This window comes from Erpetoichthys calabaricus, chromosome 7, assembly GCF_900747795.2.
Source record: "Erpetoichthys calabaricus chromosome 7, fErpCal1.3, whole genome shotgun sequence".
NCBI classification, from domain to species: domain Eukaryota; kingdom Metazoa; phylum Chordata; class Cladistia; order Polypteriformes; family Polypteridae; genus Erpetoichthys; species Erpetoichthys calabaricus.
Genome location: NC_041400.2, coordinates 161191398 through 161263486, shown reverse-complemented (window position 1 = coordinate 161263486; position 72089 = coordinate 161191398).

Genomic DNA, 72089 nt, shown 5'->3' with positions numbered 1-72089 from the left:
TTTAAGTTTGATTTTTACCCTGCACCCAAAACCTCTTTAGCATTGCTCCCCACGCAGCAGTGTAGGTAGAGTTTTTTTCACCCGGGGCGGTCTTTGAGTTTGCCCCACCCTTTACAAAATAAATCATAATACATATCTTACAAAAAATGAAAACAACAAAAATTTTAACTACACTTTTAATTACAATTACAAATCATTTATAATCTAAAATCTACAATCTCTGCAGTGGGTTGGCACCTTGCCCAGGATTGGTTCCTGCCTTGTGCCCTGTGTTGGCTGGGATTGGCTCCAGCAGACCCCCGTGACCCTGTGTTCGGATTCAGCGGGTTGGAAAATGGATGGATGGATGGAATCTACAATCTACAACTATTCAAATAATAAATCTACAATACTACTTTTCTTGCTTTTATGTTGGCAAAATCACTGATGACATTAACAAAGTTGATTTCGTTTGCTGCTCTATGAAAGTATAGCAAGGTTTCCTAAATGCAAAGTACTCATTAAAGATCTTAAATATTTTTTTCCATTCCATTTGGGGAAACTTCTTCCTCAGCTAGTAGCATGCCTGCATCTGACCTGGTAACTGTATTTTCTTCTTCACTAGTTAAATCTTCTAAAGCATTCCAAATGCTTGAAAATTGTTTACAACACTTACAGGTTGTCCCCTTGCACTCTACTGTGTTTCTATTATGTGCTTGAGACTTTGACGAGTGACCGAAGTCAGAATATTCCAATGATAAGTTGTGGACAAAAAAAAAAACACAAAGAAACGCTCCAAAGTTCCAATAAAGTAAAAGAATTTATAGCAACAGAAGATGCATATAGACCAGCTAAATTCAGCGTATGATTAGCACATGCAACAAATTCTGCTTTTCTATTAACTTCTTTTATACGCCTTAGAACACCAGTATATTGTACAGCCATCACAGCAGCATGATCATAAGCTTGTCCTCTACAATTTTGAATATCAATTCCATGATTTTGTAATTTTTCCAAAATCATAGTTGAAATATTGTTGGTGGTTTTACCTTTTGTTTCGATAAAATCAACAAATGATTCCACTACCATTACTTTATCACCATCATTCATAACACAGTGGAAAACGTGACTTGTTTAATTGTTATGAGAAATGTCAAGAGTGGTTGCAAATATTATAGAATACTACTTGGCTTGCTTACCTTGTTCTATGATTTTTCTTCTTACATTATTTCTCAAAATTTCAATAAATTAATTTTGGATCGTAGGTGACATATAGGATTTAGCAAATTTATTTCCCAGTTTGATTCTAAGAATATGCTCTTGAAGTACCGGGTTATATTTCGCGAATAAATGAAATAATTCTAAACCATTTCCTCTATTTTCTGTCATTTCAGAATCATTATCAGTTTCATTGTTCTCGGTGACCCCGTAATGCCAAATTCTGTTTCACTAGGAATCTATTTATATCAAACAATTGTGAAAGGACTTGTCTCCTTTTCTTCACTTCGCTTCAGTTTCTCCAAGATTCTTTTTATCAAGAGTTGCTTCACAATTAATTCTAATTTCCAACTTTTTCTACTTTGTGAATTTCCAAATGTGGGCTGCACTGGATTCATGCTTGAATATTTTAGGATTCATTTTCCACCACATACGGAATCCATCCACAGAATCAAAATTTGAACGATTTCTATCCAAAAAAAGTTTGCAACAAAAACAGTAAAGAGCTTCCTTGGATGAAGAGTATATCAGCCATGATCTCGACATTTTTTCTCCATTTGGTAGAGTTTGAAAAAAACAGTCATGTGTAAATTTTCTGTTTCATCCTTTGATAACTTCACCAAAATCAGAATACCAGTACGATCGTTAATTTTGCTTGGTCAAAGACCAATATCTTTAAAGTTAACAGTCAGAATTTTTTGTTGGTCATATATTTCATCGCTTGAAGATGAACAACTACTTGAGCTTGAAGATGGCTTTAATGCAGAGACTTCTTCATGTGTAGAACAGTAGTTTCTTCATGATTTAGGTATTTCAATAATGCCTCTTCATTCTTTTTAAATACTTCTTCCCTCACCTTTTTCTTTTTTCTAAAAGCAACACTGCTGTCTTTTGTTTGCTTAATCTTGATAATTGAGAGAATAATAAAATATTATTAATGAGATTAAAGGGTTCGTCCCTTTTGGTCAGAGTAAGTTGGTGAACTGGTCAAGATTTACACACTAAAAATGGTGTAATTTTAACATAGATAACACACATTAGCTTGGAAGAGGCCTATCAAACAAGTCAAAAAAGTCTAATATGTCTGGTACTAAAGTTTATTAAAAAGTGCCACTCAGGGCCGACCACCCCCACTGACCCCCCAGCTACACCACAGCAATAAACCTAGATCAACCCGATTTGGTTAGAGGACTAATGGAACAGATATTTCAGGCATGCTTGAAACTTGGCTGGTTTGAATGAGTTGGGGTATGCAACTGATTATGCCCTGCAATGGACTAACACCCCTTCCAAGTCCACATCTAGAATGTATTGCTATTTTTTTGTTTTTGTTTAGGTTTTTAAGGTTTTCATTATCATTGTCATCGTCATCATTATCTTCATTCAGCTTTTTAATATGTTCTGGTTATTTAACCCATCACTTCTTAATGAACACTCCAGTGGGTATGATGCTGAAGTAGCTCCAGCCCTACAGCATTGCATGCTCATCATTTATTGTCATTATTAGGTTACAATTATGAGAATAAACTCTATAGTAAATAACGTGAATTAATAGAAAAAATACAAAGTAGAGTTAAACACTATCAGAGAGAGTTAAGATTATACAAAACATACAAATCCTTCCATATTTAATATGAATGTAAGCCTCACACTGCTTTGATGTTCTGAATACAGAATAAGAGAAGAATAAAAGATCAGCTAATTAAACAATGAGATCAGGTATAAGTAAAATGACTCATTGGTTGTGGCAGGAAGAAAAAGCTACAGCCACAGTGGGTCCCAGTGCACAATTTGAGAACCATTACTTTACAGGAGTAAGCTATATAATGGATGGCCAGCATTTTCAGGAAGCCCTTATGCAGAAATTAATACTTGATCACTGTGTTGACTTTGCAGCTTTCTATTTAATTTACCATACATAAGTTTAGACTTGTGTGGAAACTGGCGTATACATGAGAGTGTTATACCCAGCACTCTTAGCCTCTTACTTCAATGCAATGTTACACTTAGCATATTTACCAGATTAGATAGATAGATAGATAGATAGATAGATAGATAGATAGATAGATAGATAGATAGATAGATAGATAGATAGATAGATAGATAGATAGATAGATAGATAGATAGATAGATAGATAGATAGATAAAGGCACTATATAAGAGACTGATAGACAGTATGACCAAGAGGGGGCACCCGAGAGTCCCGGGCTCCATACACAAATATACAAACACAGTCAGGGGTAGAAGTGAAGGGTATGTTATTTCACTGAATGCCTTTCACAGGTTCATCTTCCAACACCAGTAATCACAAGCACTATACAATACAATATTTCCTCCATTCTCCTCCAGGCAGCCTTATCCTGTATCTCCAGACTCCAGCTCCCCAAGAGAAGTGAAATGTCTTCTTTTATCTTGGACCCGGGAGAACTTCTGATGCCACAGCATTGCATGACGGAAGCACTTTCAGGTCACATGGATACTGCCCATAACAGGAAGCTCCTGTCTTGCTGGCACCCCCTGGCAGCACCAAAGGAGACTGACAGGGTTGCCCTTCTTTGCTACAAATCCTAGGCAACCCTGTGGGTGTTCAGACCGGGAGCAGATTACAGGAACAGTGCCACCTCTCATTCTGAGGGACAAATTGCCTATTATTAATTGTTGCTCCTGAAGGGGATAGAAACATAGGATCTTCCTTGGTAGGTTGTGCCTCAATTCTGGCACTCCTTCAATTATGGCCTTCCAGCTGGGTAGTGAGCGAACCCACTTGGAACATCTGTCCACCCACTCCTGCACTTGCAATAGATAGAGAAATAGATAGATTTTTACAGAAGCTCCATAAAAAAAATAAACATTACCACAAGCAACAGTAACCACCTCAAATTTTCACCAAAATTACTGAAATGAAAGAAAGCTTCTCACTTGGCTAAAGATAAAAAAAAACCAAAACAATCACAGTCACAGTGAGGCATGATAAAGACATATTGCTGCAGGTGTAAAGGAGACCCAGTTGATTTACTTGATACATTTCTGTTGAATAATTAAATAATAGTTTAATAATAAAGTAATAATACAGTGGAATATTTAATTAGCATGGTAAATTTAAATAGTTGATACATATTTAATTGTATATCAGACAAAAAACGTAGACATAATGCAAAATACAATTACTGTAATTCTTGTAAACCATATTTTGTATATAATTATATATTTAGGGAAGAATAATGGTACAGTTTTAGCTCAATTTTCTCAGTCCACTTCAAGGGACTACTAAACATTTTATTCCATGTGTCGTTTCTGAGTTGAATCTTCCTGTGACTGTAAAAATCTGGCAATCTTGTTTGTTTTTTTTTCCTTTCATGTACAATATGCAGAGAAGACTGCTTTTCTGCTATGTAACTATAATAATTCTGCCTCTAACCTTCTGTTCCTTTCTGTAAATAACATTAACTTTCCACGTTTTGGCTATGCATGTTGACAGAGCTCTTCACTAACTTGCTACTTACATTTTTGGCTGACGCCTTTATCTATGGCATTGTGCAACATTTGACTTGTTCATGGTCACAAAGTGTCAGTAGCAGAACTTAAACTCACTACCTCAGGCGTTTTAGTCTTAAACACTATGACACACGACTGTCTACTGCATAGTGATGCTTATTTACACCACTAAAATATAAACAATATCTGTTATATAAAACATTATAAAAATAATTTTAGCAAAAGAAAAAGCATACCAATACGTAGGAAAAAATATGTGCACTGATACCTTGTTAATGTAGTATGAAAATTAAAGCAGACCACAGAAAATGTATCGTATTTTGTAGTTTTCTTCTTCTTCGTCTTTTGGCTGCCCCCATTAGAGATCGCCACAGTGGATCAGCTGTTTCCAATGTATTGTATTATGTAGAAAAATTATATAATTTTAATTTATCATTGTAATTTGCATTTAGTTTTAATGTACAGAAACAGAGATCATCACAGTATGTCAAATGCTCTCCCTTGCAGACGACGTGCTATTGCTTTAGATGTTAATATCAATAGTCCTCTGGAAATGCTGAGGGCTTCTGTGTCATGCATAGTAATGCAAAACCATAAAATACAAGAAAGAGAAAATATTTTTTTTTTCTAATGTAACACCTTCCTCTGTCTTCAGCAAAATTCCTTCTTTTATGCTACCTTTGGCAAACCTGTCCATTTTACTCCATCTGCATAATGTATAACGAGGAATTAATCTTCAGTCTCACCGTTCAACTTTTATTCTTATCCTAAAAAAAAATGAAACTATGCTAAAAGACTATCAAACATCACTGAGCACAGACTAATGGTTCTTTCTCTTTTTACAGCCAATCAATTGAATTTTGTGCTACTTAAATTATCAAAAAAAGGTAGTTTGTTGTGAAATAACTGAACATATATTTTAAATGAAAACTGATGTATTTAAATGATCAAAGGATACAACCTATTAAAAAGTAAAAAGAAAATCATTTGATTTTATCCTGAGCAATATTATACTGTGCATTTTAATCAATTGTGAATCCAAACTGCTAAAAAAGTCAACTTGCTGTCCTTCAGTAAATACATAACTTAAACATTATTTATAAAAAAAAATTAATTGTCCATCCATCCATCCATCCATCCATCCATCCATCCATCCATCCATCCATCCTCTTCCGCTTATCCGAGGTCGGGCCGCGGGGGCAGCAGCTTGAGCAGAGATGCCCAGACTTCCCTCTCCCTGGCCACTTCTACTAGCTCTTCCGGAAGAATCCCGAGGCATTCCCAGGTCAGCCGGGAGACATAGTCCCTCCAGCATATCCAGGGTCTTCCCCGGGGCCTCCTCCCGGTTGGACGTGCCTGGAACACCTCACCAGGGAGGCATCCAGGAGGCATCCTGATCAGATGCCTGAGCCACCTCATCTGACTCCTCTCGATGCTCTACTCTGAGCCCCTCCCAGATGACTGAGCTTCTCACCCTATCTTTAAGGGAAAGCCCAGACACCCTATAGAGAAAACTCATTTCAGCTGCTTGTATTCGCGATCTCGTTCTTTCGGTCACTACCCATAGCTCATGACCATAGGTGAGGGTAGGAACATAGATCAATTGGTAAATTGAGAACTTTGCCTTAGGGCTCAGCTCCTTTTTCACCACGACAGACCGATGCAGAGCCCGCATCACTTCAAAAAGCAGTGACCCAATCCTGAGTCCACCAAGCCGGACCCCCTCAACACCCTGGCTGCGCCTAGAAATTCTGTCCATAAAAGTTATGAACAGAATCGGTGACAAAGGGCAGCCCTGGCAGATTATAACTCTCACTGGAAATGGGTTCGACTTAGTGCCAGCAATGTGGACCAAGCTCTGACACCGGTTGTACAGGGACCGAACAGCCCTTATCAGGGGATCCGGTACTCCATACTCCCGGAGCACCTCCCACAGGATTCCCCGAGGGACACGGTTGAACGCCTTTTCCAAGTCCACAAAACACATGTAGGCTGGTTGGGCAAACTCCCATGCACCCTCCAGGACTCTGCTAATGGTGTAGAGCTGGTCCACTGTTCCACAACCAGGATGAAAACCACACTGTTCCTCCTGAATCCGAGGTTCGACTATCCGACGGACCCTCCTCTACAGAACCCCCGAATAGACTTTTCCAGGTAGGCTGAGGAGTGTGATCCCTCTGTAGTTGGAACACACCCTCCGGTCCCCCTTCTTAAAGAGGGGGACCACCACCCCGGTCTGCCAATCCAGAGGCACTGTCCCTGATGTCTATGCGATGTTACAGAGACGTGTCAACCAAGACAGTCCTACAACATCCAGAGCCTTGAGGAACTCTGGGCATATCTCATCCACCCCCGGGGCCCTGCCTCCAAAGAGTTTTTTGACCACCTTGGTGACCTCAGTCCCAAAGATGGGGGAGCCCACCTGCGAGTCCCCAGGCTCTGCTTCCTCATTGGAAGGCATGTTAGTGGGATTGAGGAGGTCTTCAAAGTACTTCCCCCACCGACCCACAACGTCTCGAGTTCGAGGTCAGCAGCGCACCATCCCCACCATATACAGTGTTGACACTGCACTGCTTCCCCATCCTGAGACGCGGAATGGTGGACCAGAATCTCCTTGAAGCCGTCTGAAAGTCGTTCTCCATGGCCTCCCCAAACTCCTCCCATGCCCAAGTTTTTGCCTCAGCAACCACCGAAGCCGCATTCCGCTTGGCCTGCCGGTACCTATTAGCTGCCTCCAGAGTCCCACAGGACATAAAGGTCCGGTAGGACTCCTTCTTCAGCTTGACAGCATCCCTCACTGCCGGTGTCCTTCAACGGGTTCGGGGATTGCCGCCACAACAGGTACCAACCACCTTACGGCCACAGCTCCGGTCAGCTGCCTCAACAATAGAGGCACGGAACATGGCCCATTCGGAATCAATGTCCCCCATCTCCCTCGGGACATGGTCGAAGTTCTGCCGGAGGTGGGAGTTGAAGCTACTTCTGACAGGGGACTCTGCCAGACGTTCCCAGCAGACCCTCACAACACGTTTGGGCCTACCAGGCCTGACCGGCATCCTCCCCCACTATCGAAGCCAACTCACCACCAGGTTCATACGCATACGCAAACGCACAAACAACAGTTAGGACCCGTCCCCCCACCCGAAGGCGGAGGGAGGCTACCCTCTCGTCCACTGGGGTAAACCCCAATGTACAGGCTCCAAGTTGGGGGGCAATAAGTATGCCCACACCCGCTCGGCGCCTCTCACTGGAGGCAACTCCAGAGTGATAGAGATTCCAGCCGCTCTCAAGGAGATTGGTTCCAGAGTCCAAGCTGTGCATCGAGGTCAGCCAGACTATATCTAGCCGGAACCTCTCGACCTCGCGCACTAGCTCAGGCTCCTTCCCCTTCAGAGAGGTGACATTCCACGTCCCAAAAGCCAGCTTCTGTAGCCGAGGATCAGACCGTCAAAGTCCCCGCCTTCGACCACCACCCAACTCACACTGCACCCGACCTCCTTGGCCCCTCCCATAGGTGGTGAGCCCATGGGAAGGGGAACCCACGTTGCCTCTTCTGGCTATGCCTGGCCGAGCCCTATGGGTGCAAGCCCGGCTACCAGGCACTCACCATCGAGCCCCACCTCCAGGCTTGGCTCCAGAGGGGGGTCCCGGTGACCCGCGTCCGGGCAAGGGAAAATGCCATCCAGATTTTTATTCATCATAGAAGGTCTACTGAACCACACTTTGTCTCATCCCTCAGCTAGGACCAGTTTGCCTTAGGTGGCCCTACCAGGGGCATAAAGCCCCGGACAACAGAGCTCCTAGGATCATTGGGACACGCAAACCCCTCCACCACCAAAATGAATTGTATCACGTAATATTTAGTTTTAGGTTTTCTGCTTTACAAGAATTTAGACTCTACAAATTTTTTGCATAATGCCTGAAAGAGTGCTTTCCATGTACAGTACCTATTTCCAGGAACTCTTTTATTTGGGTCTAAAATGTTACCCCCACATACATCACATTTTGCTGTTTTATAATATGTGTGCAACATCAAAACACAGATCAATACTCAGTAATGCTACTGACTTGGAAAATGAATTTATTTGGTAAGTTTTACGGCTTTTGTTTTTATGTTTGAACTCCAGCCCCTTTAGTTCTATTATTTTTTTTTTAATTTGTAAACAATGCCTCATTATAGAACACAATTTTATGTGGCAAATAATATTTACCATCATTGTGAAGAAATATCTTTGACTCAAAAATTACGAAAGCTATCCTTTAAAATGATAAGAATATGAGGAATATCTAACCATTATCAAAACTGCTTAATCCACTTCAAGGATGGCACTGCAAGACTCCATGTTTCAGAAAAAAACAGGTCAGCTTGATGATTTTATATATATATATATACTGTACTGTATATATGTATATATATATCTATATATGTATATATCTATATATATATATATATATATATATATATATATATATATATATATATATATATATATATATATATATATAATATGTATAGTGAGAGAGAACGAGAGGGACTAAAGAGTAAAGAGAAGAATCAGAGTGATCATAAAGGGCTGGGGACAAACTGGATACCCCGTTTAATGAAAACAAAACAAAAAGAGTTCAATGAAAAATCATGGACTCTCATGTTCACAGCAACCTAAGCTAGTCGGCGCTCTGTGACTTTCAAGATTAATCAGCAAGTAATTTTCTTTCTGCATTCTTCAGAAGTGGCTTCCCAAGTGAATGACGACTTCTGGTCTCTTTGTTCTTTAAACAGACCCCGGAACGGAAGGGGTGGTACTTTCCAGTAAAATTGGAAGTGTCATCACAGTTTGTTTTGGAACTTGTCCCCTGGTCTGCGGAGAAAAGAGAAGAAGGTTTTAGTTGCTTTACTGTGTGGTGGCTTACCACACTAGAGCACTATAGATGTTCCACATGTGCAAGGACAAAACAGAGTTAAGGTGCTTTAGGCTACCCTGTTTAATACAGTACTAAGTGATAAGGAACCAAAGGTTATGCTGACGATGATGGGTCTCATTCTTTGGATGGTCAATGTGACGGTGACTGCTTGAGCTGTTGATTTCTTAAGTATAGTAGTCAGAAAATAAGAGGTAAGGCTTGATGAACTATAACAGGTCTCCTGCAGACTTGGGTTCTAAATAACAGAGAACCGGAAAGGAAAGCATGTAAGCTGCTGTACAGCCTCAAAATCCTCCCCCCTATGTCCTCAAACCAGCCTTGTCAGAAGCTATACCATACACATGTTTTTGATCTTCGGCCTTCTATAACTTCTACAGTACAGGGTCACACAGAGCCTTACTGTAAATGAATTTGTATTTACTGTACATGCTGCATGACAGTCAAGAAGTGTGGAACAGTACTGCTGCTTGCCATCTTCAAAAACCTGAGCTCACTGAGTGGTTAGGCTACCATCAGCATGGAGTTTGCACACCCCCATCATGCTTATGTTAACTGGTGACTCTAAAGTGGCTTGTAATTATTAGGTCTGGACTTGGTTCATGCCTTTCTTCCGATGTTAACACTGTAAAATCTAATTGATTATTAGTATTTACTTATTTGGCTGTCACCTTTGTTCAAGACAACTTACAATATTTCAGATACGATTGGTTACATTTCTTTTGGTTTTCCAGGCAGGTGAAGTGACTTGCTCATGGTGACACAGTGTCAGAAGCAGGATTTAAATCCACAAGTTCTGGGTTTGAAGTCCAGAGTCTTAACCACTGCGCTACACTGCCTGCCTCAATGATTTAAATGTGTTTAAGTGCATGAGCTGGGTTAGGAATCTGCAGTGAGTGCCAAATCTATTTAATAAGGCATCAGGTTAAAAATAAAACTTCTCTAGAGCAATTGCACATAAAAGGAAAAATGCATTATAAACATCAATTTCTTTAAGCCACGGGTAGTATTTAGGTAATGCACTTCTGGAATGTACAAATTATAAAAATGGCATGTTAGCTATAGAATATATATATATATATATATATATATATATATATATATATATATTATATATATATATATATATATATATATATATAATGTATGTAACTCCCACCCAGTGACCCCTTTTATAATTCGACCTCCTACTCCATGTATTCTGTAAACTCACTTAGCTTTAGTAACATTTCCGTGTGAAGAGAAATTGGCTTTCTGCACACTTTTCTGCACTTTTGAAAAGCAACACTTTAAATCATTGTGCAAATCAAACATTTCAAACTCAAAAAGGAAACTCTAATATTCTCACAGCAGATTAATCGAATTAAGGGCCATGTAGGTCAGTGTCTATCTCCATAGCCATTGGGCACATGGCAAGAATCAGCCCTGGACCAGGTACCAGTTCATCTCAGGGTCCACTCACACACACCAACACTCACACAGGGGAAATTTCAAGTCACCAATTAACCTAACCCATAGGTCCTTGGGGGTGTCAAAGGAAAATTGTAGCACCAGAAGAAACCCCACCCAAACAGCTGGAGAACATGCATACTCTGCATGGAAAACAGCCAGCCGCACGATTCTAGCACAGGAAGCTGAACTTTTAGATCAGAGCTGTATTTCTGTGCCAACATAAAAGGAAATTAACAAATTAACATAAAGTAAAAAGAAATGAAAAAGAAAAAAACAGTAGATAGATAGATAGATAGATAGATAGATAGATAGATAGATAGATAGATAGATAGATAGATAGATAGATAGATAGATAGATAGATAGATAGATAGATAGATAGATAGATAGATAGATAGATAGATACTTTATTAATCCCAAGGGGAAACTCAGATACTCCAGCAGCAGCATACTGATAAAGAACAATATTAAATTAAAGAGTGATAACAATGCAGGTATACAGACAGATTAAGGAAGTGCTCAATATTATTATATATGAATATGTATGATAGATTAATTGAAAGGCATGGTGTTGTATTTTTGGGGATCACAACCCAGGATTCTTGATATAGTAAAACAAACATTTTCTGTGATTACAAATGACATGCAACATAATCCTTTGAAACACTAGTCCAAAAAATAAATGTCAAGTTTTTTAATTTTATCTGATGTCACATTTTCCATGGTGGCTTTATTAGATGTAGCATAATTTCAGCAGTATGCTGCTTTTGCAAGTGCAGTTCACAGTTGTCACTGAATTTGCATGCGTGGGGTGTTGATTTCTTCACCACAATGCCTTCTGTCTCCTACATCTCAATCACGTCCTGGAGCCCGTCCCATTGCATTAGCGAAAGAAAGTGATGGACATCCTTTGACTGCCTGCATGACCCCTGATAATCCTGTTTCACAGATAGGCTCCCCGCTGTAAAGAACACAAAGGCAGCCGCTGTGGCTCCTTCCAGTCGATATTCTGACAGACTTGATCGAGCAAATTAGTATGCTTTGGTAAGGGCATGACCAAAGACCTTTTCAGCACCCTTAGAATCAATATAAAGGCCAACTGAGAGGTCTTTTTCTCTGCTACAGTTCCACCTTGTGATCACCCCTTTCTTGTGTAACAAGGTTGGATTCACGAACAAAAGCTGACAAACTACAGGGCGACTTGCTTCTCTGTCTCCCACTCTCATTCTGCTTGTGTGTGTCTTATATATATATTCCCCAGGCTATAGATTTATGAATACATGCACACTGTAATATACATACTGAATGGGGGTGGTGGATGGTAGGTAGTTGTCTTGTTTAAATCATTTTTATATCAAGTGGATTTCTTTGTACATTACAAAACCAGCTTTCTTCTTGCCAGCAGCATGCCATATAAATCCCTTGTTCAGTGCCTTTTCTAGCTGGAAAGTGGCATAAAAAGAAAAATGAATGTGTGTGCTTTTCTGAAAGACTCCAAATTACAATCTTTAAAAGCTCAGTTATTTTAATATGAAAATATTAACAAGAAGATAGTATAACTGGCAAAGCCATAATTTTTCTTATTAACATTGCACTAACTACCAATTTCATAAATATGAATGAATTATTAATAATACTCATTATACCGTATGAATGAATGATAACATGTACAGTACACAGCTGAGCACGGATCTGTAAGAATACCTAAATTGTCCCACTTTGAATCAGAAGCAGAGTTAAACCCCAGAAAAGATAGCAATACTATTACATTTTGAGTTTTGATCAGATCATTTAAACAAAAGTATGTGTCCAAGGTCTTATCTGGCCTTGTATGAGTGAGCAGCTGTGTACTGTACATCAGTGTGACTTGAAAAGGACTGCCTCCATATCCACAGTTGGTTTCTGTCTAGTGTGTGATGCTGCTGGTGAAAGGATTGCTTTGAGGCTTAATAGCTGATATTCAAGGCAGCACAAAAACCCAAACACAGAAGATTTCTAAGAAAAAAACATTAAGAGAATGAAAGCACTCTCTTTCTTCTAGGTTTGTGGTTGCTCAATTCTTTATTACAGGTGTTCCATATAGATGTTCATTTTCTGAACACATGAATTCCAAAAAAAAGTGTTTTGGGGTGGCCAAGTCTATGCCAGGAGCAGTAACAACAAATGCAGTTATCAGCCCTAATAGGTGCAGTTATTCATACAACCACCCTCATAATTAAGACTAAATGTAATATTACCTGTCAATCTAATATGGGTGGCATGGTGACACAGTGATTAGTCCTAAATCCTGTAGTTTGTGTCAATATGTGTTTTCTGCAGGCTCCCCAATTTTTCTGTTAGTCCCCAAAGACAAGCATGTTAGATTAACTGGCCTTGTATGAATGATTCTGAGCACTTGAGCCTCGTCCATAGTTGGTTAATACCTTACTTCATGACCATCAACTGATTAAGTGGCTTTTAGAAGGTTATGTTAACAAAGTAATGAAGGAGGAAATTGGAGTACTGAGAGAAAATCAAAATATACATTGAAAGAAGACACAAAGTCACATAGACAGGCCAGAATGAGCTTCAAACATATTATTCGGGAGCTGTAAGGTGGCAGCACATACTGTGCTAGCACTCAGCTAAAATAACCACCCATAGATCCACTAGGGGTTGTAGTTATCCAGAACTTGCCCAAGCAGCATGACGTGCCATTTTAAGGAACACTTATGTGCATATATTAGGTTACACAGGGCCAGTTTAAACTTTATTGTCAAGTTAACCTCCATGTCTTTGGCATATGAAAGAAACCTACATGGACAGCAGGAGGAAATCCAAACTCTACACAGTCTGTGAAAAGACTTGGACGTAAATACAGATCTCTAGAGCTATAAGATAGCAGCGCTAACGATTTGGCCACTATGCTGCCTTGTTTCAGATATTATAAAACTCATCTAGCAGATTAAGTCAAGTTTATCATCATCTGTTCATAGTACAATGAAGTGCATACTTGGCTTGTCTCCTAAGAACAGTTTCAAAACTTTTCATATCATATACTGTAACTAATTACTTTGTGTACATGTTTGCCAATAAGAAGCACACGTATCATTTGTCTCCTTCTTACCTCTATTACAAAGGTACAGTAATCAAGGGCAGCATAGGAAATGATTAAGGGATCTATGCCAAAATGGCATATTAGTTAGAAAATGAACGAATTAAACAGTCAATCAGCATGGACTAAGAAAGTTCAATAATAGAAAATTAGAGGACAGGAAAAAATTATTCTAGTAAGGTAATCTACAGCCATTGATTCAGTTCCCAGGTAGTACAGCTAAAAGAAAAAAGAAAATATAACCCAAACTACATGCTGTAGCATACTAAATAAAAAATTTTCTTTTAAAATTACCATAAGCTAAATTGGCACAGCAAACAGTTATGACATTCCAACAAATTGCAGTAATTTGGGTGGATAAAGCACAGGTGGATCTCTGCTACAATCAGTCATGGACACAAACGTTTTTGGTATCAGTGCTCACGTAAAATGCATGACAATCTAATATGTAAAATACTTCAGGGAAAAGTTGAAATATAATTTATACCTTAATTACAATGCATTCATTAGACATTTTAGAATGCTTATGTGGTGTGTGTGAAATGGTGAATTGATATTCTTCTTGCTCTTAGTTTTATAGCCTTATGTTCTTTGGAGAATTTCCTGCAGGTCGTTCAGTATTACCCACTACCATAATAATTAATATCCAACAGTTCAAGAAATGTGTATGCTGGATGTTTTTCGCTGCCACCCTTGACGTTTCTCCCCATTAATTGTAACCAAAACTCTCTGTTATCCATTTGCATTGATCACTCTGCTAATCTTGTTCATGGAATGAGAAATCAGGGTAAATATAAACATAACGGTTAAATAAATTTTAAAGTCATAGAGTTCAGCATGTGGCATATGGTACTTAAAAATGGCAAGAGGGGGCAGCATTGGTTTTACTTGGCACAAATACCCATGGAGCCTCCAAAAGGTTTATGTTACTCAGGAATATTGTGATATGGTGCTTTTGTTTTCCTCTCCTGTCCTCTTTTCTGCTCTGTGCTGTCAACCAGCCCTACTGGGCGTATATTCTGGGGAGGGAAGGTCAACTGCCCCCTGTTTTCCATCAGACTAATTCTTAGTAGCTTTCAAGGTGGCCTAATTCATTTTCAACTGCAAATCCTGAATGAGTCAGACTTTGGTGATTTCTTATTGCAATTAAAATAATCTCAGAAAATGCTCCTGTTCATTCAGTTTTCTATACTTGGCATGTTAGTGACAGAGTATTCTCAAAGTTTCATCTGTGTACCTAATAATTAGTTACCTGATCTTTTTCCATTTTTTTCACCCAGGTGTGTTCTTCTTATTTCTTTTATTTTCTTCACTTCTGTCGCGTGGAAACAAAGCTGTTTGGGTCTTTGTAGCTTTTGACTCGTAAGTTGATTTGTGTAACGGACCCTAAAGCTCTTTGCTTAAGTATTCTTTTTACTGGTTTTAAAGCCTGTAAGATCTAAGTTACTTTGAGAAAGGACTGTTTGTTGAAGCTTGTTTAGCAGTAGCTTCCATGACAGGGGCTATTCAACCTGTGTGGTATTTAATGAAGAGCAGTTCTTAAAGTAATGTTGACATGGAAATCAGGCACAAGTTGGTATGAACAAAGCCACAAAGTCTTTTAATGTTGAGTTTGTGATGTTGTGATGACCACACTAGTCACAGAAATGAAGAAAGGAATAATTAAGACAAGGTAAATCAAGGGTCAGCCAGGAAGTTGGAATTCTAAAGAATAGGTTTGTAACATTAAATGAACGTCGTCCTACCTAGCTGGGCAACCTGTCTCACAAACAGCAAGCAATGGGAGAGCACATAATAAAAAAGTCTTCCAAAATATCCCAAATCAAAAAAAAAATCTATTACATTTCTTGAACTTTAAACCACCCAGAATGAAATGTACATTATTTTTCCAAACCAAGGTCAGATCATGAAAGATTCAAGATCCAAGGAAAGACCATCTTGATGAGCAGTGACTCGCTCATCAAGATGGTCACATACAGTAGTGTGGTGATATTTGAAATAGCATATTCGCTATATTTTTCCAAACATCCATCCATCCATCCATTTTCTAACCTGCTGAATCCGAACACAGGGTCACGGGGGTCTGCTGGAGCCAATCCCAGCCAACACAGGGCACAACCTATGCAACCTATTGGTAAAGCTTTTTTTCCCTGGTGGTAGCAGAATATTCTGGGAAACAGTGTCCTCGTGTCATGGATGGCAATGAACAGCTTAAAATTATATAAAACACGAAATGTGGTCAATTGGACTTAGCCCAACTGAACACTTGTGGGAGAATTTGGAGAACTGAAAACTTGTGGGAGAATTTGGAGTGGCTATTGAGGCAGTGTCTCCATCATCATTACTTTTCCAAAAAATGTTGAAATTTCTCATGGTTGGATTGGTTTGTATTCCACCACATCTCTTCCAGATTCTTGAGAAAGTACATCAAGGCACAAAGAAGATGCTTTGGACACTCATAGTGACCCAACGCCCTACTGAAAGACATTTGGTTTGTGTTTGCCTTGTTTTGTCAGTTACCAAAATATTCACAGACTCACCCAAGCACACATACACATGTCTGTGAAATATAAATATGAAATAAAAGCTATCCAGTTAGTTTAGGATCTTGAAGAGCATTACAGATGTTTTCAAAAAGAAAAGCATTGCTCACCTAAACAGACTGACACCTTTGTTTTTAAATGGCCACAGGGGTGGAGATACACACATACACATACACACGCGCACACATACACACATTTCTGTTACTGTTTTGATCTGCTCAAGGTGCAGCTAGATGATTGGCATGTTTGCATATTTCCAAGCACATTCTTAATAATTAGTGATGCATCAACTAGCTGCAGTGTAAGTGCTTGCCCTACTTCTGGTCCTACTCACATATAAACAGCGTCATTGTCTCATAGTTTTTATATCATTTTTATGAACAAATATAACCCCAGTAAATTAATGCTCCCTGGTTTTTAATTAAAATGCATTTTCTTTTGGAAAATCCAAACATTGATCTTGTTTCACAAGTTGCTACTAATATATTAGCCATGTTTAAGTGGCATTAATTACATCAAGCATATGTGGGTGACATAACCTTTTCAACAGTACCTCAAAGCTGTAATTATATATATTTTTTTAAGTGTTGTGCATCTATAATTTTATTTCGCAAGGCAAATAGCACTCCAGCAATTATGTCACTGCAGTTCTACCATACAATTTTAGAATGTTAATTAGAGGGGTTTTTTTTGTATGTTCAACTGCTACTACTAATAGCAATGGTTGAATATCTATTGCTTCAATTTTGAATTTTTGTAAAGCTTTTAAACATTAAAAAATAATTTTCTTGCACAATAAATATTCATTTACAGGCTTTCAGATAGAGAATAGCACAAACATAATGAACAGTAGACAAAAGAAAAAAGGAAAGCAATTCCTTCAATTAACTGGCAAGTTAATTTCTAACAATATGCATGATTATTTGACTTTCAAATGAATAATCTTATTTTGAAGAATTGTCAGTCACACAAAAAAAGAATTAATTGCAAAAATGAGACCTGCATACAAATGTTTAATTCTGCAAGGCTCTTGGTTAGATTTCACGCTCTGGCAAGTTAAAGTCGGCCTGTAATTGAGCATTTGTAGTACTTTTTATTTTCCACAGCCGAGAATCTACCTGTGGTGTTGTGCATCAGTACATCTTAAGATTCTGAACGTCATTTCATTGATCCATTTAAATCTGGTAATTTACAATAAATGTTACATCAAGATGCTATAGATTTACTTAATATTGGAATAATTGGCCAGTAACATAAATTGAATATCATGACAACTTGCATGGACACAGTGGTGTAGTTGTCTTAATCATTCTGACATTTGCACCAATCTTGTTAAGTTTTTCTCCTGGCACTCTGGTTCTCCTCCTACATTTCATGGATGTTAGATTATAAGTGAGATGGGTGACACTGTCAAAGTGTTGGTGTACCACCATTGGAAAACCCCATTTAACAGGACAAGTAAATAAATAAAATAAAAAAACAAATCAGGGCTGTAGGCCCAAGGCTATTTTGCACAAAAAAGTTGTTCTACTAAATAAGGCTATCACCTTAATGAGAATTTGTCTTGACTGGAGCAGGTTTCCAGAATGAACACCGACTTCCGGTTATCCGCATTCTTCTATAATGGATGGACCAGAAGGGTGGTGTTTCTGAAAACTGAGAGGGATTGACTTAATGTGTCTGGGTCTTCTCTTCCTCCATTCTAGGGAAAAATAGGCATAAGGTGTTACCAGCTATGTTACATTAAAATCCTTCCCTGTCACATTTACTTGGTGTGACAGGTTAATTTTCAAATCTCAACTGTGAGTATGTTCAGGGTCATACATGAGTGTGCTCTGCAATAGTGTTAGGACTGGTTTTTTTATGCTTTTTATATACATATTTCTGTATCAAATCTGGAAAATCTGACACACATTTATTTATTTGTTTACTAGCTGAAATACCCAGCGTTGCCCAGGAGGAAAATAAAGTGTTTTTTTTCCAACTGTTTGAGAAAAATATAATAAAAAACACAACTTTAAAAATAAAAATAACTTAACAAACAATGAAGAATGTGCTTGACTTACGGTCTTGTATGTATGTTACCATCCAGTTGATGCTTGGAACCGGCCAACTCTATTTAATTTCAAAAACAACAGGGGCGCGGTGCTGCTCAAACATAAAGAATGCTGGCAGTCACCTCCAGTTTGCCCTCTGGTGGTCATTCAGAGTGCCAACTGGATGATAACACGCATACATGACCACAAGATCACCCTCCCCCCCCCCCCACCCTACCCAGAAGGGGGTGTGTTAAGGTTGATTTCACCCTACAGTATTTTTAGTTGACCAATGAGGAACATGTGTACCAAGTTTTATGAAAATCGCTCCAGCCATTCAGAAGTGATGTTGGAACATACACAAATACAAACATACAGTTAGGTCCATAAATATTTGGACTGAAACAACTTTTTTCTAATTTTGGTTCTGTACATTACCACAATGAATTTTAAATGAAACAACTCCGATGCAGTTGAAGTGCAGACTTTCAGCTTTAATCCAGTGGGGTGAACAAAACGATTGCATAAAAATGTGAGGAAACTAAAGCATTTTTTTAACACAATCCCTTCATTTCAGGGGCTCAAAAGTAATTGGACAATTGACTCAAAGGCTATTTCATGGGCAGGTGTGTGCAAGTCTGTCGTTATGTCATTATCAAATAAGCAGATAAAAGGCCTGGAGTTGATTTGAGGTGTGGTGCTTGCATGTGGAAGATTGTGCTGTGAACAGACAACATGCGGTCAAAGGAGCTCTCCATGCAGGTGAAAGAAGCCATCCGTAAGCTGCAAAAACAGAAAAAACCCATCCGAGAAATTGCTGCAATATTATGAGTGGCAAAATCTACAGTTTGGTACATCCTGAGAAAGAAAGCAAGCACTGGTGAACTCAGCAACGCAAAATGACCTGGACGTCCACGGAAGACAACAGTGTCGGAAGATCGCAGAATCATTTCCATGGTGAAGAGAAACCCCTTCACAACAGCCAACCTAGTGAACAACACTGTCCAGGGGGTAGGCGTATCGATATCCAAGTCTACCATAAAGAGAAGACTGCATGAAACTAAATACAGAGGGTGCACTGCAAGGTGCAAGCCACTCATAAGCCTCAAGAATAGAAAGGCTAGATTGGAAAGGCTAGATTTGGTCTCTGTCCAAATATTTATGGACCTAACTGTACATACATAAATTGATTTTTATATATATATAGATTGTTATTTGGTCACTAAGTTTGATTCTGACATCCAACCTTAGCAATTGTCCTTCATATTGAAGATTAATAATTTTCTTGATTGTTTCTTTGGCCATTTTGGTTTTTACACTCACTGCTGTTTTGGAGTTCCTGTTAGTAGGACAAATGTGCTAATTGTTAGGGGTATGTCAACTGTAGTTGCTACAAGCCATGAAGTGGTCCTTCAGGAAACCACTTGCTCATACATTCTGTGGATTCAAAACTCTTTTTAAATCACTCTTTCTTCATGCCAACCTGAAGTGTTTTCTGTAAAACATTAAGTGAGTGGATAATGCATTGCATCACTTCCAGAACAAACTAACTAACAATTTTGAAAACAATGACTCTCACACTTGTTGAATGAGAATTACTACAACAAGAATACAAAGTAATGTTAAAAGACAAGTAGACAAAAAACAGCATTTGTTTATTCAGAAGAACATTGAAGAATGGCATGGTGGAGGATACCTCCATAACATTGGTGTACCTGATAAACTGTCAACTCAGTGTACAGACCATTCCACTATGAAAACGAACTGAAAAACGTTAATCACAAATAAAACAAGAGCTGTGTGTTTTATGTCTGGTGGTGATCATTTAGACAAAGTCATGTTATTTTTAGCTTATTTTGTTGGGACAAAAATGCAAGCCAAAATAATATAGGTGCTGTTTTCAGCTTTTTTCAGTGGACTGAGCCCTGCTCATGAGGAAATAGGCTGAGCCATAACAGGCTGAAAATTATTGAGGTGGTATGGTTCCAAAACAATCAAAAATATTATATTAAAAGAATTACTATATTATGGATCTTTTAAATCTTTCATACATGTAACTGGTTTGGCAGGTGATTGCAGTATTAGTTGAAGACTGATAGAGATAATTAGGTAGCATCTGCACTAACATATGTTGGTTTGCTGATGGAAAAGTCTATTTGGGCACAAAAGGAACCAATGCCATTCTTTCTGAGTGCACTACTCCAGATGACGCAAAAGCCCAGTGTCTCCACTAATAAGCTTGGTTCAGTAGGCAATCATAAAGAAGAATGCATTTAGTGAACAGCACACATCACAAACTCCAAAATAATGACTGTAAGTGATTTTAAGAGAAGCAAAGCTGTATGAACCCCAAAATCCAATCCAGTATTCAATGAGGTTTAGCAGAAGGCCTCACAGACAGACCTGCTGCCGTTTTTTCCAAATATACCACCTAACTGTTTTATTTTGTTGGACATCAAAACTACCAATGCCAATTGATAAAAATGCAGAAAAAATCATTCTAATTAAAGATTTTATAAATATCAATCAACATTGTCTTTTGGAATTTCCTTTTTTACTTTGTCTAAGCAACAGTGATTTTTTCATGTCTTTCCAAAGTGCACTCTTTAGGCAAAATGTGTTTAGAGATATTCCTAGGGAATTAGACTGATGGTGAGACAAAAAAAACTGTTTGGGAATGAAGGGGACTCAGGGGGGAAAGGTGATGCAAAGATGGAACAAAAGCATTCACAGCTCTAGGGCAAAGTTTCTTTAGCCGTGAGGTCAGATTTTATACTTCACACCACCTTCATGTCATGTGATGCATCTTCCTTTTTTATCATGGTGCAGGATGTTGGAGGGTATGCAAAACCAAAGGATTTGCAAGAAGAAGTCCATTGAGTGGTGGCTGCTCCTTCTGTTATTTCAAGAACAGCGAGATGCAGCATGAATATAAGCATTATAACAAGAGATTAAACCAAAAAGTACATGAAAATGTCATCATTTACTGATCTATTTTAAAACCTGCCTTCAGGTATTACTTTTTCCTATTAACACACAAAAATTTATTTTACAAAAATAACTGAGAAACAGACTGCTGAGAATACACTGCCACAGACGCATCTCTAATCTGTGACAACTGCCATTTGAAATTGTGACGCATCCCTTTATTCTTCTCATGGCTGATGCCATAAAAGTAAATGTGATGTGTGGTCATTTCCAACCAGCCAGGAATGGCGTTCATCACCATAAAGGGTTCTCGGTTCTCTGTAATCATTAGTTTATACTCCCAATTACATCACACTCATGGCCATTGAGCAAGTGAAATTAATATTGTTTTCCTCCCATATTCCAAAGATGTGCTGGTTATTTCATTGGTGGTTTCAAGCTGTATTAAGCAGATTTGAAAATGTTCTGTTAATGTTTACTATTTTAATAATTTTAATTAAATAAAATTGGAGATTTGAACTCAGCATATGAATATATTTTGATTGATTACTAAATTGGGCCTCAGCTTTGACAAATGTATCCTTATTGACTAATGTAAGATGCAAATTAACCAATACATTTGATACGAATATATCATATGAAGTTTAAGAAATTTGGATTATGGTTTCTTATGTATATATTTAAATAATTCAGTATCCAATAAAATTGAGCTGGTGACACGAAATGAGTGATTGCGGACTGGTTAAGGCACTTTGTCTGTGTTTGGTTTTTGCTTACAATTCATGGCGACTAGAAAGACTTCATTTCTCAAAAATCTAAAACTACTTGAGGCACTTCAGTAAACACATTAATGGATGGATGAATAGACAGATTGATGGCTACATGTACAGTCTTCTGACCCCTTTATTTTCTGCACACTTTACTGTGTTAATTTTAAATAGATAAATTTGTACATTTTGCCCATCACTCTACACTCAATAACCTATGAGAAAGTGAAACATGTTTTCAGAACATTTGCACATTTATTCCAAATCAAAAATTGAAATATGATGGAACAGTTTCATGTCTAGGAATGCTTCTCTCCTTGAATTTGGTGCAGTCAGAACCTTTTATAAGGGAAAGAAGGTTAATACCATTAACTTACTATTAATACCATCTCTCAATAAGAGTCTGATGACACCAGAAGCAGTTAATAAAACAGTAGTGAATATTTTGTTTTCAGAATCCTTGTGTCTTTACATGATATATAGGATACAGACTTCAACAAATAAGGAGGTGATGGACAATCCAGGCTACCTGACAGGCTATATACAGTAAGACAAAAAATTGGACTCTAACTGTAAGTGATGCCAGGTGGCTCCAGCTTTATTCCAGCATATTTCCCTTTTGGGAAAATAATTTTTTCTTATCTATCAATTATGGTTATTGGTAATCTTTTTACAGCAGTCTTTAGATATATTTCGGACAAGCTTAGTCTGAAACTATAGAGCATCAACTTATTAAATATAAAATATTTTATATTACCTAAAATTAGAAAAAAATCTAAATATTCTTTAGAAATTTCATAAGAATTCATTAACATTTTTTTTCGAAAATTAGTCTGTGGAACTCCTGCCTGTGTCTCTATGAAACTCCTATGTTTTAATTAATAAGAAGCTGTATAAAACAGTGGGCCTCCTTTTGTATCACTAATTAGCTGTTTTGAGTGAAGGTGGTTGTTTCAGTGTGGTTTACTATTACATAATGTAATTGTTTCTGTACAATATTGTATCCATTGCATTTCTGATTGACTTTCTTGTATTTTTGCTAAACTGATGCTAATGTTTGATTGGCATACTGTAAAACTGATTCTGTAATGCATAGATTTAGAAAAAATAAAACCTAAAACAAAAGTAGGGAGTTGTTGGTAGGGTGTAAGGGTAAGTAGATCGTGATGGAAAAGAGTTTAAAAGTGTGCTTAACTAAAACCACCAGTGAAATGAGACCACTGAAACAGTGCAAGATATTTTGTTGCATTCCAATGCTGTTATGCTTTTAATTTTATTAAACACAATTTTCATTTAAGCAAGGAGGTTGAAAGTAAGATAAAAAGTAAAATGAAGACATGATGTACGAAGGAAAAGGGTCATGGCTTGCAGTTCTTGTTGAATGCTTATTCAGCATAGTAGCGATTAATCTCTGGAACTTTCTCTCTAGTTCTATTTGTGAAGCTAAATCATATCTCACCTAAAAGTGCCACTCTTCTCTCTTGCTTCTTAAACAAATTTATTGTACCTGTTTTCTTATTCCATTCCCATGTACAACCTTCCTAACACTTCATCTTTAATATTGTCCCTCAGTATCTTCTGCTCCACTACAGTCTTGCTGTAGCCAGACACAAGCATTAGTGAATTTTGCTTAAACCTGGGTGGGAACAATTAGAGGGCTCAGTTTGTGTGACATTTCTAATGTAATCCAGCACCTCGTGAAGGTGGCACTCATTGCAGGGGTGATGATTTAAAACTGCAAAGATCTTGTTAACCTGGTCCGACAGAGAGAAAGCGTCTGATTGCTAAAAAATCCTATTAAACATATGTGTGTCGTGTGTGCAGAAAGCACATCACACATGTTAGAAATAAGTATAACCTGTGGCAAGAGAAAAACCTTACTGTAACATCATTGGCATTCAAAGACATCAATAGATGAGTGGTAAACATAAAGGATACGTTGTTACAGGTGCAATCTCTTGTACTATGCCTCTCTTGTTCACCATTTCAATAATAGTCTAGGAGTCGATGTGAGTTTGAAAGAATTGTCAGCTACTGTATGCTTGTGAAACAGGAACTGTAAAATAAGCATATGCAGTGTGTCGCACCCTTTTAAAAGGACTGCCGTTAAGAGAGCTGATAATGAAGAGCCCCAGGAGATGCAGATTTCAGTACTCAAAACATCTGCCTAACGACACCAGTAAAGCATGATTATTGCTACTCAGCCACCACAGTTTGACTGCACATCCAAACAAGTAATTAAAGGAAGTTAACATTTGTGTCTCATGTCATGCTAGAATACAGCTGTAGCATTTTAACACATAGTATATACATGACCACAATGCTTATCTAAACACTGTTTGATATTGTTATGTGATAAAGTGATGCAATAGTCAAAATGACAGAAAGATACCGTAGCAAAATAGAAGCACTTGTCAGACGGGTGTAGCTGTGGTGGTCCACGTGTGCGTCTGTCTGTTTCATCTGTCATTACAATCTGCAAATGAATCGTTAAACTTCAGTTACTTGGTACTACTGAGCTCCTGAATTGAAAACAGAAGTTTAACTTTTTATTTCTTTTCAGCATCAAGTCCTTTATCCAGTTTCTTTTGCTCTTTCTCTGAGCCTCGACAGATTAGTTTAGCACACGGACTGGAGGAATTAGGAAGATGCTCTGTGGGTGTGGCCTTTACAAATTTTTTAGATAAGTCATTTGAGAATTAAATCTTTCCCCGCAAGACTAACTCCACTACATAATTCTGCTGTTCCTTTATTAACACTTTTGCTTTTAATTGTAACATGCAATTGAATATTATTGCATTGCCTATTGTAATAAGATGAATTTGCCTCAGATATTTCAAAAAGAGTTGGGGAAATTGCTCCGTATAATGTCCATCGGACTTGATGAAAGTTGAATGAAAAATAGATGAAAAACCAAAGCATTTGACAACATACAGTACTTAGATGGAGATATTTATAAAGAGAACGGCAACAGGATGTGATATGGCAGGAAATTACATCAAAACTGTAAGTCGGAAGAAATGTCATCATGGTGGAACCGGAAGTGACATCAATAATGGTGGAACTGGAAGTGACGTCATCACGATGGGACTGGAAAAGTGCCGTCATCACTAGGAGCCGGAAGTGACATCATCTTTTGGAGTCGGAAGCAGAAGTGATGTGGAGAGGCCATTTTGAGAACCCAGAAACGGTGGAGGTAAGTGCGTAGAATTATTATTTGTCTTCTTTGGCGGTGGTAAAAGAGAGAGAGAGACGTTAGTACTCAAAATCAACCCTTCATCTCCCAGTAGATCACTCACCTTAGGGCTTGTTGGCTGCCTTCTAAATGCACGTTTGTGACACTATTTACCCTAAAATTAATCCTTTTCTGCTACGTAAAGCACTTTGTGATGATTTCTTCTATAAAAGACACTAAATGAAACAGATTTTTTGAATGATTTTTTCTGGTAATTTCTGTATTTTGCAGCTTATTGCTTCCTTGCAGCCTTGCCTCAATTCCTGGTCTACTACTCTGTGGGCAATTTGCTCTTCGGGTTTTTAAATTTTCTTTCTTTTTTGGCTATTTGAGCTTTGAGATTAACTTATTTTTTTGCCCAAAACTGGTTCAGGCACTGGTATACACTCTGGTGTCCTGCAACTCTATATAAGAAAAATTTAGTTTTGAAAATTAAATGTATATGCCAGGCTGTGCTTAGCTTTCTTCTTTTACTTGCTGTTGTATTTTATATGAAGGACTGTTTTAGATGGGGCTGTCTATCTGTATTACTGTCTTTTTTTCTTTTTAGATGGTGTGCTAAATGCTGAGATCTTTTCCTTGGACAACTATGACATATTTGCTATGTTAATCTTATTTGTTTGATTCAGTTGTAATACTTTGGTCTAACATCTTCTTCTTCTTCTTTCGGCTGCTCTCATTAGGGGTTGCCACAGCGGATCATCTTCTTCCATATCTTTCTGTCCTTTGCATCTTGTTCTGTTACACCCATCACCTGCATGTCCTCTCTCACCACATCCATAAACCTTCGCTTAGGCCTTCCTCTTTTCCTCTTGCCTGGCAGTTCTATCCTTAGCATCCTTCTCCCAATATACTCAGCATCTGTCCTCTGCACATGTCCAAACCAACGCAATCTCTCCTCTCTGATCTTGTCTCCAAACCGTCCAACCTGAGCTGACCCACTAATGTACTCGTTCCTAATCCTGTCCATCCTTGTCACACCCATTGCAAATCTTAACATCTTTACTTTGTTCTAACATACTGGGAAAAATTGGATGTATAGCTGCATGGCTAATCACAGTGGCTTCTAGTAAAGTATGATATTTTTTATTTGAATAACAAGTAATTTGATTATTGTCTTTGTGGATTAGTTAAGGATGTCCATCTTAAAGATTTTAGACAAGACATAACTAATTAGTGATGTCTTTGTAATACATTTAAAATGTGGCGGGCACTAATTTATATTTTTTATAAAACAAATAGTAATGTTCCTAGTGTCCCCCGTGCAAATTATGTTTAAAATAAGCCTAATGACTTATTTATATTTCAGTCAACATAACAAGCTGTACAAGATAGCAAAACAAAGAGGCAGTAATAAAATAAAATAAATAAATCTTGTGTCACAGATGCTGCTTTGAGAATGTCATCTTTCCCAACAATGCAAAAAAATGATAAACATTTGAGCTTTGAGATTTAAGAGAGAATCATTTTACTGTGGGATCAGTTTAAATGCTGTTTAAAAACATTTGAATTTGTAACTGAGATCTTTATATTTCATCACAAAAATAAACATCTAAATATTTTGCAACCAATAAATACCAGCACTGGTGTGAATTTTAAAGCCTGCAGTTCAATGAAAGTATAAAGCCTTGGGAGTTGTTCACTTTGTCACAATAAATAAATGCCACCTTTCTCTTAAGGATGACTGCATTACGAAGCTTCAAGGGTCTTGCTACAAACTATTCACTGGCTTAATAAAGAATCAATACTGCTTCAAGCCTCTAAGGAGTTACTGTGCTCACAATTTGCAGCTTGGTTCAGCTAACAGGGGAAACTGTATAAATTGTAAGCACACATCACTCCTGTCAAACTGCAATAATCTTCGATAGCTGGTTGGGAGCAAATTGGTTAATGACTGAACTAACTAGCCTTTTTGGAACAAAAGCTGCCGAGTGACTGGCACAACTACTTTGACCTGCATTTCTGAAAAAGACAAAGATTAGACTACAGCAGGCATATCATTAAGCACTTTAATGGCCTAATGTAGGCCTGTGCACTGTGGATGTTCCCTGCTACACCGACTCATTTTACTTTGCTTTTTCTGAGGATTTCAACAAGAGCTTTCTGCTATTGTTTCTCAAAAACTCTATACAAATATGTAGTCACATAAGCAGTCAGCAACAGCCTCTTAAAGGAACTCTTTTTAAGGGAGCACAGTAGGCGGTGTGATCCTATTCCAAGAACATAGATTGTCTCTGCCTTGCATCCTTAGTGATATTATAATCATGCCCACTAGAGTACCAGAAGATGGACCAAGAGATACACTACTGTATAAAAGAATTCTCTGAACTTAAAACATTTGAGCAGACTACTAGTGAGTCAGAGGACCGGAAAGACAGAGAGAGATAGAAACCTGTGTTTATTTAATTGCTTACGTGTGCAGCCTTATCCTGTAAGTAAATGGATAACTTGGCCGATTGACAAATGCTTCATCTTGGCATATTTGTACTTCTTTTAATCACTGCCTTTCTATAATTGTGGACACCAGAGGGTGCTCAGCAAGCCAAGACATTAGAATATCAGTCTTTGAATCTAGCGGTGCTGGTGTTATTTTATAATTGCCATGTTGCATTATGCTATTAGAGCGTGTTTTTTTCTTCCCAGTTAACAGAGAGGGCAATTTAAACAGGTTTATTGTCCAATTCCAGTTAAGGGGTTGAAGGGGTCTCATTCCATAATCATTGAGTGTCTACAGTAGCCTCTTGAATGGAATTCTGACACTCTTAGAGGTTGCAAGTGAACTGCTCTTCCTCTTCTCTGGCCCAATTTTAAACTTCTTTATAGTCATATGACTGGAATCAAAGTCTTATTTTTCCTCTAATGTCCTTGTGGTGGTGCTTCTCTGTGGATTATCCATGTTATGCATCTTATTCCTAAAGTACTTCTGGTCCTATTCAAAGATCAAAACAAGCTCTGAAGTACCCAGATTTCATCCGCCTTTCATTTGCTTTCTCATCTTGTTTTGGAAAGGACAACAGAGTGAACTGTGATGTTTCTAAATGACCTTACGTATCTTATCACAGCAGATACAAAAAATTATATACAAATATTCCACAATCATTCCCACTGTTGTATATTTACAGCACATTATGTAAGCTTAGGTCTATTTTTGACTGTACAACAGATTGCGATTGAGAAAAATGCACATTGATACACATACAGTATGTATTTATTACCTCGCATGTTTATCTGAGGTACACCTTCCTGGCTCATTGGAAGTAAGCGCTACCATTCTGGGAAAAGAGGGCATGCTGTTGGTATCATTATCTCTTCATAGCCCTGAGAAATTGCCCAATGTGGGCACTGACTACACCCCTTCTGTTCCATCCACTATAAAGCCGAAACACTCCTGTCAGAGGTCATCTCTTTCCAGAGAGAGAACACAGCAGAACGGAGTTCCTGCCTGAATTTTAATCGCTCTACAGAGCATTGAACCACCTTGAAACTCTCTTATTTTGCATTGCTTTTCTATTTTGTTGCCATTCTACACGCCATTGAACACCTGTTATTTTTGGACTCTATAAATATTAAAAGGGGCAACCAGATTGGTTTTTCAGCATTTCTTTTGTGGACAGTGTGTTCCCTTAGTCGACAACACTGTATGAACAGAATTGAAAATAGTGTCTATCTATCTGTTTGGTGCTATGATTCACAAAAATTGGTGAATAATTATTACTAAATGTACAGCCATTTTATGAAAGCCCAACCTAGATAGTAGGTTACTATGTGTTACCTTCCATCTTGTAACAAAATGGCAGCCAACTGATGAACACTTTAAGCAGTTTAGCTATTCAGCCCTACTCTGAGATCATCCATCTTATTTTTAAGCTCCTAACCTTGTCTCCAATAATGGGACTAGTAACCCTGCACAGGAACTTCATCTCATCCACTTTTCATTAACAATCACAATCCTTTAGTCACTACCAAGAGCTTAGAAGAGAATGAGAATGGAGATGTCCAATGATTTAATTCCCGATTCACCACCACAGTCTGGTAAAACTGCTGCTACTGTCAGTCCCATAAAGACCTCTACCCGTGCACATAAACAAAACCCTTAAGATACTGAACTTCTTCCTTTGGGTCAGCAGTCTGCACGTTACCCGTGGAGAACAAGACGCTCTTTTCTTGAACAGGACCTCAAAGATGAAAGGCTTTACTATCTTCCCAACTACATAACTGAGTTTCTCTGTGACAGACCAAATGACAACATTTAAAACATTTATCTTTTAGCTTGTGGTGATAAAAGGATAGTAAAATTACATGGATTGATATACTTTCATTATTTATAAATGAAAAATCTCATTTCATGCTATCTTAGCTCAAAGACATCATGAGCAAGTGCTGAGCCAGGCTTTGAAAATTGTAAGCATTGATTTACACTTAAGTTGGCTCTCCCACTGCCAACTTCACGTGACATGCTCGAGGGAAAGCAGCAGGGAACTGTTTGTTTTCTTTTCATGAATAAAACTGTAGTTAACCCTGAAGCAATGTATTAAAATGCATTACCTGATACCCCCCAAATATTCTACAATTTAACTATATCTCACTTGCTTTGAATATTTAAACAATATATCAATTTCTGACGGCTAAGGTTAAACATCAACTTATATACTCATCAGACATTGAAAGGAGTGATGGTAAGATGGCTGGCAAAATAATATTATATATTGTAATATAATATTATCTTATCAAAAAAGCAACAACAAGAAAACAATTTAAAAGGGTTGAGACACCTGAGGCAACCTCTTTAATTTGCCTTTAGCAAAAGTAAATGGAAAAAATGGAGTCTGGCAGTACTGATTCACCTTCCTCTGTGGTCATCTGTTGACTAAATCCGTTTTAATGAGCAGCTTACATCAATTGATCAGGACCGGACAAGGTGGGTCTGAAGGAGAAAGCCAGGCCAGGGTAGTGGTCTTCTGCAGTTTCCTGTTCTTCGTTAATGAAGATGGAACAAACAAATGGGTGCTACAATCAAACTTTTCCCCAGTGTTCCTCTAAAATTAACTCTGTTACAGGGGCTCTTTCACGCATCATATTTTGTATGCCCTGGCACACACACACACACACACAAACATACTGTATATAGAGTATACAAATATAAAGTAAACATAAAGGAATACTCCACCCAAAAATTATATTTTTCCTACGTTTCTTGCTCCATGTAGTTTTTAGTGAACACTGAGAAAAAATTTTAATATCTTTAGAGAAAACACTGTCTTCTTATATAATACGCTACCGTGGTTGTCTGTTTGTCTGTCCAGGATTTTAAATCCCCTGTAGCTCGCAAACCTTTTGAAATATTGACCTGAAATTTGGTACAAATATACTATGTGACGTCTACTATCTGCTTTCGGGGTGATGATTGACCTGCAAAGTTATTCCACTTTTTATTTTATTTTATTGTAGAATCAACTCACAGCAGTGGCCAGCAGGGCGGCCGTGTGGCACATGCGTTTGGCTGCTGTTCTCATCCCTATCACCTTCGCCGTCACTTTCCCTATCTCTTCATATCTTAAATCATTCTTGAAGCAGATTGAAGACTTAAATGCCAGCTTAAGTGAAAAATTAAGGAAAACGTACTAAGTAGTTGCAACACAAACACTGACTTAATCAGTTTTAATGTGAAAAGCTGCCGACGAAAGAAGAGAAGAAGCGGGCCGCTAGAGTGGCGAAAAGAAGAGTTGCTTAGGAGACAGCAAGTGCATCAACCTCTGAGCAAACGAATGATAAACATGCCGAGAAAGAGGATGAAAACTATGAATGCTCAAGTCAAGTGTATTCACTGCACGTTATCATGCAGTGCGCCATTACTGGTGTGATATAATAGAACCCAATGGTGACCAATGCTGTGAAAAACATCCATGGTTTAATAACAAAAATCCCACATTACTTGTGTCGGATAATCCAAATATCTGTTATCTGGGGAAGGAGTCAGATCTTTAATTCAAAAGCACATTATTACCGGAATGCGTATCTTCTTTTTGATGAATACTATTAATGCTATTAATAATATTTTATCAAAAAATGCATGCTGTTTGCATGTTTTGGCCATATAACTGGATAATAGACATGTAGATTATACAACACAGTAATTTGAGAATTCTTTTTCCATGGATATTTTTCACGTTGTTTGTCATTATAGAGCATTGGTCACCTTTGGGTTCTATTATATCATACATTTTTTTCTCTCCATTTGCATGAGAACATGAGATTACAAATTATTATCACCCATCACTATATGGAGTATTAATATATTAAAACATTTGACGGAGTATTCCTTTAAGCAAAAATTGAGTGGCCAGCATCATTCTTCCAGTAGTTTTATATATTGATGCTGACTGACTAAAATAAAATTTGCTTTATGTCAACAATTGTCTGGGAGACAAAAAATGCAAGAGACCACTGTAAGTGAATGTATTTTCACAACCTAATAAAAAGATAAAAATGAATAACTGGAATTTAACCAATAAGAGACCTTTAACTGGGTGAGGTTATACATATATTAAATAGGTGGCTTTAATTATGATTTGGAAATATAAAAATTGCCCAACATCCCAAATAAGAACTCCAGCTTCAAAAGCGGAATATTTAGTACATTTTATCTGTTCCTGCTCTTTTGAAGCTAATCACTTTATGAACTGCATTTATAATAGAAATCTGGGGAAGCTGTAAAAAATTTAAAAAAGGGTTTCAGGGTACAGTATTATGTGCTTTATCACACTAATTCAATACTTTCATTAAATACTCAAAACAAACATATAAAATCATTTGTAATCTAGACATGTTATTCAAAGAAAATATTGCACATGAAATAATTTGATTAGCATTAATGTGTGTTCTGCAAACTGTGGTAGTGCAAATTTTTTACAGTACAGAAGGGGGGGCCTGGCTTGGATTTACATTGAAGGGAACAAAAAAACAGAATAAGCAAAATGTGATTTAAATTACAGTATATGTTAAAGACTTAGTTAATTAATCCTTTTTCCCTTCATTCAAAAGCTTTTCACTTGAATCTTCTATTTAAGATTATATTTTTATCGGAAAAGCCTAGTTTTGCTGAAGAAGATAAATTTTATTTTTGTTTATAATTTTGCTTTCCTACTCACTGGCACCAATGCATTGAAAATAATAAATCGCAACAATTTCAGTTTTCTTCTCTTTGACTTTTAACTGTCATTTGCACAGCAATTTGAACAGTCGTTACATGCGCACAGACATCTTGCAGTCATAGGTGACAGAGAAGCCAGCTGGTATGAATTACAGCTCCTTGTCCAATTATAGGCTACTTTTTTTTTCTTTCTCAAGTGCCATTTGAAAAAAAAGACCTCTTTGTCCCAGTGGGATACATCAGCTAAAGCTCAGAATTTTATGTGTTTCTCCTTAAAAATAAATAAATGTACATCAAGCAATAACTCAGAAAAAGCAAGCAGCTGTATGTGCAGATATGTTTAAAGTGGTTGGTTGGAGTTGAAGGAATACCAGTCAGTAATTAGTTTCATTATGTTATTCTTGTTCAGGTCTGATTCCATATTTATTATAATTTTCACTTTCTCTCTAGATATGTCAACCTTTTTGCATATACCACTAAAAATTAATTGATTTATTAGTATGCTTTTATCTGGAGACTTTCATTTTTCCCAAGAATACAAGAAACTGGACCAATGTGAGGAGACCATTCACTCCATCAAACTCATTTGTTTAGCTAATAGCTAATATATTCGTTCAGATACTTCTTAAAGGTTTTTAAGGTTTCTACTTCAACTACATGCCTCAGTAGTATGTTTCAGATTCCCACAACTCTTTCCGTAAAGAAGTACTTTCTGGTTTCAGTCCTAAATGCACTTCCCCTTAATTCACACTGGTGTCCTCAAGTATGTGGCTCACCATTTAGTTGAAAGAATTCAGCTGGATCTACTTTATCAATGGCATTGAGAATTTTGAAGACCTGGATTAGGTCCTCACACAGTCTCCCCTACTCCAGACTAAAATTCTCTGAGTCTGTCAGATGTCCTGGGATGCCCTTGATTGTTCTCTCCTGCGCAGTTTCATGTGCTGTTAGGTCTTTCTTGCAGCGTGGTGAGCAGAACTGCACATGACACCCTGTCACAAATGCATTATATAGTCTGACCTTAACAATATTTTCAACATTTTTACAATATATTTTATTTGCCTTTGTAATTGCTTCTGCACATTACTAAGGTGATGAAAATGTTTTGTCAAGATAAACCACCAAATCCTTTTCATAGGATGTGTCCATCTCCCATCTTGTATTTACAATTGACATTCCTTTTGCCTAGGTGTAGTACTTGGCACTTTTCTACTGTGAAACACGGGTCCGAACACCACCAGACAGACACCAACACTTTATACAAAACACACGGGTTTATTAAATAAATAAGTCCCACACAGCACAAAGTGATCCCAGCACCAATCACCCCCCTCACGGGCTTCTGTCCCAGTCTCTGTGGGCTGCCTTTTGTCTCCTCACAGGAGCTTTGTCTTGCTCCCTCTCCCGACTCTAGCTCCCTGATGGAAGTGAGGCAGCCCCTTTTATTTCCACCCGGATGTGCTCCAGGTGCCTGATGACGTGCTTCCGGCAGCACTTCCTGGTGTGACAGAAGTGCTGCCCTTGCACCTGGAAGCACTCCAGGCATCGCTGGAAGGATCTTCCTCTACCTTCCCAGGTGTGGCAGAAGTGCATGTTTCCCGGGCTCCATGATACTCGGGGCACCCCTTGGTGGTGGCCACGGGCCCCAATGGCCTTGAGCCTCCTTGCTCCTTCCCTGTGGTCCGCTCAACATCCACGGCGGTTGCCCCCTCATGGCCCGGAGGACATATAAACCACCTCCCTGTCCTTCCAGGCGTCCCGGCTGGGTCTACCCCCCAGCCTCCTGCCACACTACATTAGCTTTTTGTCTCTTCTAAAAGCTTGTTTGAGTCTTGTTGAATTAGTTTTGCTGCCTGACCAATGTCTGCTATTCCGCCAATTTTTATATCATTTGCAAATTTCACAAATTTACTAACTACACTGGAATCTGTGTCATTAATATGAATCATAATTTAATTCATCTTAAAATTATACCTCATGTACCACTCTTTCAACTTATACTATCTAAAATGTACTATGGTGAAACTCAATGTTTCATTCATTGGATCACATGTTTTGGCAATGTCCCTTGCTTAGACCTAATGGAATAACATAGTTTCTTATTTATCAGTTAGTTTTGAGTTCACAATAATCTTTAATCCTTGCAACAGCTCTATCTGAGATAACACCAAATGTTATTTAAGTAATAAATCTACTCTCTATATATAAAATCCTAAGCCTAAAAGTGCAACGATTTTGTGCAACCATTTTATGTCACGTTTTTTGTCACACTTTAAATCTGGCTTATTTTAAAACCTACATATATATGTTTGGTATCATTATTTTCAGAATTTATCGAACTTTAATGTGATGTTGTTAGATTTTCAGATTCTTATTCTGTTTTTAAATTATAAATTAAAAAATATCAAGAACTCACATCCCATGAGACGAGACTTTGTGCCAAGAGATTTAACCACACCCAGGGCCGGAAATAAAACACAAAGAGTAGGACAGCTGCTGTACAGGCTATTTAATGTTCGAAGCGCCACACAAGATGCAGATCACGCAGCACGGCAGCAGCAGCAGCAGTAAGCCAACAGCTGATCGAGCAAAGGTAAAAAAACAAATCTGTATTTGTTTCCCGTTGTATCATCGTTAAAGAGGGAGTTTCACCTCCTTAGGGTGCGTTCAGCTTCCCTCTTAAGAACATGAGCGGCAGAGACGTGAAGTGGCTGGCACGTAGCACAGGGGTTGGAGAGTGAAGCAAGCAGGGGGTGAATCCCGTAGTTAACAATATATTTTGATAATTTTCACTATACTACTAGCACTTGTTTAAATGGAAGAATCCTAATACACCTACCATAACACAATGGGAAAACTTAACGTGAAGTTACAAAATATTAAATTCACTTTACAAGAGGCATTCATCAATGTCATCCTCATTTCATCAATGTCATCTTCAATTAAATGAGCATATTCTTGTTGATATAATATATGGTACTTTATTACTTGTGATTTATTCATTGCAATGACTAATTACAATCAGTACATAAAAAACAGGAATATCATCAGACAGAAAACTATGTGAGCACTGGCAACTTTAACTAACCTTTTAATTTGTGAACTAAGGATCATGTTGAAGTCTGCCAATGAATGATTTAATTAAACTGGAATCTCCAGTCAGAGCGTTAACCTCAATTCCATATAAATGTGAGCTCTCACCTAAAGGTAACAAGGCACAAGAGATCCCCTCACAATTTCACTGAGCTTGACGTCTTCTGCAAAGAACAGTTGGATAAAATGAAGAATATGGCTCTTCTAAGTAAGCAGAGATCTTTTCAACCAAATGTTCTGTTGTAATCAAAGCAAAAGGCTCTTCTGAATTGTACTTGTTAAAAGGCGTGCACACTCATCCAATCAAAGCATTTTTTCATACATTATTTTTAATACTAATAATTAATATTCTTCACTTTAATATTTGGTAAAAAAATTTTATATTAAAGTTGAAAAATATTTTTTCTTGATTTCAGACTTAACATAAACAAAAACAGAAATTTCAATAAGTATGTCTTGACTTTTAAAACCCAGTGGATTCGAAAGTATTTAGACCCCTTCAGTTTTTTCATATTTTTCTGTTTCCTAAAATCATTGAAATTATTTTTTCCTACACTGTACAACACTCAGTTCTTTGGAATCATAAACTGATAAAGGATATTAGGAAATGATGCAAATTTAAAAATGAAAAACTGCAATGTCACATTGACACAAGTATTCAGACCCTTTACTCAATACTTAGTTGAAGCTTCTGTGGCAATATTGGGTTTGATGCAACAAGCAGTATATACCTGGACTTGGGGATTTTCTGCTGTTCTTCTTTGCATATCTTTTAAAGCTCTGTAAGGCTGGATGGAGACTCTCAGTGGATAGCTATTTTAATATCACTCCAGAAATGTTTGATTGGAAGACCCGAATGTCTCCAGCAGGCCTCATTGACTTTTATAAATATACTGTATAGTCCATCCTAATAGACTGTATGGTGGTGTGGCAGCAGTGCAGCTAAGGACTGCAAGACATTGCAAAGAATGGTGAAAACAGTGCAGATCATCACTGGGACACAGATACCATCTCTGCAGAACATACCTGCCAAGTGCTGTCTAGGAAAGGCAAAATGAATCATAAAGGGCCACAGTCACCCTGCATAGATACTCCCTCCTCTCATCAGGCAGTAAAGACAGAACTGTTAACACCTGAAATGTGAGATTTAAGAAGGTTCTATCCACAGGTAATAAGGATGCTTTGTTATAAACTGTCTGTAAATAACAGTGAATTAAGTGCAACATCTTCTGTGATTCTGCAGTATTGTGTTTAGTGTTATTTATTGTGATTATTATTAATATTAGAATTATGTTTGAGCTGTTCTTTTTGAGCCTGATGTTGAAGGTTGATTATTGTGTCTGCAAGGAACACTATACAAACAAGAATTTCACTGTACATTGTACATGTGATGTGTAATGAAAAGCCAATCCCGTATAACTGAAAAAGATCAGATTAAAAAAAAAAAGTGTAAAACACAAAACTTTAATCTGTTGACTTCCCAGCGGTTCTTCCGGTTATGAGGCGTTCTGGGAGTAAGAGATACTGTAGGTCCAGGTGGACGGACCCCAGAAGTTATGTCAGAGGTGGGAAACTGTCTATCTTCCTTTCTGCAGAGGGAGGGAAATAGAGACTGTTATTACACAGCACCATCTCCTGTCTCGGTGGTGAATTATCACCCAAGCTTTTAAGTTGTCTCCCATGCATTCACCCGTGTTCTGGTTAGACAACTCAGGAACATTCACAAAGCTGTCCCTAAGTCACTCCTGTGTTGTATTTGCTTTGTGCTTAGTGTCTTTGTCCTGTTGGAAGATCAACCTCCAGCCCAGAGCAATCTGGTGCAGGTTTTAATTAAGGATATGTCTGTACTTTGCTCCCTTCAGTTTTCTCTCAATCCTGACTAGTCTCCCAGTCCCTGCTGCTGAAAAACAACCTCACAGCATGACACTGCCACCACCATGCTTCACTGTTGGATAGTTATTGAACAGGTGATAAGCAGTGCCTGCTTTCTTCCAGACATGATGCTTGGTTTCATCAGACCAGTGAATCTTGCTTCCCACAGTTTGAAAGTCCTTAAGGTGCATTTTTATAAACTGTAAGAGGACTTCTAAGTATATTTTACTGAGGAAAAGGTTCTGTGTGGACACTATGTCATAAAGCCCAGATGGGTGGACTGTTACAGTGATGGTTGTCCTTCTGAAAGTTTCTCCCATCTCCACAAATGCTCAGCCAGGGTAACTATTGGGTTCTTGTTATCCTTTCTTACTATGGCCATTCCTCCACAATTGTTCAGTTTGGTCAGGTGGCAAGCTCTACGATGAGTAATGGTTGTTTTGGACTTCTTCCATTTAAGAATTTTGAAGAGAACTGTGCTCCTGGGAACCTCCTAGACTGCAGGGATTTTTTGTAGCCTTCCCCAGATCTGTGCCTCAACATAATCCTGCTTCTATTCCTTTGACCTCATGGCTTGGTTTTTGCTCTAATACACATTGTCATCTCTGGGACCTTTGATAGACAGATGTGTGCCTTTCCCAGTCATGTCCAATCAATTCAATTGACCACAGGTGAACTCCAAACAAGTTACAGAAACATCTCAATCATGATCAATAGAATGGGATGCACCTGAGACGATTTTACGTGTCATAGCAAATGGTCTGAATACTTGTGTCTATATACTGTATTTCAGCTTATTTTTTATAAATTAACACCAATTTCTGAAAATCTGTTTTCACTTTGTTATTCTGGGGTATTGTGTTGTTTGATAAAATTAATTTAAATGTTTTTAGCACAAGAATGCAACATACCATGTTCCTTTTATAAAATACAGGTCATTAGCATTCAATGCAAAAGGTGTTCAATAAAATGAAAATGGAATAATTCCCTTTGTTTAAAGAAAGACAAGGCAGATTTATTAAATAATATATTCTTAGAAAATATATTCCAAACTATACAGTATGTACAGACTTATATACTATATGAATATCTTGAAAAAATTAATCAGATTTTACATTCAGTGGCCCCCTCTCCCATAGTAGATGATATGACTAGCAGGTCACATGGAAATTCAAAACGATTGCTTAGTTCCCTCTGCTATTCTGCTAGCCAGACATACTGAGTGAATTGAGGTCAATATATGGGCTGAAAACCTGATTCAAGGACAGTCATTGTTAGAAAGCAACGTCTGATTCATAGATTAGACAAAAGCTTTTATCTTAGGAGGGAGGGACAGCATAATATAAATGACTAATGACATCAAGACATTGAAAATGAGCCAGAATGTTTGCAGTAATACACCACACATTTTGGTATACGTAATTCAGTTTATTGTATATACAGCAGCACTGTCCAACTGTCTATATCTGGATACATAATAGATATAAAGTCCAAAAGATGAACGACTAAACTTTTGGATTAATCAATTACTCTCTAGTAAGGTTAATATTATGTTTTATAAAATTAATACAAGAAGCATAAGCAGGCTACTAAAATTTAAATTCCTTCAGCATTCATTGCCAGGTTGTTCATTTTGTACTTGCTGTATACTTTAAAACGCATTATTCACAAGGAAGTGTTAGGTTGTTCATTATATATAGTGTCTTTCATAGTTCAATGTTCTTATGGATATTTTTATAACATCCCAAATCAGTTAAGGGTTATTAGAGACATGCACCATTATTGAGGGTGGTATTAGGAAATCTTAGTGTAGATGACTTTGTGTGGTACTCTTCCCCTACGAGGAGATATCCATGAGAGGCACTGAAGCAAATCCATCATTATATAATGTAACGTACAGGTTCACTGAATTAATGTTTCTGAATAGAAAAGGTGACTTATAGAGAAGTTCCTTAAGGGGATATGTACCAGAAGTGTCGAAAATTTGACTTATGGTTTCAGAGGACAGCGTCAGTATTTTGAATGACCATACAGGTTAATCAAGATAATGTGCTTCAGACGTATTATACATAAGCCTACTGCACCAGATAGGCTGCTGACAAGGTGTTCTCCAAACATCACTGTCTTGATTTCTTTCTAGTTGATTCCAGGTAAGTCCCATATTCCTGGTGTCTATCTCAGGGTCTGAGCATTGGGTGTTTGACTGTCCTTTTTATATTTTTGGTTTTGACTTTAAGGTCAAGGCTTACCTAGCAAGGTTTGTTAGAAGCTTACAGAGAATGTGGCCAAACCATCCCTAGTGCTCTTCCATAATTTTAGCATACTCTAGTATCTGGTTTGTTTTTTATCAACAGCCTTTGTTGCTGATAGCATTAGGCCAACATATCTGGCCTATCCTTTTTTAGACAGTTATTGAAAACATCTGTAGTTTATTCATGTCTGTCACCTTTATTGTGCTGTACATCTCTGCTCTAAAAAGTACAAATAACTTCATGTTGGTGCTGAATAGCTCAACCATGGTTTTTAGTGTCAGATTTCTGGAGGTCCAGATTTTTTTCATCTGTCAAAATGTTGTTCTTGCTTTGCTGATTATGACCCTTACATAGCAACTATGATTCAATGCTTCTTGATGACAATGCCAAGTAGATAGATAGATAGATAGATAGATAGATAGATAGATAGATAGATAGATAGATAGATAGATAGATAGATAGATAGATAGATAGATAGATAGATAGATAGATAGATAGATAGATAGATAGATAGATAGATAGATAGATAGATAGATAGATAGATACTTTATTAATCCCAATGGGAAATTCACATTTAAGCCGGCTCTGCTGCCACGATACCGCCTTCTTACCTCGTCAGGTAAATATGGAACCACACCGGCACTGGCATTTGTTCTCAGCGCTCGAAGTTGAGTACTTGAATAGGCGAGTCTCGGCGTGTAAAAATCCATGCCCACATTGTAAAAGTAAGTGTGTCCAGGGAACGAATCCACATAAAATAAAGTAATAGGAGTGATCAATAAATAAAAATAGAAAAATAAAAGTAGAAAAGTACACATACATATACAGTCATACACGGAGCTGCTGAAAAGGCTGCCACTCACGGTGGCGCCGGATGTTAGTTTGAGTAGGTAAAGTCTATCTCTTCTTCCACTGGATTGTTATTAGTAATGTTGAATTGAGGGTTTTACTCTTCCTTCTGTTAATGCTATGACCAATTTCTGCAGAGGTGGCTGCCACATTGTTTATACGCTCCTGCTTCTGGAGGGTGTGCATCAGATAATAACACTATATCACCAGCAAAATGGAAGTTGTTGAGTTATGTCCATTTTTCCTCTGTGCTGTGAACATCTTCATGATCCATTTGATCATAAGCAGGAACCTAAAAAGAATACCAGTTAGGTCACTTAGGGTCTCTACCTTATTTAAGAAACCTTCTTGTTGGTTTCTGAGCTTAGTGTCAGCTAGGTCTTTCATTTTGTTCAGAAATGTTCCTCTTGAACACTTACCATGAGATGTTTAGCAGAATAATCCCTCTGTAATTTGCACAATCACCAACGTTTTGGTTCTTCCAGATCTTGATAAGATATCCCACCTTCCAGTCAGCAAGCCCTTGCCCCTCTTCCAAGATCTTTCCAAAAAGTGACTACAGCGTGTCGGCTGAAACCTCAGTATCTGCTTTAAGTACCTCTGTAGGGATGCTGTCATGTCCTGCTGCCATGCAATTTCTCAACTGTCCGATTTCAGTTTCTTAATGATGTCACATAATTCCTTCATGTTTTGATTTAGATGATATAATTCCTTTTGCCTGCTCCTTTTTCACTCTCTTATTTGCTTATTCATACTCCTGTGCCTTTTCTTTTCAAGCTCTTGTCCAACTATTATTTGTCTCTTTTCTCTCATGTATGTTATGCAAAGTATCTGCAGCTTTCCATTCTTTGTTTTGAGTCTTCCTAGTATGTTGATAGAAATCCTCTTTTTCCTATGGCCTCTTCATTTTCCACTAGTTATTTAAGCACTTAAAATTTGTTGCTCACTTTTACTTGTGACCTCCAATTTGTTGCTCACTTTTACTTGTGACCTCCAAAGGGCACCCCCAAACCCCAGACGCAATTACACCAAGATAGCCCCAGGTGACATTAAATATTTTTTTATTCACAATATCTTCTTTTTCCTGCATTCAAAGTCCACACCACAATCACCAATGAACACAATGTTTCCTTCCACTCTTCCAATAGAGTTTTGGCCTCTGCCTCCTGACTCTGACTCAGCCCTTGAAGCAAGATGACTTCATTTTATGATAGACCTGGGTGTACTTCCAGGTCACATTACAGGTCATACAGAAGCGTCTAAAACCAGGGAGGTATATTCCCAACAGCAGCCCCCGGAGGCACCCAAAGACCCTGAAAGGGACAACCTTCAAAACTATAAATTCCAGGCAACCCTGCACTTGTCTAGACTGGGGGCAAACCAGAGGAGTACTGCGCCTTTCATACTAGGAAATGAACTGTTCGGAATCCCCCAGTCCATCCATAAGTCTTTTATTCCTGCTGGGATGCACCTCCTCTCATGTCATTCTTCCACTATGGTCTCCCATTTGGGCAAGGATTCACTTTCCATCCCATTCGGGACGCCAGTCTATCCACCAGAGTGCACTTACACACTCTGTATTTTTCCATTTTTTTGTAAAACCCTTCAGGAGGCCAGTGTTATATTTCATGCATTGGGATGATACTCTAATACAAAACCATCTTCAACATTAGCTTCAGTTGCACAGCCACTATGTTAGGATCTGAAGCGACATCTGCTCCTCTTGTCACTAAGTTTTACATCCTGAAGGGATCTTTGGAACTTCTTGGTGAATCCAGATGCAATTTATCAAGCTCTCATTTAAGTGGTCTAGTGATATTCATGATGCCTTGTTCAGGACACAAATACAATATCTGCAAATCTCTTTCAATTTTCATTCATGTTGCCAAGTCCATGTTGTCCCATTATGTCTTCATACCTGGGTCATCACTTCCAGACTTGGCTTTAAGCCCACATCAGGATGTTAGAAGTTGTCTTTCTCTTGCTTTGGACAGGTATCTAAAATGGATCGTGATCTATTGTAGATCTGGACCTTGGTTTCTGTTTTCATGTTATTTGTTGGTATATAGCATTGGTGAAAATGTATTTATTTTCTACTAATTCTTTGTTCAGAAGTATGCTGAAATGAGTTTTGATTCATTTACTTTGTGCTGCTTTGATATTAGTGTGACTCCATTAGCGTCTGGGGCATTGTCCTCCTCATGTCCTGAGTATGACAGCATCTTTTTTGAGATTACTGTTTTTTTCGGACCTGTGTCTATCTGCATTTGTTGATTTAAAGTAGAGGAAGATGATAGTTTTTCAACTCAGCGCTATTCATTCATTGTCCTCAGATTCCATGTTCTAGTACTGATGGTCTTTGTCATGAGAAGGGTTAATCAGCCTTGTAGGCTCTGGACATGATAAGTCTTCACCCCCAAGCATCATACATCCTCTTAATGAAGACTTATCTCTTACCAGGGCTGTGTTGTGTTTAGCATACACTGGTTGATGTAGGTGATCCAATGTCCAGTCCTTCTCTGCTGGCAATGGTGGAATTAATGTGTCTGAGTGTCAGCACAATTTGCGCAAAATGTACTTGGATGGTAGTGTAGCACAGTGGCTAAGGAGTTGGAATGCAAAGCACACAGCAGCCCGTCTCAGTCCCAATACCTGCTCACTAAGTATAGGATATGAGTTGTTTTATCTGCTGATATTTCAGTGTTAAAGGTAAATATAAACACTTGCGATCACCAAACATTAAACAGGCACTATATAAGATATTATTTGTTGTTGTTTAGGAACAAACAAAATGCTGAAGTAAATAGATGGAGCAGGGCACAATGCAGTGAGCATAATTTTAATACTGTTCATTATAACTTGCAGAATTTATTTTACAAATTTAGGGGATTAACAAATGGATCATTACTAAATCATAATCTATTATGAACTCTTCAGACAGTTCTAACAGACAATAATTACAGAGATTAATTCCCATTTATGCCTTTCAAGGCTTCCTGAAATCTTAAATTGTCCAGATGCTGACTAGATGACAACATTAACTGAAAATGCATTTTGTAATGATCTCAGACTTTGTGATTTCCTACAGGAAGAAAAGATATTGAGCAAAAATTTGCCTTCCCCAGGTTTGGCATTTTGAAGGCTTGTTTTTATTTTTGTGGAGATAGGTTAGTATTGATTGTTTACTTTACAGAAAAGACTTTTGTCTAACCGCTCCTTTTCCTAAACCTGTTATTAACAATAAGATGAAGTGTCAAGATATATATGCATATATATATGAGGGATATTCAAAAAGTTTCTGCACTTTTTTAACTCTATTTATTAAGAATTTCTACATAGTCACCTTCCTTTGTGATGTAATTTTCCCAGCGTCGTAACAACTTTTTAATGCCCAATTACTACTCCTCCCGCCTTCACTGTTTCCAATGAAAATACGAAAGTGCAAAAACTTTTTGAACATCTCTTGTACGTATACATATATACATATAAATATACATATTTGGTATACAGACGCACACATATATAATTTATATTTTGGAACAATGACAGAGATATCTCAAAGATTTAGTGCCATTAGTAACTCCATTTAATGTTGTTGATTATCAGAGAAAATTAAAGGAAAATGAAACACAAAGTGGTGCCATACTGTGCTATCTTGTTCCTGGGCTGGTCATGTGACTCTGAATGTCTAGATATGAGTCATTTATCCATTAGCAAGACTGGAAAAGATGGGCTTATTGACATCAAGAGTCTTCTAAGTGGTTGAGGTTTTCCTGTGATACTCAGCTTCTTTTTTTACTGGACCCCAGAAGTGACAAACCAATTTTGTGCCTATGTCTATATATATAGTAAAAAGTGACACAACAACATTAAAGGATTTGGGCACCACCCTGGAGACCCCGTATAGTTGAGAATTTGTAGAAAACAAATAAACATGGAACAAGTTGCAAAGATGTCTTTTCATACCTGAGTTCAGAACAGAACTAACTCAGATAGCTGAACTGCTGGTCATGTGGCTTCTGAGAACTGGACAATGGAAGTGACATCAGAGGTGGAATGGCTGTCAGTCTTCTGATTTAAAGAGGGAGGAAGAGAACAGGCATAACCAGACAGTGCCATCCCCTGGTTGGACATGTAACTACCACCATCAGAGTCCTTAAGCTGTCTTCCAAATGCATATTGTACAAAAAAATGCATTTTGTAATGCAATTTTGTAATATATCTATATTGTCATGCACATGCGAGTAAGAGGATGTAGTATGGAAGCAAAGGTAATTCCACGCCAGGCCAGGGGGTGGCAGGGTACACTAAACCTTCTCCTGTTATCTCTGCAGACCAGCCGCGGGAAAGCCTTTCCGACTCAACGTTGACGGTGTCACTTCCGGTTCCGACACCTAGGATGATGTCACTTCCATTTCCACCAGCTAGGATGATGTCACTTCCTCGACTGACATCAAAAGAAGGTCACTTTCGGTTCCCCTGCATCACTTCCGGGCTGACTACTTAAAACTGCCATCTTTACAAACCCTTGTCAGTTCATGTCTGGACTCCAACAGAGACACTTCTATCAAAAACCAAACCCACTGCAGCCAGGGATAATATACGGGTGGCTGCCACAAACCTTTATAAGTGTGTCAAGTCTGATCTTTTCACTATATATATATATATAAAAAAACAGTGGACGGGAAAATGACATGTTTGTTTCACTGCATCTCTAATACTCAAAACAGAAGACAAATCTATAACTAGACCATGTCCAGTGGTAAATCATAAAGTCTCCATACCAGTCAACGCCCTTTTTGTCCCCTTTAACTTCTAATTTACAAATTTTGATTACCAAAGTTGGCCACTTTTCAAAAAAAAGAACTAGCCAATGGGAAACTTATTTTGAACAAAAACATTATACAGCTGAGAGAAGCTGACAGCCAGCTTTGACTGTAACTGATTTTCAGTTAAAACAGGATGCTATCCTAATGTGGATAGCTTTGATAATTAAATGTGTATATAATGGATTATTAATTCATTACCAGTTTTCAAATGCGTGCACTGAAATATAAATAAGGGCATAGTTTGTTTTTCAGAACAGCCAAAAAGAGAGTTACCTTTATGACACTGAACTTCAGAAGGAGGGTATTCTTATTATTTCAATTACCTGTCATTGCAGACCCCCAGTACAAACTTGTAAGCATCTTTAAAGTTTTATTTTCTAATTTTGTACCATTATAGTTCATATTCTTAGTTGTTGTGATAAATGTTAAATAACATAATATACAGACAATAAATAAAAATGGAATACGTGAAGTTAATAATATAATATGCTTTGTAAGTAACAGTACTGCAATATACATCAACATAAAGTATACTGAGGGAAAGGACAATGCTACCATGCCGGTCACACAGATAATGGACAACAGTCAATCTATAAAATGGCTTTTAGCTATTAATTGCATCTCCTGCTTGAGGGTAAAAAATGTTTTTGATGAAGCTGGTAGCCTGAACTCCCTCCGCCCAACTCCAGTGATAATAACAGTTTGTGTGTGAATCACCATGTCTAATACTGTATTATGGACACTGAAGCATTTAAAGATCTACACACCTAAAGATGCATTGGATATTACAGCCAACACTTTGAATGTCCTTTCTGCCCAGTACAAGCACTGTGTACTCCCACCCTAAATAGAAAAAAATCGCAGGAAACTACAAGCCAGGTACACAAAGTTTACTTTGAATTTTTTTTATGCCTGTTGTGCTTTAAATATTTGAATTTCCCAAAATAAGTAAATAAAATATGTCTGAAATCCTTATTTAATTTTACCGAATTAACAGATACTTTATCTGTTTAAAAAGATCATTTTTGATTTGTCTCCAAGGTAGCAATGCTGAAGTTTTCCAGAAACAGCTAACCACTAGTAAGTTCTTCTAATACATTTAACCTGCCTCCCCTTGATGACAAAATCTAGAACATTAGAAAGTTTACAAATATTAAGAGATACTTCTGTCCATTTGCTTAGATAAAGGTCAAGTTTTCATTTCAAAAATCAAAGAAGGATGTGCTTTCTGTCTCAATAACCAAAACTTTCATCAAACTTGCATATTCTGCATAGTATACATAACATATATTTCCTTCAGACGCACTCTGCCATTATTTTTACACTTTTATATTTCTCCCTTTCATAGCGCTTCTCCTGACAGAGGGTCCCTTGAATTATTTAATTATTGAATTATATTGCCGGTTTGAATCCCATAAATTTCAATTGGGACTCTGCTCTGTTGGGCCCTTGAGCAAGGCCCTTAACCTGCAATTGCTGAGTGCTTTGAGTAGTGAGAAAAGCGCTATATAAATGCAAAGAATTATTATTATGATTTGGTGGTTAAAAAAATAAATGAATAACTGATGCTAAATGAAACAGAATTTCAAATCATATAAAATTTCTAATGTTTTCATTATTTTATTTTTGTTGTTAGGATCTCAATATCTGGATGATTACCAACACAAAAAAGGTGAGGGCATTAATAGAAAAGATGACATTGCAGAGAGTTCAAATCCTTGGAGTGCTGAGGTTAGGAGACGGTTTGTCTGGTAATAAGCCTTCCCTCTAAAGCAGCCCACCCTAAGTTCATACATTGGCTATTGTTCAGTGGGTGGCCTGCATATCAGATGAGATGCAATAATATACTGCCATAATGCCCATTGTTACAGTAAAGTATTTAGTTCTGGATCATGAAGTAGGGCATTTTCGACTTTGGATTATCAAGGGAAAATCACAATAGCATTAGAGAGAGACATTGATTAGTCTGGCATTTACTTTCACTTGCCTTCCTATGGTTTCTTTTATATCTGCAAATAATGACGGGTTCCCGTATTCATGTTTTCACTTTAATATATGAATAGTCTAATTATTAAATCATAATGTAATCACTATCAAGTATTGCTTCTTTATGGGTTAAAAGTCACTCATTACCTAAAATTTTAAAATGTTAGTACAGTGTCATAGAATTATCAGATCCACTTTTTACGGATTAAACATAATTGCTGTAGACTGCAGGCTCAAATCCCACCCCAGTACAAGTCAGTTATCCTGCCTCCAGTCCCCATACATTATAAGAACATGTATTGCACTTCATTGTCCTGATTATGTAAAGCTCAACAAATGTCGGCCTTAATTATGAATGCCATATGTATGTGAAAAATTTTGATTGATTCAGCCAATACAAAGAAATGTCAAGTTGACAGCCATAGTTTTGAGTAAATGAATGCTTTGAGACTGAAATGCAGAGGGCTGAGCTGGTAACTGTAGCTTGCTGTTTAATGGAACTCATTGATTCTGTCCCTTCATGGCATTGTCACAAAAAACTTCTTTAATACTTCATATTTGAATTCTTCTTTGTATAGAATGTGTGCAAATTATATAAATAATTGTGTTTCAGTATGTTTGTGAAAAGTGAGAAAGAAAAATGTAGGTAGGGAGCCAAAAATCAGTGTGTGTTAAGAATGGACATTTTTATTGATGGAAAGTGCTGTTTTGTCAATAACATTAAAGAGGAGCTGTGTCGTATTGAACTGTTGTGACGGGAAAACCGTGCATGGTAGCAGGCACTTTAACCCCTTCATCAGTCTCGTGCAGACCTCATCTGCAGCATCCTAATTTACTGTAGTCCTTTAAAAAAAGGTTTGGATACTGCAGTTCACATTTCATATGATCAGTATACAGTGTAATCCACTAGGGGGAGTACTGCCACTCTAACCCCCCGACACAGACAGGCAGGACCCAGGTTCACTCAACACCCGTGTTTATTTACAGTCTGTGCACACATTACCAACACCACACCAATATACTTTATTTTCTTTTTATTCTTTATTCTTTATTTCGCTTTATATTAGGAATTTGTTCGTTTTCGCATACCCCTTGGGGTCAGAGTGCAGGGTCAGCCATTGTACCCTGGAGCAATTGAAGGTTAAGGGCCCAGCAGAGTAGGATCTCTTTTGGCAGTTCGAACCGGCAACCTTTTTGTTCTTTATTTCACCTTATACAATTTCTTGTATTAGGAATTTGTTAGTTTTTGCATATCCCTTGTGGTTAGAGCGCAGGGTCAGCCATTGTACAGCACCCCTGGAGCAATTACAGGTTAAGGGTCTTGCTCAAAGGCCCAGCAGAATAGAATCTCTTTTGGCAGTGACAGGGATTCGAACCGGCAACCTTCTGGATACCAGCACAGATCCTTAGCCTCAGAGCCACCACTCCATCCACCTCCACTCCTCCTCAGGCTTTGTCTCCTTCCTCCCGACTCTGGCCCCTCAATGGAGTGAGGTGGCTCCTCTTATTCAGGTCCCGGGAGTGTTCCAGGTGGCTCATCAGTATTACCTGGAATCACTCCAAGGTGTGCTGGAGGTCCTCTGCAGGGCTCTGCAGCTCCCCTTGGTGGCCCCCACAGAACCCAACAGGGCTTCACCAAACTCCAGTTCCTGACATGCCCTGAGGGAATCCGTGGTGCCACAGCTGCCCAGGAGGGCTGCCCTCTAGTGTCCCAGGGGAGGTATTGCCTCATCAATGCCCTCTACCCTGGACCTTCCACTTTGTTGGTGTCCTGGTCAGGTAGTGGCCGTGGCCCCCCATCACAACAGTATATAATAGGATGAGTTATGTAGGCACATGCATCAGTCAGTTTTTTAAATCTGCTTTTTCTTAGTCATAATGGGGAGTGGAAGCCTACCCTGACAGCACTGTCTCATGCTACAATGTAACCCTTGAGGAGACACTAGTCATTCTCATAGTCAACGGACGCTTGCTCATACTTGCACACACTGAGATAGTTTAGGGCTCTCAACTTAAGATCCAGTCATTCAATCATTATTTAATATAATACCATTTAATGCACACTCAACCCCTAACACACTTTGTACAGAAATCAATATTATGATTTAGGTTCAAATATACAGTAAAGATTCAGTCAGTCATTTTCTAACTTACTTAGTCCTGAACAGAGTCACGGGGATGCTGGAGCCTATTCCAGCTAGCTTAGATCACAAGGCAGGAACAAACCCTGGAAAGGCCACCAGACCATTGCTGGCCGAATAAAGATTCAGCAAATAAAAATCATGCAGTATGGACAGACACAGGTGTTAAGTACAGGTCAGGTCAGGCTGGGGAGCATGCACATGGTACTGCATGTTACTGCACCCACCACATGATGAAACAGCTAAGGATCCTGATTGGCAACCCCCCAGGCAGACACGCGGTCCAGTCCCACCCTCCGGAAATTAATGTTATGTGGGTACCTCCTTGCCCTGGTCCAGCCGCTTGGGTCTTCAACAATGAGGATCCTGTGAGCCGGATCACTCTCAAGGAATCACACCAAGTGGCCGTAGTGCCGTAACTGACGCTCCATCATAATGCAGGTAATGTGCCTCATTTAGGACTCCATAAGTCAAAACCATTGGAGAAGCAATGGGTTCAGGCCTGTTGGGGATCGTAATGGCAGCACTCAAGTCTCAATTTGAGGCAGCCCATCTGGGTAGGTTTAAGTACCAGTGACAAATTTTAAACAGCTAATATCAAAAGAAGCTAATCAAATACAACACTGTTACAGGACAAAGCTACATAGATGGCTCTATCTTAATAGTAACAGAGGGACAAATTGAAAAATTATAATAGTATTTTTAAAGCAGGCAGACCAAGTTTGAGTCATTGAATGAATTACTTTGCAGTTTTAAGAGCGTTGCATTAGGTACAAGGCTAAACTGATTGCCAAACAAATGCACTCCAAAGCGTTTGATTTTCAGATAAACATGCTTTTCTTAAATAATCTGCATTTAAAAGTATACTTACATTTAGGGTTAATACATAAAAGTAGAATACTTCATTAGATATCTCAATTAAAGCACAATATCCAAAGTTCAGTGCCGTCCTTTACACTCTGGGAAATGCTTAATCGTTCTTAATGCGAGTAAGCATTCTTATCAATAATGAAATCACTGATACTGAACCTCCTGAACCTTTTGCTAGGCTCAGCAGGTATCTAATGGTGATCAAGTGCTTTCTATCTCTCTTTTAGAGAGAGATGCAGTCAAAATTAGTTTCATGATCTAAAATGTGCCTCCACAAGGCAAGCTCAGAAAGTTCACATATGAGATCACTCTTACATTGAGCTCACTCTTAACTGCTGTTGGGCTGCAGGCAGAATTTTTCATTGTGGTTACTCATATCTCAGTGGGCTTGAATCTCATAACCATTTCTGCAGAACATTAGAAGCAGGTGGTCTCTTTCAGGTGGCACACATGTATAAGTCTTATTTGTAATTCCATTGTGAAGAATTGTTCCCTGGTTTCCAGGTGATGGTGGGTAATGTCCATAATATATAGATCAAAACAAAATTAATATCATTGTTTCTTTAAAACAGCAATACTTGTTTAACTAGTGGGGACCTTAGGGCTTCCTGATTTCAGGTTTGGGGTTAGAAGTTAAATTCATTTTTATCTTCTGAAACTACACTTAACATATTATATTATCAAAGATAATAAGAAAAAAACACAAATAATGTGCTTTCTTGTTGTTCAAAGGTTCAAACACTAATTTCAAATCTAAAATTTTTATATATTTTTGTGGAGTAATATAAAGCCAAACAGTTCCTTGAAAGCATTCAATTAAATTCTTTTAAATCTTTAAAAGCTAATTAAACTCTTTCAAACACCACAAGGAAGAAAAACCTGCCAATACAATCTTAAAAGAATGGAGGGAGTGACTGAGAAAACATCTGCGTAGCATTTCTATTTCTGACTGAACAGGTGCATAAAAGAGGACAAGAACAAGACCACCAAAGTGTACACTCAAGTTTCATTGACTATGGAGTAGGAAACAGCAAATCAAATGTATCAATATATACTTTTGGACCAGCATGGGACAATTATGTTCATTCTCTGCTCTTGAAAAGAGTGGTGTCCATAATTGCTTTTGAACATCTAATCAATGTATTCAAACAAGATACTTATGTTTAAATTGGTGTTGCACCCTGACTCAGTTGTGTCATTTGTTACTTGCTTCACATGTAATATAAAGACAAAAAATATGAAATATAATTTTTCGTAAACTCTTTTAAAACTTACTTCAAATTAATTTGACACCATTTTACTTGGGTTACTGAAATGCTAGTTTCCAATTAATGTATTACTTTTTCAGTTGTAATTATTTGAAATTTTGACAAATTGGGCAGTTATGGTTTTATTTAACTGGAATAAATATAATGAAAAAACATATCTATATTGTTTATTTTCTTATGAAAGATAATGTAACATTCATAATAACCTCAGAAAACACACTTCAAATTCAATCAAAATAAAGTGAGAAAAGAACAAGTCCTATCTACATTTTGCAAGCATGTATTTTTCTGTTTTTTTAGTTTATTGTGATTTTTTTAACCTTCACAAGGAAAGCTACTACAAAGGAATGACCAGAAGAAGAAATGTAAATTAAGCAGAGAATTCACACCAAAAAACAGTGCTATCTTTCAAAGAAACCAAATTTCTAATCAAGAAATTGAAGTACAGAAATATCAAAGCAAAAGTCTGAATAGCAAAAGTAATATTATAATTTCTGCAACCTCAGATTGTGATGCATCTGATGAGATGATTCTTATAGTGGTGTGCTGATGATGTTCATTGCATGACTTCTGGGACTGTGTTCCATAGTAACTATCACAAAATAATGGTGTACTGTTAAAACAAACTGGTGAAGAAAACAGTACAAAATATTTCTCGGTAAATGAAAATAACGGAAGCATCCATAATCAGGACCCAATAAAAACCATAATGGAACATAATGAGTAAAGAAAAAACCCTAATTAAGTGTAAAAATTCACTAACAGACAACATTTTAATAATTTTGTGTAAAATGGTTACAAGTCTGATGTCCACAAATAAAATTTGAATGTATCTATTGTCACACACGTGCGCATGGGAGGCAGCTAAAGGGCTTGAGTGAGGGCAGTTCTGAGGCATGCCGGGATGTGGCAGAGTGCACTGACTCTTTTTCTCCCTTACCTGTAGACCATTCCCGGCAGATTCCACCTGGTTCTCTTGATGTCACTTCCGGGACCGAGCCAATGGAAGAAGACCTTACCGGCTCCAGCCCCTGTGATGTCACGTCCAGGCTTGAACCAATGGCTGAAGAACATGAGCCAGATCCCTATGACCTCACTTCCTGTCTTCCCCTTTAAAAGTCTACACCTTTTCCCTATTCCCTCAGTCTTGTTCTGGACTCAGTTTTATGCACATCAGTGCTGTGTATTGATAAAAAAATGACTTTGCAGCCAGGATACCATATTATATGGGTGGCTGCCCCAAACCTTTATCTGTTTATGTCTCATTTTTGTGACACTATACAAACTAGATCATCAATCAAATTAATGTTCTTAATGGACTATTCCTCTAAAAGGAGTATAAATTCATCAAACATCATAGCTTCCAATCTATTAAGAAAAATAATAAAGGAAATATGCTGAATCCAACAAACAGGAAATATGCTAAATCCAATAACCACAGAAACTGAAAAAGTCAAGCAACATAAGGCCATTTATGAGGTCTGTCCTAGTGAGAAAAATAAATTTTTACTCACAAAAAAAAAAGACATATTTGAAAACCAGACTTATTTTTTTAATAAATCACATCCATACTTTGTACATATTGGTTGAAGCTACATATTTATGGAGTAAAAATTGCTTATTTAGTTTCTGACAAGAAAGAATAATAAATTTAGTTTATTGACTAAAGAATAAGAACTGTTTCTTCCAGCTTGATTCGAATATCGACCATGATCAATATGGCAAAAGAATTATATCCTTTCCTGTCATTAAGGATTATAAATTCTATTTCTTCCTTTCTGCAGTCCAGGTGCCTGGTTGTTTAAAATGAACAACTCTATAAATGACAAAAAAAACTAAACTTTTTTTTTTTTTTGTAAATTATTTGCATTTTGGATATAATTATGGAGATGTGTTAATATGTGCATGCATTAATTGTATACAAAAGAAGCTAATACGAGGTCATAGTGCTGCTACTTAGGAGTGCACCTATATTTAACAGAGAGGATATAATAGCATTATTGTTTCTATCTATCTATCTATCTATCTATCTATCTATCTATCTATCTATCTATCTATCTATCTATCTATCTATCTATCTATCTATCTATCTATCTATCTATCTATCTATCGTTATGCATGCACATATGGGGGATCTCGTAGCAGGTTTAATTGAGGTATGTGATAACCCACTGGGGCAAGAGGGTGCGCTGTCACTAACATTCTCTTCTCCTTCTCTCCCAGTATAATCAGAATATAAGTTTAATATGCCGCAGTGCTTTATGCAAATATTTTAAATCTGCTTTTCTTTTCTTCTCACTTATACAGCTAACACAAAGCCAGATTTAGTACAGGGGCCCAGCATTTAAGACTGCTAGGCAAGCATTTTAAGACAAGACAAGTTAAGGACAATTGTGAAATGGGCAACGTGCACTATTTCTGTGTGTCAAACTCAGCATGAAATTGTATCCTCTCTTTGCCTTGTTTGGAATTGTATTATTCACTTAAGTGAAGGCCTGCACATGGAGAAAGAGTATAAAGCCTTGGAACATTGCCCGGCACACCTTTGAAGCCGACGGATGGATGGGATTTACTGTCATCTGATCCGGAAAATCCTTCCAACGCAGCGACGGAAATGGCAGACTCTATACATCGGGCTCCCACTACCCGAAGGTCTTGCCATAGCGTCCTCGTATGTTATGCCACGTAAACCGTCATTAAAGGAAGCTAAGTTATTTCTCCTATGTGATTACTTGCCGCCACATCACTAAGGGAGAGTTATCGCCTTTTTATATTATATCTGTATAGTTTCGGGTTATGTAATATGCCACAGTTACAAAAGAACTTAATCCAACAAGGGAGCTAGCGCCCCCTGCGGGATACGCCCAGCAGCTCCAAAAAAACACCCAGTGAGGGCACTTAGCCCCGCCCCTTCTGGTCTGTACGATATAAGAAGCCTGGCTGCCTGGAAGGAAGCATCTTTAGCAATCAGAGCTCCAGTAATTGTCCCTCAATTCTGCAGCAGACAGCCAAATACTTTTGTTGTTTTGCCCGAGAGGCTGTTTGTACTGACAGGAAAAGGTGTGTATGTTGTTGGACTGCTTTCAATTAAATGGGATAACCTGATTGGTGTCCAAAGTTTTCATTCTCTCCGCGACCTGAATTTTCCACAACTGGCCACACTATCTATCCATCTAATAGCATCTGTCATCTATCTCTCTCTCTTTCTTTCTATCTTTTTTTTCAAAACATTACCAGTAATTCATGTTTGCCATATTCAGTATTTCAATATTATTAATGTGTATTACATTATCATTATTCCCTCTTTTATAGAAATTTGTCAATTAGTCAGTGCAACTTTCCTCTTGTTCAGATTCTTTCACAACAAGTGCCATTACATAGCTTATTATAAACTTAATAAGAATACAAATAATTTGAAAACTAGGAACAACTACAATAAATTGAGACCCATGAAAGTGCTTCCAAATGTCCTGCAATCAAAATATGAATAAATAAGTTGAATTTTTATAGGAGCTTATTGCCAGTAAGACTTTGATAGACACCACGGTCAACTTCAATACATTAATAAATGGGGCACTTATTAAAGAAGCAATGAGGAAAGCAGGAAACAAATCTAAAATGAAATAGAAAAAACAAATGAGTTTTGATTCCGATTGAATGCTCTGATCACTGGAGCCCTGGAGAGGATAGATGAAAGAATTTTCAGGAGTTTAGATAGGTCATGTCTAACAGAATTACACACCCCAGAGTCCCAACCACCAGACTCAACTTAGCCAAAAATACAATCTCAAAGGTAAATTTTTTTTTTTATACCTTAACACAGTAAGAAGCAGCCCAACACAATATAATTGAAAGAACAAGCACTTCTGTCTCCTTCCACTCCAACCTCCATGATTTTCATCCACATCCTCCCATTTCTGACCCTGAGGTAGCTTTTTTTATTGAACCCTGGAATACTTCTGGTGCTATGACATTGCCTAAAGGAAGCACATCTAGGTCATATGGAAGTTATAGGTGTATCCAGTCCTCACAGCGCACGCAGAGACCCTGACAGTGTTGCTCTTCCACACTACAAGTCCCAAGCAACCTAGTGGGTGTCTAAATTGGGCTCCTATGAGAAGAGCACTGCCACCTCTCGCAATGGGGGACGACCTGCTCAGAAAATCCCTTCGGCCCTCATCCATCCATTATTAGTTCATCCAGAATGGGATAGAAATTGGAGATCCTCCTGGCTGGTGCACCTCCTGTCTTACTGTCCTTCCGTTATAGCCCCCCAGCTGGGTGGAGAATTATCCTCAACCCCAGTTCATCTGCACCCACACTTACAACATATAGAATTATGTGTTGAAGAATTATCCACAATTGCTGTACCAACTGGGAGGAGATACTGTCATAGCATTTTTGCCCAAACGTTACAAAGGTGGTTTAACTTTGTTATCAATAACAATTGTAGAATCTCTCTCCTGACTAAAAGGAATGATTCAAAAGCTACTGTGAATAGAGTCTGACCAGTGACGTGCAGTCTATTCAAATTACCATACCAACTGTTATTACAAATTCTTCAAAATGCCCAGTCTGGTACACTTTATAATATTTATTTATGCTTTCAGAGTGCTAAGACTCATACTGTCATAAGTATGACCTTCAGTTTATTCATATAGGGAAAACTTTAGAGAAAAGACACTTTACCTATTAGCCACACTGGAAACGGTGCCATTTTTAAGAAAGAAAATAAGTGATGAAGACTCCCTCAAAATAGAAAAGACTGAGTATTAAAAGAAAGAGAGAGGGTTAAGATGAGAAATGTGAAAACTGGAAACAACCATAGACAGGATGCCAGTTTATTGTAGGGCACATTTACACTCAGCGATTTCAGGTTAATTAATGGCCACCAATCTACTTAATGTGTGTGTTTGTAGAGGAAACCAGAGAACCTGGAGAAAATCTGTACACAATTAAAAGCCACAATTCTGAAAATATTAAGGCATCATAGTTAACCACTGTATTTTTGTTAGGTGTCATCAAAGGAAGCATATTTCTCCTGAAACCAAGTTATATACAAGAGTCTGTCATCACCTTTAGCAGTTCTCAGTAAATTATCATTGCTGCAGCACATTAAACGTCAAAAAGTAAGATTAGGATATTTTAAAAATGAGTGGCAGAGTGGCATAGTGGTTAGTGTTTCTTCCTCACAGCTTCAGGATTCACGATTCCCAATTTCATATCCGTCCATCTGTGAGTGTGTTTTGTTCAGAATTCCACATAAATAAATTATACATGACAAGATGAGCTGCAGGTGAAATGCAGGCGCTGAGAAGCAATGTTAAGGTTTTATGGTTCTTTTTATTTATGTTTTCTATAGCCTGTTTCTTCAAATGTGTGATTGGGTTGAACTATAGAAGGTCTTGATTTTCATTTTTGTTTGAACACTATTAACAAAAAAGTCTGAATTAGTGTAAATATTCCTGTTTCTAATAGAAATTTGTCATTTTTCACACTCTGGTAGAGGTCTATTGACGGATAGGTCAATCCTTCAAAATCAAAAATAACATAATATTCATAACAACTGACCTTGAAATAGTCCAAAACAATATCCCACATGTTTATGTTATAAATTTGTCATTTTAACTTTCTAGGAGTGTCCCTTAGAGGGTTAGGACCACCAGTAAAGAATGAAATATCAAAAGTACTATCTTATTTGGTGCGGTGGGATGGCGCCCTGCCCGGAGTTTGTTCCTGCCTTGCGCCCTGTGCTGGCTGGGATTGGCTCCAGCAGACCCCCATGACCCTGTGTTAGGATATAGCGGGTCATGATTAGCAACCTCAAAATAACATTAAACGACACTCTACATTCTCTAAATCGCCAATTACAATTTTTTTTCTTTTGATCCCTCATATTCCTTTGCAAGGTGAAACCCAGGGGTTGGTTGATGTGGCAGGCACAACTTTGAATCCTTCTAATCATTTTTGCTGAAGGCCCTTATTGATGTAACTTTTATCATAATGGTGTAAATTCCTTGAAAAAATATGGCCCAAAAATGCTCTAAAAATGATGGTTTATTGGGTCTAAACCAGCAGTTCTCAAACTGGGGTCTGTGGTCCCCTAGGGCAGGCATGTCAAACTCACTACCATTGGTGGGCCGCTTCGACTGCCATACGTGCGTCAACGGGCCGCACTGTAACAAATACTATTATACTATTATACAAAGTTAGTGTAGCTTTCTTTCCAATACTGAAAACTTTAAAAAATGTAACACTTAAAGTTTAAAGAAAAGCAATTTATTTCCATACAGTCTCCATACAACAGTGTAGAATTAGAGTATTAGCTTCTTAGCTAGGTCCTTATTATATTATATTCATTATATTATATTCATTGCTTATATAGGAGCCTTACAGTGTGAGATTTATTTCTTTTGTCCCGACACTTGGCATCTCTTGTTAGTAACCAGTTCGTCAATATCAGGCTTGAAATCTTGTGCAGCTGCAACTTTTATTTGGGATGAAAGGTGCTCGACGGTAAGTCTTGAGCGATGTGAGGTTTTGGTAGCTTTCATTAACAAAAACAATTGCTCACAAAGGTAAGTGCTTCCGAACATTCACAGTACTCTCGATGCCAACTTACGGATCTGCACATACGAGGGTGGCAGGTAAGCATACAAGCCTGGCACACCAACTTCGTTGTATTTTGCCTTCAGAATAGAATCTGACTGCACTTCAGTCAATTCCGTTTGGATATTCTCAGGTGCATTCTCAACGTTGTAAGAGAACAGCGCAATGCCCTGTTTGTGTGAACTGAAATCACGAAAATGCTCACTGAATTCATTGCTCAGTAATTCAAGTTGGAAAACAAATCCTCCAAAAATCAAATTTTACTTTACTAAGTTTACTTCAAAGTTTATATTGTAAAATAAGCCGATATGCAAAAAGCCACCTGTCCTACAATAATTTTACAAACTCAAAATCACAAAAATATGTTAATAAAAAACTCACCAACTTCTCGCGTCCACTTAAGATCTTCAGCTGTAGTCTGCACTAACTGTTCGTTACAATACTAGCACAAAATTTCATGAAACTAGAGCAAAAAACGTGAAAATATGCGGGCTATTACTACTCGTGATGGTCAGTTCTGCCCAGTGGCCAGTCTCAGCAGCCCAGTCAGTAGTGTAGCCTGCCAGGGGCGGCTCTAGGCTCGTGGCGGCCCTGGGCAGAGAAAGAATCGGTGGCCCCTTCGCCTGGCAATGTCAATACGGTATCTTATGCACGGCGGATGGCCACATCCGTTGCAGACACTGCATAGCCGCCTCGTGCTCATGACACTCTTCTATATATGCATGTCCGTAACCTGAAAACCAAGTGGCAGCCCTTGATATTCTCATTACGACAGAACGTTATAATACTACATATAGCTTACTGCTCCGATTCTAGCGACATTTGTAAATACAGCATACTAATTAACAAGAAACACAATGTTTTTCGGCCACATTGCTGTCAGCTGTGTTGTTATTTTCTCTTTCTGTTTAATATTCAATATATATTAGCGTGGCGGCCCTGTGCAGGTGCACAGTTTGCACATGCCTAAGGCCACCCCTGCTGCCTGCTGCTGCAGCCTAGCACTTCAGTTGTGACGCTGCGGCTCATTAACTTTGGTCAAGGCTCGTGGCTATACTAGCAGATGACGTTTCCGGTACCATAATGCCTTGGAAAAACGTGCTTTTGTTAGAAGACAGAAGTAAGAAAAGTCAATAAGTAACACCGAAGATGCAGAATGATTCAATCACAAACGATAGTAATCATTTTGTACAAGTTCAGTGCTAACTAGGATCTGTCATGCGGGCCACCCTGATTTCTGTCGAGGGCCGCATGCGGCCCGGGGGCCGCTTGTTTGACATGCCTGCCCTAGGGGACCATGAGAAATGATTGCATATTTATACTATTTATATTTTTACAATTATTAACCTTTACCATCCGAGGGGAAGTAAGTGACTAAGCTCCGTCATTACCCCCACCACCTAGACCCGACCACTAATCCGCTGTTCCATTATTCACTGCCACTGTATTGTTTTCCCACCGTTATCGCTCGGCACAAACCAGCCCTTATTATTTTTAAAAATAATCAAAAATTATTGATTCTTTTGTAGAATCAAAACACTCGCGAACAGTTTTCATATATTATAGAAGCAAATAAGAGAGCTAAAGGTGGATATACTGTAGATAATCAACAAACAACATATTTTACATTTTTTGTGTTTTCAAGTGGTGAGATTGCCCGCTCAACGCAAATGGTTAAGGCAAAGTAGATGCATCCATCCCATTAAAATTTTAACCTAAATTTATTAACTAAGATGTACGTAATATTTTCTGAATAAATAATTGTTTGTCAAAAAATGTTTTATTCACAGCAACCTGTACCTATGCAGTGGGTATGTAGCACCCTTGTGCAAAGTATTTGGCGCCCCCAATTTTCCTTGAAATAATATTGATTTTTTAATTTTTAATAAAAGGGTCCGCGAGCCATCAAACAATTTTTAAAGGGACCGCCACACAAGAAATTCTAAAGAAGTTTGAGAACCGCTGGTCTAGAGGGTAAAAAATAGAGAAGAACTCCAAAAAGCATGACATCTTGCGTAATTCATCAAGACAAGTTGAAAGGTACATCATATGCAAGACTTTTCTTGTAATGAGGAGTCAGGAGGCACCAGACCAAAAAACATAAAATAAAAAAACTGAACTGTTCATAAGTAATTATTAATGAACACAATAAATAAACAGTGTTTATGAAATAGTTTGATTCATTTACATGTCTATTTTGACTTTAATGCATGATTAAATAAGCTAAATCAGAAAAGTAGAAGGCACTTCATATCTTGTCACTGATCATGGTTAAAATAAAATTTTATACTATTTACTAATACATTACTGCCAATAAGGCTTTTGGAATATATTTTAAGACACTCCTCATTGATTCAGCATCCTAAGTGTGAAGCCTGCTTCTGAGCAGAGTCAGTGTTGGTGTTTTTCCGACATCCCACTTTAATGCCCATTAGATTAATGGGTCATTTTAAATTGGCCTTATGTGAGTGTCAGTGTGGGTCCTTCTACAGACTACTGCCCAGTACAGTGTTGGTTTCCTACCTTGCACCCATTTCTGCCAGCGCAGCCCTTGGCCCCAGCAGACCTGACTTGGACTAAATTGGATTTTAGAAATTTAGAATTAATGAAAAGTGATGAACCAGTATTCTGTACAGAGCTGATTGCTATTTTGCACCCAATCTTTCCAGGTTTTGCCCCGTAGCACCCCTCCAATTAAATTGGGAGGGTTTGACAATAAATGGATAGATGAAAGGGCGCTTAAAAGTGTGTTAAAAACTCTGCAGGAACATTTAGTACATAAAAAAGAACAGAATAATCAAAAGTGAAAAGAATTATTAAAAGCAGAATTACAATACACAAAATGATTGTTTAGAACAAATAGTTACTCATGACACACACTAGACTGGCAGGACTGATATTGATAGTGTGAAATTATTTAATTTAAACTTCAAAATTTAGATTAAAATGCATTTTCTGTCAGTAAGATTTTATATCTAAGATAATCATCATCTTAAAAATTACTAGTCCCACTATCTATCTATCTATCTATCTATCTATCTATCTATCTATCTATCTATCTATCTATCTATCTATCTATCTATCTATCTATCTATCTATCTATCTATCTATCTATCTATCTATCTATCTATCTATCTGTGTTTGTTTTTTTTTAACAATTTTGTCTTTTCATATTACATCAGTCCCACACAACGGCCATTTAAAGCAAGTAAAACTAAATTCTACGTAGAAAGATAGAAGATAGAAGAGCATTTATACATTTGAACAAACAAGGCACTTATTTAATAAGCAAGGTTCAATCTGTTTTTGTTTAAAACCCTGGAAGAAATCAGTCGGCAATGAAGGCCCATTTTGTGTCACTGCATGTTGCAGTGAATATCTCGCTCAGCAGGACACAGAGGCACCTGGCTGGACGGGCCCTGCACAGCACAAAGCCATCTGGGGGTAATTATGACAAGGTATTCTTTAAAAGACCAGATGGGACCATGGCAAAGAAGTCCCTACCCCTCCCAGTCATTTACAACATAATTCCTTTCAATGATATACTTAATCCTCCCACCAGCAAGGCTTTTCACTTAGCTGTTGTCGCTGCTCCTTTATGTTAATTCAGTTGAAAGAGCCACCGGTGCCCCAAGGGACTGAAAGAAATTATTCATCCTGAAATTGTTTCCACTACGCCAAGTACAGTAACATTTTTTTTTCACGCTGAAAAGAAAAGGGGGAAAGAAAAAAAATAATAAAATAAGGGTAGGGGTGGGGTGGTGGGGCAGAGTCAAGGCAGAAATGATTCTAAACCAAGGTCAGTGTCAGAGTCTTGCATGGCATCAGCTGAGATCAGCCGAGCCACCTGTTAGATGGGAGAGCTTTTTCCACTGCACATTCTCCCGATGTATTTAACCAGTTTAAGGGGCCTTTCTTTGTGCAGGAGATGGGAGGAGGGGTGGGGAGGGTGGCCTTCCTTCCATCTGAGGACCCTAGCAGTTGCTTGGCATTGTGATCATGTGCTGCACAAGTCCTAATTCAATTACACCTCAAGCCTACCCTGTTTAATTCAGTGCCCTTTCACTTTTTGTATCATTTGTCTTTCCGTTCTGAATAGTTCATTGTTTTAAACACCCCCTTCAAAAATGACAATATTATTTATAAAGACAAAAAATTATCAAAAGAATATAAAGTAACAAAATAGTGTTTTGTTTTTTGTTATGTTTTGATGCAGGTGTGCAAAGTGTCTTTTTTGTTTTAAAACTCTTTTATATGAAAATTGACAACTTATGATGAAAGGCAGAGCCAAGCAATGTTTGCTGATTTTACCTTTCAGGTTCACAGAAAGCTGGCCTGCATTAATCCAAATAAATGATAGTTTTTACTTTGATGTATTGGATGTTCAAAAACATAACCAGCTTCATAAAGTGCTGCTAGTTTCCATTAGTTTATGCCAAATGTCAATATGAACATACTGTCAATTGTCACTGTGCCCCGTAAGATCATAAAAACTCAGGAAGAGACAGAGATGGCTTTGTGCTTGCTATTGAAATGATGTCTGCTGATGAAAAGTAAACTTGGATGTATAGATAAAAAATGAATATGGCTTCAATAAATCTTCCTCATTGCCACATGTAGTTTTGTTAAAAAATAAGGTAAACACATTTGGAAAATGTACCTAATTTGAATGCAACATGTGCTTTTTACACAGATTAAAATATTAAAAATGATCATTTTAATGTTAATTGATGCCAGTGTTAAATACTGCACAATACTAATGTTAAATACTGCACAATATTAATGTAATCTTAAAATAAGGATTGTAAATTGCTCCAGTATAAGTGAGTGTGGGCGCACACACGAGTGTGCCTGTGATGGATTCATAAGCACAAGCTCCCCATGACCCTAATGTAGCTTAGAAACTCAGATAATAGACACCATATACATACATGCTAAATGGGGGCACAGTGATGCTGCTGCCTGACAAATCAAGTTCAAGTTTATTTTCCTGTCTACATAATATATCATGTACATATTACAAAGAAATTTCCACTTGCAAGTAAAATAGATTTGAATGCTAGGCATGTCACTGTCAACACTACCGGTTAAAAGTTTTAGAAGACCTCGGTTTTCCCAGTTTTTCTTCAAGTTTAATCTGTTGAAATGCAATGAATGACCTAAAATGGAGAAAAGGTAAGAAGTAAACTGTCTGAGGTTTAAATTTAAAGTTTACGTTAGCAGAAATGGAAAAAAAGGAAATATCAGATTATTACAAATGGGCCTTCTTCGGGGAACAACTAATAGGTTACAACCTACAGATATTCTGCAGCAATTAAAGTAAATTAAACCCTGCAAGTTGATGCAAACAATTTGCATAGGTGTCCCAACTTCTATTGATTACTTTAAAAGCCTCTGTGTGTCTTAAAGCAAAGTTGGAATAGACTCTGTTACTACACCCTCTTAAGTACAATATTCTAGTGATAATGACAAGAAAACTGCAATTAACCATTGAAACGACACAGAGCTAATCTGCAATAGTCCACAGATGGTATTTCAAGGCCCTATTTTGTCCTTTAAGGAATGGCTTTCTTACTGCCACTCTCCTTGTCAAACCTGCAGCCCAAAGTCTCCTCTTCACAGTAGAAACTGAGACTTGCTTTCTTCGGCCACTGTTAAGCTGTGCTTGAAGCTGTTGTGCTGTGAGGTGCCTATCATGCAAGCTGGTGACCCTCACAAACTTGTCTTCTAATTTGGATGTGACTTAGGATCTCTTCCTATCAGAGCTTCATCCAGTTTCCAATTGGCTGTGGACTGTGTACAACACCATCCATACTCACTGACATTTTGATTTTTTTTTACAATTTCTCTAAATGAAAGACCTACACTTCTAAGGGTAACAATGCTCTGTCTCATTTCATTTGTTAACTGCAGTTTTCTTGCAATTATCACTGGAATTATTGCATTTCTTAAATTGCAATATACAGTAATCATGAAATCTCAAAGGAAATTAATTGATAAGTGCATCCAAGGTATTAGAAGTAAATTCAATAACCCCACGGCACATGTCTTTTCTGGATGATTTGAAATGACAAAATTTGATCAGTTTTTACCAATTTAGTAAAATAAAATTAATGTATGCAATCAGTAAATATGATGGCTAGAAGAGTCCAACAAATATTTTTATTATTCTAAAGCTAGGTCTAATGTCAAAAATGTTCAATAAATTCATAAAGATATCCATCCAGCCATCCATTATCCAACCCGCTATATCCTAATTACAGGGTCACGGGGGTCTGCTGGAGCCAATCCCAGCCAACACAGGGCGCAAGGCAGGAAGCAAACCCTGGGCAGGGCGCCAGCCCACCACAGGGCACACACACACCAAGCACAATTTAGAATCGCTAATCCACCTAACCTGCATGTCTTTGGACTTTGGGGGGAAACCGGAGCGGCCAGAGGAAACCCACGCAGACACGGGGAGAACATGCAAACTCCACGCAGGGAGGACCCGGGAAGGAAACCTGGGTCTCCTAACTGCGAGACAGCAGCGCTACCACTGCGTCACCGTGCCGCCCATAAAGATATCTACCCTTATATTTTAGCAATTTTTAAGATTGCAGAAAGAATTATGATATTAAAGCCTAACTAAGGTCTAATGATTCCAAACATGAGTCAGGTCTTATAAGGAGTGCTTCTCTCTCTGCCACTGATTTTTTTTTTTATTTATGCGGAAATGCACCACATAAGGGTAGTGTACATTTGTTCTGGGTGCCCTAGAAGTGCCCTAGAACCGTACAAAAGAAAGGAGATGTCAGAGGTAGAAAAACTTATCAAATGCTTGATCTCACACAGGTCCCAGGAGCAAACATATCAAACTGTGATGTTCCTTAGACAATGCATGCAAAAAACACACCATGCTGGCCTAACTTAAGGCTTGGGTATGCAAAGGCATTAGACACAGCATGAGGGATCTTTAGATCTCTCTGCTGCAAAGACAAAGCCACCACAGATCATGGATGTGACATCAGTGCTCACCAGGGCTTAAAGCTGACATGTGGCCAATGGTCCAGTGGGTGCAGAGCTAATAGAATTGTTGACAATCTTTCAGTTGATCAGAGAAACAAAGAAAGGTTAGAGACAGAAAGATAGAACAACAGAGATCCCAGGTGAGTCAAAAATGGGGAGCGTTTGAACCTTGGAATGTAACTGGGTCAGTCATCCAACCCAACTGACAGGAATGAGGAGCCATTCACGGAGTCCTAGGGAGGCTCCAGACTTTACTGTTTTGTATCTTGCTTTATGCTTTTAGTTCTCACTTGTGTATATTGCCTTCTTTATTTATTTGTAATGAAACATGTTATTTTGAAATTTCCATCTTCATTATTCTAGGTGTGTTGTAGCTAGAAGAAAAACACTCTGTGGTTCACACTATTCATTGTAAAATAATATGGTTAATTAGTTTGGAGGTAGTATTGTAATAAATGATTAAAGATTCCCTCCATCCCCTCCAGGAGGCGCTCTCTTTGGAGCACTTTTAGCCACAGGCTCATTCCACCACAGTGTGCTAAGATGTGTCTCTGGGGGTCTTTTCAGTCCCCTTTTATCAGGAAATTCACCTCCTGATGTATTCATTAACTTTATTTTTATTTATTTATTTACTTATTCATTGATTGATTGATTGGCTGTGTCTCTGTTTTTTATGTTTCTGTTGTTGTATGCAACTGAATTTCCCCATAGGATTAATAAAGTTTATCTAGTCTAATCTAATGAATATAATTAAGCACAGAGACCATTAACTCTGCCTAACCCCATACTCTAAAACACCACAAACTCTAGTGTTGTCAACAACAGAGACAAACAAATGTTAAAGACTGTAGCTGAAATATTACAATTACAAATGTAAATCTGGCGCATAGCATTGGAACCTAACCAAAGGGTCCACTTGCTAGACCCAGCTAATTTTCAAGATGTGGCTGTGACAGCATCAAACATTTCCATCCACCTTCTGTACCTGCTTTTTACCTGGAGCTTATCCCACTGGTATATGATATAAGACAGGAATCTATCCTGAATGGGGTGCCAGTCAAAGCAAAGCAGATTCATGCATATAACAACACAGAATGAATTTAAATGAACAATTTGCCCCTCTTGGATGGAGAGTGTAAACTGGAGTTCCTGGGGATAAACACACACGGGCAAAGACAACACGTGCAAAGTAAACACAGACAGAATCCAGGCATGGAGATTAAAAGCAAGAAGTTGTATTTGTGAATTGGCAGCACTAACCACTGTCTCATCCTCTAAATGAAATGCTAATGCAAAAATGCCATAGTTATTAATTCATACGTGGCTGCGACAGGTCTGTCTAGTATTGCTGAAATGAGCAAATACTGACAATTTATAACAAATAAGTAATGCTTACAGGCATCTATGTAGTTCCATACATTCACTTCCATATCTCAGAATACATTTGATTTTTGTAATACTACAGGAAAATTCAGTTACAGTTAATTGACTTCTCCTCACACAGTTGTGCAAGAATATAATGAAGAACCTGTGCCAAAATGGTGGTTGCAGATAAAATTACAAAGTGCGTATTCACCTAATCTGAGCTTGTTATTGATCTTTGTGGCAAAAGGCACTATATAGGCACCCGACCTGCCACAGACTGACTCTGGAGGCACACGTAAAATAAATAAATGTTTATTTTCTTCACATGGGGTCCATGTCTTCCCCGTGTCCCTCAGGCACAACACAGTCCCAGAAGCACAAAAACAAAAGCACACAAACACAAATCCTTCCTTGAACAATCCTCCACCCCTCCCAGGCAGCCTTGTCTCCCTCCTCCCGACTCTGGCTCCCGGAGTGGTGGTTGCTGGCTCCTCTTATAGCCCACCCGGAAGTGCTTTAGGTGTTTGCTGACCTAATTCCGGCTGCACTTCTGGGTGTGGCGGAATTACTGCCCAGATGGGCTTATGAAGCCATGTAATTCCCCCTGGTGGTAGCCACGGAGCCCAAAAGGGCTGAGCTCTGAAGTCCCATGCCCATGGCTCCGATGCAACCCAGGGGGGCTGCCACCAAGCGTTCCAGGGGAAGCAGTGTGTAGCCCATGGCTGTTCCCCCGGATCAAGTGTTGAAGGGGTGTCCCGGCCGGTCATGTGTCCTGGCCGTCTGCCACAACTGATTGTAATAGGCAAGAAAAATGTTTTACTGATATCCTTTACAGATAGCTGTGGTATTTAAATATGCAGCTAGGATGCATCCCATTGCCTCCTTTAGACGTTTATTCAGACAGAACACCCAGAGAAACCCCCATGACACATTGGAAGGATTATATCTCTTGGCTGGCTTGGAAGCCTCTGAGAATTCCCTAGAAGAAGCCAGGGAGTTATTGATAGAAAAGTGTGACTTGATCTAGACATTTTCGCATGTTGTTGCCATGACTCTTGAAAGAGCAAAAAGGGAAGGTAAGTTTAAAACAAATACATATACTTTGTAAACCTCAGTATTCAGCAAAGTTGAAACTGACAACATTAAACTTTTCATAGTATACCTAAATAAACAAAATATTTAATAAAACAATCTTCATAATTTTTTTTCTTATGTTATTCCATATAAATACATCATAGCAAGTTTTTATTCCATATCAGTACATTAATACATTATAACAAGTTTCACTTTTCTCTGGAAAATAATTATATTTCTCTGTTTTAAAATTGTATGTACAAAGATTTCAAGGATAGGGCCAAAGAGAGCAATGGGCACAAGACATGAACCAACCCTGGACAGCAAGCCAATTGATCACAGGCCAAAGTCACACATATCCATACAGGTGGCACAGTGGTAGTGCTGCTGCCTCGCATTAAGGAGAACATGGCTTCACGTCCTGGGTCCTCCCTGCCTGGAGTTTGCAACGCACTTTGAGTTTTGAGAAAAGTGCAATATAAACATAAAGAATTATTCTTATTATGCCTCCTTATTCACAGTGCACCATTTTAAAGGTAACCGGAGAGCACAGTTATAGACTGTGGGTAGTGGAGAATACAAATTAAACTGTGCAAATCATGAGAGAACATGCAATCCAGGAACTAAGAACTTCCAGAAATTATACCCTTTGCACTACCCATTTTATAATATAATATAATATAATATAATATAATATAATATAATATAATATAATATAATATAATATAATATAATATAATATGGGCGGCATGGTGGCGCAGTGGGTAGCGCTGCTGCCTCGCAGTTGGGAGACCTGGGGACCTGGGTTCGCTTCCCGGGTCCTCCCTGCGTGGAGTTTGCATGTTTTCCCCGTGTCTGCGTGGGTTTCCTCCCACAGTCCAAAGACATGCTGGTTAGGTGGATTGGCGATTCTAAATTGGCCCTAGTGTGTGCTTGGTGTGTGGGTGTGTTTGTGTGTGTCCTGCGGTGGGTTGGCACCCTGCCCGGGATTGGTTCCTGCCTTGTGCCCTGTTTGGCTGGGATTGGCTCCAACAGACCCCCGTGACCCTGTGTTCGGATTCAGCGGGTTGGAAAATGGATGGATGGATAATATAATATAATATATCAATGAAATGGAGTGCAACACCTTCCATGGTTGGTTCCTGACCTGTACTATATAACGGGCAAGGATATAGATTGGCATAATCTAAGGGGGCATGATTCCAGATTATTTGTTGAGACAAAGTCAGGCCTTTTGTTTCATGTGCTGAGAACATGTACAGTATCCGCCATACCTGTTATGACTTCTGAACAGTAGAGAGTAACTGGAGATACACCTCTGATTGTTTAAGGCAACTGAGTATTTCAGTTTATTTTGCACATCACACCTTCAGTTGACTTTAGCAAGTAGTAAACAGCAGGTATCATCTTGTAGTCATTGATTTATAGAAAGTCTTAACAGACAACTCAACAATCACTGGTGCTCATTTTGTTTTCAGTCTTCTTCTTATATTTAGCTTTGACTTTATAGCAGGATGGAACGGATATTTACTTAATTTGTAATAAGCCTTATGATTTTATTTAGTCCCCAAATCCACTATTGAACTAGTGCCTATCACTCTCATATACAGAAATAGATTTGTGAGGGATGCACTCACACTTGCGGAAGGAAATACACGGTGTCGCTGACTACACATACAGTTTCTCTTAATACTCTGGATTCTTCAACATCGCAAATTTATGCAACATTCCTTAATCAGTATGTGTACATATGTGTTTTTTAGTCCCCTGAAAGTGACTGGCATATTACTAAGGGCTATTTCTTGCCCTGTTCCTAGTTCTGCTGGGACAGACGCTGAAACAGAAAATTCAGGCTCTTAGTATAAATGGATGGACAATATAATAAGCACAGGCCAAAAAGGTAGGGTTCTGTGTTCAGCTGCTTGGCTAAAGCAGGGGTCGATACAGTATTTCATGTGTGGACTTCCTCTGGGAACACCACTCTCCAAAGATGTGTTGGGATTATTGGCAGGGTTTGTGTCCACTCTGCAACAGATGACAGTATTCTTGTTTTCATTACATTATCTGAAAATATTGATGTTTTATTATTAATATTACATTTTTGTGTGAGTTTACTTGACTTCATAAGCATGTGATAATTCATCACCTGTATTTTGTGATAAGTGTGATGCACTTACTGTTCTTAGAGAATTTAACCTTCTAACTACTTAGTGAAGTCTAGTAAAAAAATAGCAACCCCATATTCAAAAGAGAACAGCTACAGAAGAAGAAGAAGGAACCACATTTTCAACAGGCAACCTGTACAAATTTAAAAGATTAACTGCTTTTGTGGCTGGAAGCAGAAGAAATCTGAATGCTATAATTATATGGAATCATTAGCTGCTAATTTTATGAAAAACATGGTTTAATAGGGGCGGCACAGTGGTAGCGCTGCTGCCTCGCAGTTAGGAGACCTGGGTTCGCTTCCCGGGTCCTCCCTGCGTGGAGTTTGCATGGTCTGCGTGGGCTTCCTCCCACAGTCCAAAGACATGCAGGTTAGGTGGATTGGCGATTCTAAATTGGCCCTAGTGTGTGCTTGATGTGTGTTTGTGTGTGTCCTGCGGTGGGTTGGCACCCTGCCTGGGATTGGTTCCTGCCTTGTGCCCTGTGTTGGCTGGGATTGGCTCCAGCAGACCTCCGTGAACCCTGTGTTTGGATTCAGTGTGTTGGAAAATGGATGAATGGTTTAATATCTTTTAGTTCCAAACATTTCCAGACATTTAACTGGTAGGTATCTTGTGCCCAAGCAGTTAATTGGTTTATGTTATTTTTAAAAAAACTTGTTATTTTATAAATCATAGATGAAAATACTTTTGATAAAGCAAGATGGAAATTATTGTAAATGTAAGGATGAGAAAATAGAATGCCACAGAAGCAATTTAAAAAAGCAAAACAAAACAATAATGTTGAAATTACTGTTATTGGAGTGACATGTAAAATAAGAAGATGCAATCAGAGTTTAGTTAAAGCTGCTAAAAGAGCAGACTAGGTGTCAGCATCACAAATGGCATGTACTCAGTATTGCCCTCTAAATCTCAGGAGAAATTATCTTTAGCGAAAAGGGACAGACTAATAAGAATGTTCATGGGAATACATAAAAGGATCCTAAGTTAGGTTACAGGCTTATATATTCATTGCTTTAGAGCTGTTAACTGAACAGATGGAAGTTAATAACATTCCAAAGAGAAGGATGGTCTGAAAAATGTCAGCATGTCAGTGGTCTCTATGTGATACTAAGAAAACAAAAGGCAATCCAAGTCAATCCTACTTGGGGCGTAGCAGGATCAGGTTTGAAATGTGCAGCAGAAAGCTTAATCAGTTTGATCAGTCTATTGTGGGCTGTAAGTAGCCAGAATAAGCATTGTCTCACAGAGCGAGGGAGAAGGCATTTGAATATTTACGTGAGCAGATCTGTGGAGATGCTGCAGCGCTCTGAAACGAGAAGGAGAAGAGTGCTTCACTTGCTTCTGTGGCCATATTATAAAATGACAGCTTTTCTAACATGACTGCTGCTATCCTGCTACCCTTTTCCAATTCAGTTTTTAAACTTTTTTTGTTATTTGTGCTAAGTTTTTATTTAAGTCCTGCGGTGGGTTGGCACCCTGCCCGGGATTGGTTCCTGCCTTGTGCCCTGTGTTGGCTGGGATTGGCTCCAGCAGACCCCCGTGACCCTATGTTCGGATTCAGCGGGTTGGAAAATGGATGGATGGATGGTTTTTATTTAATGTATTCCCTTTGTTCAAGATACAAGTTAAAAAAAATGTAAGCATCAATACATAAGGAAAGAGAACTGATGATATATGCAACTATCATTTTATTGGGTTCAGCATATTCTAAACATTTATTGTAATAAAATTAGCTCTACCTTTCACCTGTCAGGTTTTAATGTGAGCCCTTTTTTTTTGCAAATGTCTCAGCTTTTTTAATTAATATACAACTGCAAAGAGAATGGAGGAAATGAAAAAGTGAAGGTTAACTATTTGAACAGCTTCATTATTAATTATTCAAGGACTGTCCTT